Here is a 62,500-nt window from a genome sequence, read left to right as displayed (position 1 = left end):
AGCACTTCTAAGGTTAATGCTCTACAGAGCGGCCAAAATGACTCGTGGAGTTGGTCTTTTTAAGTAATTTGCTCAGTGAAGCTTAACTTTATCTCTGGTGCAAAAATGAGTAGAGACAACGTAGCTGTTGCATGAAACTGGAAAATCACGCCTATGTGAAGTGAGCGGGGGTCCCCAGGGGCTGGCCCGGTTCCGGCGAGCTTTCCCACGTCCGAAAAGGCAGAGAAATGACAGTTACCGTGTGCGAGTTTTTTATTCCTATGATGGGAGGGAATTTGGAGCGCTGTGATTGGTTGTCAGTGGAGTAGGAAGCGCTGGGTCTGTGTTTTGGACCGCACACAAGTGTTTATGCCTACTAGTACTCTATGACTAGTACTAACCCTATCTCTAACTCTAACCTAAACATAACCGCAAGCAGGGGAGCAACGCACCCCTCACCAACCTTAATCCAAAAACTATTAACGTACCCCTCACCAACCTTAATCCAAAAACTATTAAAAAATCCGCGGTAGTAAAAGAGTAGTAAAACGAGCGCTCCTAAACCTGAGCTATCCTAGGAATAAAAAACTAGCTTACCGTGTGGGGGTCCCCGGCGGATCCCCGGAACATCCGGACCCCCAGGAACATGGCCAGGTGGCCGGCCCGGTTATTTGTCATATCTGCCCTGTGCACCTTTTCATTACTGACAGACAGATTTTACACAATTATACATTCTCTAGACTTTCATTCACTACCACCACACTTTTACTGTGTTCTGAACAGTGCTTTCCCATTGTCTGATTGGGTTTGCCAATATCATGTCGCGATGCAACATGTGTATCTATCTCGTAGATAGAGAAACATACTCGTAGTAACGCCAGGTCGAATGTTGTTAAGTCTATCTGTGGGTTTTATTAATATTCTACCAATTAAAATAATTAACAAGAGCTTGTGACTAAATAATAACTACAGCAATCCATTTGAAGTTGGAACACGTTTGTTTTTGTTTGCTTTTTTAATTTCAGGAAAAGTAACGATTTAGAACATACACAGTTTCCACCGACAGCGATAGGAAAACTCTGCGTCAGCTCACCTGGGCTGTCCACCCTCTTATAGTGGTACGGGTTGATGCACACGTCCTTCTGCTTGGATCCGAACGGGAACTCGCAGCACTCCAGGGCCTTCAGCTCATGGTGCGACTGCAGGTCGGGCCAGCGCCACACCCTGCAGTTAGGGTTGTCACAATTATTACAAAATAATCGTCTAATCGCAATTATTTGAGATAATCGCAATTAATTTGTCAAAATTGTAATAATCGTTTCCATGATGAACGATGTTCATACAAAAAAAGCACACATAGCAGATCTACAAGCTTACAGTAAGCTTGTAGGTCAGCTATTTCCGCTATTTTTACCATTTTTAAAGTACACAATTTATAAAAATGCCAGTAATATCTTGGTATATTTCAGTTATTTCAGAAATGTTATTTCTATTCATAATGTTCCAATTTCCAATGCCAAAAACACAGTTAAATCGTTAATCGCAATTATTTTTGTGCCAATGAATGATCAACTTAAATGTGTAATGGTGACAGCCATACCTGCAGTAGATGACGTGGGGCAGGCCCTTCCTGTGGGACACCTGCAGCCGGCCGTCCAGGGAGCGCGGGATGGTCACGCAGTTGCTGACCTGACCGGGGCAGCTCAGCGCCCTCTCCAGCTCCTCCATGGCTCCCTTCTTCTTCTTCAGCTTCTTCACCAGGGCGTCCACCGCCTTCTCGGCCCACTTCTCCTCCTCGTCTCCCTGCTTCCAGCCCAGCAGCCTCTTGACCGCCGGGCTGGTGAAGGAGAAGAGCGAGGTGACGTTCATGTTTCAGTGGGGGCTGGCTGGCCTCCCTCCCGCGTTCACTCGCTCAATCTCTCTCTCTCTCTCTCTCTTCCTGTTCTATCACTCTTCTTCTCCCTCTTCTGAAAAGGTCTTTCGGGGGACAGAAGGCTAAAGGGAAGTTGGAGGGAGAGGCTTGTGTGACTCCAGTTACAGTTGTTACAGAACGGTGTCCTGGTAATCCTTGCTTGCAAAGCTTCTGCTGAGGACGTCTTTCCTAGAAAGAGAGACAGAGAAGGAAAAATGGAAAATTAGAAAAACGAAGAAACAAAACAAAAAACAAATTTCTATACAGTAAAATCTCGAGGGTTAATTTAACTCTTGAAGTGTAAAAAAAAAAAAAAAAAGACCAGATAGCTAGAGGCTATTATGGCTAGTTGGTGGAAAGGAAAGCCTTTGGAACTCCTGGGAACACATGTGCTACTGACACACTGAGTCAGTTACTATGGATAAGAGCAGCCCTGCCTCAAATGGAATGTTAACAAGTCGGCTCATCTCTGTGTGTGTGTGTGTATGTGTGTGTGTGTGTGTGTGTGTGTGTGTGTGTGTGTGTGTGTGTGTGTGTGTGTGTGTGTGTGTGTGTGTGTGTGTGTGTGTGTGTGTGTGTGAGCACGCTACGTTAATGGCCGGTGTGTGTCATCAGATCACTGACCCACTGGACAGAACAATATCCAGGCGAAGGTGCGGACTGATGATGTCATCCTATTACGGCTTCTGGGAATGTGCAGTGGCAGAGGAGTCAAAAAAGGACACCTACTTCTGGTTCAGCCCCTGAATCAGAATCAGACATTCTCTAGATAGCTTCCCGTCCATATGGCTCGTCGTCACATTACCAACAGTGCCACCTCACAAATATCACTTACAGCCAGGACTGTGTCAGCCCCAGAACAACAAAGCAAGATGATTCACTGTATGACAGGAATGTTGCAACTGATCCAAGCCACATACACATTTAACCACTCAAACTTATATATAAATATATATGCTGTATAGTTTTTCCGTCTACGCCATCTTTGCTGAAAATAGCAGATATACAACTTCACAATGTGTCACAACAGGACGCGTTGGGAATTTCTAGCTCTGCCACATACACATTTAACCACTCAAACTTATATATAAATATATATGCTGTATAGTTTTTCCGTCTACACCATCTTTGCTGAAAATAGCAGATATACAACTTCACAATGTGTCACAACAGGACGGGTTGGGAATGTCTAGCTCTGCTGTATAAGTCGCCACATGTTTGCATATGTTTGCAGAATGGTCACCTACTACAGTAAGACATGTCCAGAATAGGGACACTGGCGTTTAAGTGGTTAACTCTTGAGTAGGAATATAATCTATATGAGATTTTTCTCTGTGTAAAACTTGTGCTTCAGAGAGACGTTAAAAAGGCGTTCTGTTGATTATGCCCTACAAATCAAGTTGTTAAGAATTATTTTTATTTTAAACAAAACATCAACACAACCTCCACTGGCAGAAGCAATCACACTGGGTTTGAGCTGAGCTCTCTCTCTCTCTCTCTCTCTCTCTCACACAAATGCTTTATTGGGTCGTCCACTCACAGTTAACACAGTTACAGTCATTGTATTGAGTTGTGCTTGAATTGTACTGTAATTCTGCAAACTGTTAATAAATATTTCAATCAATCAATCAATAAAAAACGCGCGCGCACACACACACACACACACACACACACTCCCACACATACGCGCGCACACACACACACACACACACACACACACACACACACACACACACACACACACACACACACACACACACACACACACACACACACACACACACACACAGACGACAGCTTATCAGAAGTCTGCCCCATCTTTTTATACCTACATCAGGGTGAGGATGCGTCTCTCTCTGACAGTAAATAGAGTGGTGGATTGGATTTCCTACGAGCAGGAACAAAAACATCACTCGTGGGCGGCTCACTCCAGTTATTCTGGTCCTTTCAGATTACTGGATGAATAAATAGCCATTTCTATCTTTATCAGCTACTGTATGTGTGGGCCCTCAACATACCGACATTACAAACAGGCATGGAGGTTTGATGAGAACAGGTGCTGTTTACAAGTTACAACACATGCACATGTTGTGTTGTGGAGTCATTGGAGGCCTACTATTGCCAACCACATATACAGGAAAGCTGCAAGTTGCACTATATTTAGTGTGGCCACCCCAATCACATTGGCTACTCTAAAAGCTGGAGGACTGATTTGCCAGCAGGTCGGGAAGGGGAGGGAGTATGAGCTGTGTGTGTGTGCGTCCGTCCATGCATCTGTGCGTGCGTGCGAGAGAGACAATGAGAGAGAATGATAGATATAAGACAGTTTGGCAGTAAAAAGTGACAGAAAAAGGTAGTTGATAATGCATGCATTAAACAGAGAAAGCGTTTGATAGAGAGTGAGAGAGTGAGACAGAGAGACAGAGAGAGAGGCAGACAGAGAGAGAGAGAGAGACAGAGAGACAGAGAGACAGAGAGAGAGAGAGAGAGAGAGAGAGACAGAGAGACAGAGAGAGAGAGAGAGAGAGAGAGAGAGAGACAGAGAGACAGAGAGACAGAGAGAGAGGCAGACAGAGAGAGAGAGAGAGAGAGACAGAGAGACAGAGAGACAGAGAGAGAGAGAGAGAGAGAGAGAGAGAGAGAGAGAGAGAGAGGCAGACAGAGAGAGAGAGAGAGTGAGAGAGTGAGACAGAGAGACAGAGAGAGAGGCAGATAGAGAGAGAGAGAGAGTGAGAGAGTGAGACAGAGAGACAGAGAGAGAGGCAGACAGAGAGAGAGAGAGAGTGAGAGAGTGAGACAGAGAGACAGAGAGAGAGGCAGACAGAGAGAGAGAGAGTGAGAGAGTGAGGGCATGACGGCGTGTGTGTGTGTGTGTGTGTCTGGGGGGAGAAAGAGAGAGAGGGAGGGCGTGTGTGTGTGTGTGTGTGTGTGTCTGGGGGGAGAAAGAGAGAGAGGGAGGGCGTGTGTGTGTGTGTGTGTGTGTGTGTGTGTGTGTGTGTGTGTGTGTGTGTGTGTGTGTGTGTGTGTGTGTGTGTGTGTGTGTGTGTGTGTGTGTGTGTGTGTGTGTGTGTCTGGGGGGAGAAAGAGAGAGGGGGGGGCGGGGGAGAGAGTCAGAGACATGAAGGGAAATATGTTTAAGCGCAGATGTGTGAAGTAGGACTAGTGTCCCCAGGTGCCAGCATGGTTGTATTGTCTCCGTGTCTCACGGCGAGCAAGGCAGGAAACAGGCCCCAGATTTATTTCAACATATCTGTCATCGCCAGCACAGCACACATCACTTCCTGACTGCCGATGACTGCAGGTCGCTACACAAAAAACACACACACGCACGCACGCACACGCGTGCACGTTGCGCAATCCACAGGTGGAGGGAAGGAAGTAGAAAATGCAGGCTATTTACGAATCCCTCCACCGCTGACTCTCTGTTGCTAAAATTCATTACATGAATACTATAGTCCTGAACGATCTCAACCGGGCAAATTAGGCTCACAGTCACAGCGGTGCGGATAAGAAGATGTGAGTATGTTTAGCATTATCCAACTCCAATATTGTTGCTGTTGGGCACTGGGCAGGAACCAGCATGTACTATATTAGCATAGTATCATTAACCAAATTATTTGGGTTAGGATAATCAGGACACAAAATTGTCATAATATCATCCCATGCCTATAAATTACTGTACCAAGCATATATTGACTCTGTCTGAAACATAACTGGAGGGATGGAACAGCATTCTAACATTTGTTGTTTGTTTTGTCTGGTGAATTGTCTGGTGAACGCTTTCACACAACCATGGTGCCCGCGGTCTTCCTCCACATCTCTACAATGAACCCCCTATACTGTAGCCAATCTAGCAATACAAAGTTGTGTGAATCCAATGGCATAACTGGATGAAATGCAAGACAGAGCTAGTCGGAGCAGAGTGCGCCTGTAGCAGCTCGTCCCCATGACGTGCACATTAATCAGTGCACGAGCAGCGTTTCTTTCATGTCCGTGGGAAATGGCAGTGCTTTTAAAACCATCGCTGACTGGCAAAACGCTGCACAAAATTGGTTATAAAGAAAACAAGACAACAAGAAGATTTGAGGGAGAGTGACAGAGACGAGAGCAAGAGGAAGATAAAATGTTATCCGCATTGGCTAAAAGACGGGTCGGCAAATGAATTCGTCCAGTTGGGCCGATTCATTAGATGGTGGGCAGGCCGCCAGAACCTAATCGATGTAATTTAAGAACTGGAACTTGCAGCAGACCATCTTATATACAACTAGAAAAAGTGCCCTTCTGGGCACAGGTCTCCACCAGGAGGATAGGAGTGTGTGTGTGATGTTTGGCAAAATGTTTAGGAGCAATATAAACGTGAGTGTGTGTGTGACGCGGCTTGGCCTGTTGTAGCGCCACCATGAGGTTGATTTGAAAACTGTCAAGTGGCATTTCTTCCAAAACCTAGTGGGAATATGCATGCACAGTTTCACCACAACCGGACGCTGCGTTGAGTAGTTGTGGCGATTTGTACAAAACGGGTACAAAGCGGGCTACTCCTGAAAAGTTTAGAAGCCAATCGTAGCCAATGAGGGTGGATTATGAGAAATCAAACAAACCCGTCTTGATCACATGACTATGGAGAGCATGTGTACCGATTTGCGTGAAATTTGGATAAAATCTGAAGGAGTAATATTAGAAAATGTGTTTTACATATGTCGGCCTCCTGGTGGCGTTATAAAGAGCAGATGTGAAAAATCCTTGGCCTCTAGGGAGTTGGCATACAAAGTTATCCACAGATCCGTGCAGTTAGAGGTAAAAACACTTTTCGGCCAGTTATAGCGCCACCATGAGGCTGAGTTGAAAATGTTCATGTGGCATTTCTTTCTCTGCCTAGTGGGAATGTGCGTGCACAATTTCACGGAAATCACACGATGTGTTCATGATTTGCAGCATTTTGTTTGAAACTGAGCACTCCTGCGAACTTTGGAAGCCAATCTTAGCCAATCAGAATGGCGTCTGAGAAATCTGAAAGACCCGTTTCGTTGAATGGCTCTAGAGAGACTGTGTACCAATTTGCGTGATGTTTGGACAAAATCTGTAGGTGTAGTGTCCAAAAACTTGTTTTGCACAAAGCGGCCTCCTGGTGGCGCTATAACAGGCCGTTCTGGAAATTTTGGGGCAGAGGTTCATCGTTGGCATCCAGGGAGTGTGTGTGCAGAATTTGGCATCGACCGGGTTAACGGTGGCAGAGATTAGCTGTTCACAGACGGAAGGACACACGGACACACACACGGACACACGGGCGGACGGACGGACGGACGGACGGAGTGCAAAACATACTCTCTCCCCATGCCTTCGGCCTGGTGGAGACAATAAACTATGTATAAACTATATATTGTATAAAGTATATAATAACTTGATATAAAAGTTAAATCTGAATCTGTGCGCTATAACTGCACACTGATGTTACAGATGTAGATAGAAAGGATTGCTTAGATTGTGTACGGTAATCATTTTCTGCAGGCCACAATCGCCACATCCTTGAATGTTGCATTTGAGGAGGATTAGTTCATTAAAAATAAAAATAAATAAAAATGTTTTGAAAGAACATTTCAATTGGACCAAAACAGTCATACTCCCTTTCGAACAGAGATAAACAAACTCTTACATAGAGCTCAAGGTCTTTTCTTGGATATGGAGAGAAACAATGTGAAACACCTGTCATTCACTCTCAACACGGATAAAGGTTGGGTTAGATTCTCTATTTGGACATTGTGGCCTATGTGGGACAGTCAGATATGGTACATTATTTACAACATAATTTACCGGACCAGAATATTATCGCTGCCGGGCCAGGTTTGGCCCATGGGCCGCTGGAGTAACTTGGCAAATAATAGTGCAGACTTTTGTCAGATGTGCAGATCAATGTCAAGTCAACATATGTGGAAGTGAAGTAGACTATTTGTTGTGATTTTTGTTATTTTTGTTTTTGTTTTTCTTAACAAAGTTGTTATATGGATCAAGACATGAAGCAGAGCCAGAGACAGAATAAAATAATAGAGCACAGAGACAAGACTAGACAAGCCACTATAAGAAAGACTTAAGGCCAGAGTAGAAGAAGAAGGAGACGGACTAAAGCATAGTTAGAGTCACTTAAGTTCGAGCAGAGAGACAGAATGCAATCTGAGGTAAGAACTATGCATTCTTTCAAAAATAAATATATTTCAGGCCCTGCATGCTCACACATATCGATTTTTTTCCACATCTCAGTAGACTAGTCCCTATGCTGTTGTTTATTTTGCACCACCGAAGACTCAAATGTGCATTTGTCTTTGTAATGAGGAGTTTACTATAACATCCCTCTCTAGCTTCACAGTCCGATCATATCCTACATTGTCATTCTCAGTCACATGAAGAAGAAATGCTATTCTGTTTTTCCTTATATCTCACACCAAAACAAGAGCATGACGGCCATCGAACATGTACTTGTTTCAACCACAATTCCCTATTTACGGATGTCTTTCCTTTAGATGGAAATGCAGTCGCACTTTAGACACTATTCCTGTTGAAACAGCTGAGTCTCTGTGACTGAAGCTCCTGCCATCCATGTCCCAATGAGGTTCATATCATACAGTAGTGTTCTTCTCTTGTGGGTGTGATCAGCATGTCCTGCATAATTAGCATTTGTTATGTTTCTCTGCTCATTTATTCAAGTTTTTTTCTTTCATTTGTAGCAAGCAAAGGTCGCAAAGGTCGTCATGAACGGGACTCGAACACGCAACGCGCTGTCAGGCCAAAGCCTATATGTGGCATGCGCCTGGACCACTGGACTTGATACCATCTTGAACTAAATACAGCTGAGCGATGTGAACTTTTTTATTTCCATAGCATTAATACAGTGCGTCACTTCGTGGCATGCTGCGAGCTTTTTTTAACATTTTTGAAAAATCTTGAAACTTGAACTACTGATTTAGAAGGCATTTGTAGTATCGGCCAGTAGTAGCGGTCAGTCCCTGACAGTCCAGTGCAAGCCAACACACTGCAGCACAGCCCTATCAGCAGCAGTAAGGCACATGTTTGGGCCCAGCTGCAGAAAAACAACATTTAATCCAATTCAGATGTAGAATTCCAGGAAAGAAGGTGCTGGAACATCTGGAGCAGGCTTCACAATCCTCTCCGCTGTCATCCGCCATGCAGCTGCAGACCAAATATCTTTCCCCACCCACGCCATAGTCCTCCTTGGGTATTTCCAAACCTTGACAGTACTGATATCGGATATAAATATTGTTATGGTTTGGAAATACCCACTACTGTACTGACCCTTTGCTTACTTATTTACTTACTCGCACGCACGCACGCACGCACGCACACGTGCTCGCCGCTCGCGCACGCGCGCACACACACACACACACACACACACACACACACACACACACACACACACACACACACACACACACACACACACACACACACACACACATTCAGTATGCTTGCAACCTTTTTGTGTTGATGGTTCTGCAGACAATGCTAGTTTGGAGTTGTCTGTGAAGGAGTCAAAATACGATGGCGCCATGGTTGCCTGCCTTGCCCAATACCTTTGTATAGATGTAGGATGTTTGTAAGGGAGTACACACATCAGAATGTCATGGAACAACTTTCCCACCTTATCCCCTGAAACTGGTACATTAAAGCAAAGAACTGATCAAAGTGTGAAGTGGTTATCAATATATATTTTGCTCACAAGTCACGGATAGTCTTATAATCAGTCAAGAAGCTGCCGTTAGCACACACACATAACAGTTCAATAGTATCCCACCATAGTGTCAAAGAATCCATTCTAAAACCAACACATTTTTACTCATAAAATGTACTAATAAATTAAGAAAGTCGATGGTGTCCAACTGGTGTCTTGCTTTTCACTAAATCAACTCAGACACTCTTGGCGAGCTGTTGGAACTGGCTGTCTCTGTATTCCATTAAAGGAAAATAAAGTCCAATCACCTAGCGGTTAGGAATGAAAGATAAAATAAAGTCCAATCACCTAGCGGTTAGGAATGAAAGATCAATTGATTCTGCAGCCATGATCTTCTTGACTGATTATATTGCTAAATAAAATTAGCAAAAAATATATTGATGCTAAGACTCGAGTCAAACTTCTCTACACAACGATCCTAGTCTTAGCTAATAAGCTCATATCTGTTTTCTAACGGCCCCCATAGCATCACCTCCACCCGATTAGGATTAAATTGTTTTATTTATTTGTTTATTTATTTATTAGATTCCAGGGCATTTATAAGCCTTTTAATTGATAGCGACAATAGAGAGACAGGATATGGCAGACGAGACAGATGGGGAAGGACATTCAGCAAAGGGCCTCAGGTCACACTTGAACAGTGCTGTGCAAGGACTGAGTCTTAGTTGTATGCAGTATGCACTCTACTAAGTGAGACACCAGATTATTTGAATTTATTTTTTGGAGCAGTGCACACCGCTCCAATGACTGGTCACATGTGTCCCTATGTATGTCTGTCTGTTTGGAGTATGAACAGCTGCAATACCGCGCTGGGTGATTGGGCCATTACACTGAGCACTATACCGTACAGTACAGAGTACAGTATAGTACAGTAAATAACTAACTAAAAGTATAGTTACACAGGTGTGATTTTTTACAAGACTATATATATTTTTTAAGTTATAAACATTATAACATATTCTGGATATTTTTGTCCTACACTGTTAAAAGCGTTTGTTGCAAAGCCACCAGGACACCTACAGTATAACCTATGCCTTTAGAATTGAGACACACCATATGCCAGACCCCCACAATATGTAACTGTTTTTAGATCATTTGTAAACCTATGTAATTAACATGTATATCTTTTGTTTTTTCTTTTCCTGATCTTCTGATGTATTGTGATGTTTTTTTTTCTTTTTCTATATGATATTGTATTACTCGACAACACTGAAAATGAGTTTGATTACTCTCTTTCGAGAATAAACAAAACTTGAATGAATGCCATTTACAAGGCAATCCTCTCCCACTGCTATATGTTAGAGTTAGAGCACAATCGCCTATCAAACTGTTAGCTGACCTAGAGCTATTGCTGACACCGGTTGAGTGAAGTTATCTGACATGCTTTGACCTCCTAGATCTTGCTGGTAGCCCAGTAAGCCCAATAACTACCTTTGCCGTTAAAAGACAGGGATGTGTACATGGAGAACAAACACATTTGGTATAACAATTAATTTGGCTCCATTTGATTCCTTTTCTTGCCCCCTTCAAAACATGTATTGTTTTTAGCTGGACAGTAAAATTATTTGAAAGGTTGACCTTTGGGTGAACTTGTCTCCTCCTGAATCATGCAAAAACTGATGGGATTTGTATTTTTTGACCCAACTGGTACTACTGTAACTAACAGATAGCCCACTCCGCAAGTCCCATAGGCCATTCTGCACTGCTTCACTGTCCGTTAATTAGTTTAGGTTATTGTGCTCAGGGCTGATGGGTAGGATGGGAACACAACAGAAACTGAACAGACCAAAGCTCTGAGCCCGCCTGTGCTGAGCCCACCACACGCCTGCTAGCCTCCTGGGCTGCCCTGCTTTACCCTCCTAAAACATCCGTTAATCAATTTAAGTTTTATAAGAGGGGGATCTTTAGCATAGAGGCCTCCGCGACATTTACGAGGGAGGCTAAAGCATTCGGCCCACCTGGTGCTACTGCTACTGTACTGTGTTTGTACTACGGACGCAGCCCGCTACGCCAGCCCCGTGGATCATTTTGCACTGCTTCAGTGTCTGTTAATCAATTTAGAAGCGGGCAGTGGAGGATGAGGAGGCAGTAATGATGCTCTCTGGAGGCTCCCGGGGGACACAGCATTATAAAGAAGCTACATTATTTATCAGCAGGGCCCTGGACGGGGCCTCCATTAGCCCCCCGCTCAATGGAGTCATCGGCCATAAACAGAGGAGTAGGAGGCAGAGAGAGGGGTGATGGATAAAGAGACAGAGAGGTAGAGGAGGGGGTTGATGGAGAGATGGAGAGAGAAGGCGGAAGGGGAAGAGAGTGATGTGAAAGCCAGCGATTCAGGACCTGCTGTTTGCATGTGCATGTGTGTGCGAGCATGTGTGTGTGTGTGTGTGTGTGTGTGTGTGTGTGTGTGTGTGTGTGTGTGTGTGTGTGTGTGACACTGTGTGTTTAAGTTAACACACACAGACACACACACACACACACACACACACACACAAACACACACACACACACACACACACACACACACACACACACACACACACACAGACACAGGTCTTAACAGAGCCCTTCACCACCGCTTTCAACAGCGTCACAGCTTCACAAGGGTATCATCTCATCCAAGAAGCAAAACAAAATCAGCGACACTTGACCGCCCATCCATAGAGAAATAAACAAGTGTAAATCACACAAATAAACGCAAAAATAAATGAAAAACAAAAAGGTTAGCCCGGTAGCCAGTCACTATAGTGAGTTTTGCTGCCAGCACGGTCAGAACTCTGGTATCATACTTGTACAGTAGCCTAACACAGCAGAGCCTGAAATAACTTCATACAGACATGAGGCGCTGCCCCCTCAGAGACTAGACATAGCGTTGACCTGGGGAGGGGGTCCTGAAGCTACATGGGGTCAGTCCCCTCACCCACCACAGACATACCTCTTTTACAGCACAGAGCTAGTAAAGGCTAAGTATGAGTGTAATGGGTGAGTCTATAAAAGTGCGTAGTTCCTTTTCAAACTGCTTTATCCCAAAATCCACCAGAAGTGCATCATTCTCTATATCACATCGCAGACCTGCTACCGCCTTGTCGATATTAAGCACAAATGGTGCAGAACACCCTGGAAAGCCCTGTTGCTATCCAACTGTGTGGTCAGTGGTCAATAATGCCGGAGTCCCGCTACACACAGACAAGAACGCAGTGATATTGAGGGACTCTCAGGAGGAAGGACTAAGATGGGATGGATTGTGCATGAAGCCCAGACAGGGCTGGTCCACAGTCCACACACATGACCACAGACATAACTACCCCACACATGGAGGTTTCATGCAGCAATCCCAACCATGCTTGGCACTCAGTGTCGGGTTAGTGTTGTGTTAGGGGGGTGGACACCTCAACTCCAATGCATGGGCCAGGGTGTCTGGGCCACACGGACAGACAGACACACACGCACGCACGCACAGCGTCGCATGCACGCAGACAGACAGACAGACAGACAGACAGACAGACAGACAGACAGACAGACAGACAGAGTGTCGCATGCACGCAGACAGACAGACAGACGTGGGTTCTCTTACAGTGACATGGTTCGATATTGTAGCAGGCTCTTTGGAAAGACACGAATGTGGAGCTATTCTGGCTAATATACAGTACAGTATATATACACTGCAATTGGGTAGTCATACAGTTATTTATTTCCATATACCAATATAATGTGAGATATTGGTCTAAGATTACTTTGAATGATATCTCTGTGTGACAGCATTATTGTGACCAAAGGTCACATTTACTATGAAATCCTGCGTCTCGTGTCTGTCACACCACCATATAAGGTTGCCAATCCATCATGCCTTGTGACATCACATGACATCATGGAAACCCTTATATCTCCATATATGGATCTGACCTCGTGACATCACGTGACATCATGGAAACCCTTAGATCTCCATAAGGTATATGGATCTGACCTTGTGACATCACGTGACATCATGGAGACCCTTAACGCCTCCATATATGGTCACGCCTCATGACATCATGCCTCGTGACATGTCACGCCACCATATATATGGCCATCTCCATATATGAAGATCACGACACTGACCTCATCGAACCCTGGATAACCATACATGGAGAAGACTGGATCATCACCTAGATCTGCATATATGGAGTCGGCCAGCAACTCTTGTTGATCTGACCTCATCAAACCCTGTATAGTCAAGACAGGCTCCATATATGGCCAGTACAGAATTAATTCCATATGTTGATCTGACCCCCCCCCATGCCAAAGTGCCAGCGCTTGCCCAGCCATCTGCCGTCACCCAGACGGATGAGTGCACGCCCTCACGACGTCTTACTGGTTGGTTATTAACACTTTTGTATGTAACAAACTCCACAAGTACAAGAGATTGTGTGTTAACAATTGGACTTGCAGTGGTTTGTGGGGTCTGGGGACCCCCCAGGGATCATTGACGGGGTTCCAGGGGGATGAAACCTCACCTTCACCTTTATTATATGTAAGTACAAATAGACACAATTCTGAACCAAATCATATTTTAGAGAGGGATTCTGAAGGCAGAATCTTATCAAATTGGTCTGTGTCCTATCAATTTGGGGGTCTCTGAAATGGACTTATTACGTTTTCCCTACTCATATGTATTACAGTTTGTAGGTAATTTATTAAAATGTTCCTGATATAGATTTTTCACTTAACCACTGAATGGAATAATTTCAACACTATTTAATACATTTACACTGTATGATGTTTTATGTTTACGTCAAACTAACAATATAATTCAAATTAGGTTTGATTTTTCACACACACACACACACACACACACACACACACACACACACACACACACACACACACACACACACACACACACACACACACACACACACACACACACACACCCCCCCCCACACACACACACACACACACACACACACACACACACACACGGCAGAGAGCTAAAACAATTGAACTAAATCACGGACAAGGACACATTCCCGTCCTTTCAGTAATCTGATATGTCATTCTCAATAATGTCAGGAGAGCTGGCCTTAGCTGCTATGGTCTCTCTCTCTCTCTCTCTCTCTCTCTCCCCCCCCCACACACTGTTCATCAAATCATCAACATAGGATTGTATATAAACTATAAAGCAGTAAATGTAAAGACCCCCCCCCACACACACACACACGCACGCACGCACGCACTCACGCACGCACGCACGCACGCACGCACGCACACACACACACACACACACACACACACACACACACACACACACACACACACACACACACACACACAGCACAAATAAACTGTTAGTCATGCACAAAATCACACATAAAGCATTGCACATACAACTGTAGTAGACCAATGCACATGATGACTGTCCTACTCTGAGGTCTGAGATCAGTCACAAGACAAACTGGAGAGAGATGAGTTGCCAGTGTGAGTGAAGATGGTTTGTTGCTGTCACTGACACTGACTGCATTGAGGTGTCATGGAGATGCTGGGTCCCCATGCACTGTACAGTATAGTCTTTATCCAATCAACTCTATCAGTCCTCCATCCGATAACAATCAGTCTTCTGCATGCAACATCTGTACGCAGACTTAAAACACAACCCCATGTCCCCATCTATCTATATTTGGAAATCTAATTGCAGCTAAATAAATATAATCAAAGCAAGTATTCAACAATAGGAGGGCTTAACATGATCAATGCAAAAAAATGCAAGTTTATTTATGATTTATGTTCATACAATGAGAGCCAAATTCAATCTGATTCCAAAATGCAGGTGTTGTTACATACAAACAACAATATAACAATACACAAAACAAACATCTACACGATAATCACTCCCAAACGACGAATATTATTACCCTGTAATTGCAACTCGTCTAGCGTAGATAAGTTGGCATCCTGACAGACAGTGAAAAGTTTGGCTTCCAAAAAATGTAAGATTTCCTAGATGATAAAAGTTGCAAAACACGCCGTGCAGGCGTGGAGAACAGCCGAAGAACTCGTGCTCTGCCTGTATTATGTCCGGTATGTTTTCAATGTAATTCCCAAACGTTTTACAGTACCTTTTGTGCCGTTTTTAACGCTCTTCTCGGCCCGTGCTGGCTGCTCCCTCTCTCATACAGCTGCTGGGTCTTCTTGGGTCTAGTCGCTCTGGCGTCAGTGAGTCGCGGAGCCGTCGCACCCTCCGCTGAGCGCCAGTATCACGCCGCGGGATACAGTTTGAGCCGAGGGAAGAGTCTCTATAGATCCCATAGACGGGGGCGAACGTCGCGCTGTGATTGGCTGGTTGGTTGTCAGTAAAGGCAGCAAAAAATAAATATAATGACAAGACGTTTGTGATCAGATTCATTACCTCAGAAATATTTAGAGGAGAATTTCGTCGAAGTCAGTCATTCAATGGCACAGATGTAGCTAGAGAACTTCAGGATAGTAGGCCTAATTTATTTATCTGTAAGGCAGGTGGTAACTTAATTGTCTCGAATATTAACGCTAGTGTAATAAATTAATGAATAAATAAATTGCAATAGTCACATCTTTCCGTTTCAAGTTTCAAAATTGATTAATTTATCTTGATTAACGAATAACAGATTTGTTGCCAATTTCAGCTCGACCGTTCTTCCGGGACATGGGATGTGTGAGGCGGTCCGGCGTCGTCGTCGTCGATAACATGAATAGCAAGGGCTACTTTTACTTTACACTACCAGTACCGCAGGCTTTCCTCCGAGGTGGAAAGCCTAGGCTGTGACACGAGGTTAACTTTACACAGTATATATCTCTATCGTTTTCATGCACTGATTGTGTGTGAAATCACTGAAATGGATTGTGTAACTGTCAAACAGTGCATTCTTTTAAAGAAATCTAAAAATGAGGCGAGTCTTTGGAGACACTTAGTCTTATTTAGAAATGCTAAAATATTGGCCTGTTGCTGGCCTGGGGATGAAACCAGGCAACCGCTGATGATACATCAATGCAATCAAAAATGAGTCTGGCTATTGGCTACAAACAATAACAATAGTGACATGAAACACGAAGTTGCCAGTGCAAGACTACAGTAGGCCTAGGTTATGAGAGGACATCGACAGTGTTGTTTATTTTCTTTTAAAACGTCCCTCTGCACGTTTGACCTATACACACCTAAAACAAAACGGCTACTGACTCTCCAAACAGTATATTGTAATCTCTGGCAGAGTGTAGTGACAGACAGATAGGGTAAGTCTAGTTGGCTGTGGGCTATCTGATGGTGAACTCCTGAACTGCAGTGTGTTAAGCTTGCCTCATGCTTTGATTTGGATATGATAAGCACTATTTATGTTGTCAAGAGAACAAAAGTGTCTAAGAGAAGGGCTAAGCACTGGAGCATGCCGGTACATGCCATCATCTCAAATTCTCACCTCAAGACAAAGCCTGTATGGATGCACACACACACACACACCGCACTGGGTCTGCACACTAGGCCACCAGAGGGAAGATATGTGCATTTCTGCATGGTTTAGAAAATGTAGGCTATATCTCAGGCAAGATAAGATAGTGCTTCTCAAACTATTTCATGTCAAGGACCCCCAAAGCAATATGTAGCCTATTTTGGCCACATGCCCCCACCTGAAACTATTTAATTTCATGCCAGCCAGGGACCACCCCTACAAGATTTGTGTTGTTAAAATCTTTTGAAATGGGTCAAATGTCATCTACATGCTCATTTTCAAAATGGCCTATATGTAACAAATCAAAATCAGTTAAATGAGTTTAATCCTGTATAGGATGAAAGTGATTAAACTGATTTAGATGCTTAATGAATTTAGCTGAGGACCACCTAGAACCCCCCCCCCCCCCCCCCCCCACTGGGATAAGGAATAAGTTTGCACTGTCAAGAATGAAACTTCCACAATTCATCAATCCATCTCATTAATATTGCATGCCTAATGCATGAAAATAGACTGCAGGGCAGCATCAGAGGACAGGAACACAATGTGTCATTTCCTCCTCTCAGATGTTGAGATAGGTCAGAGATAGCTGCTAGCCTGTTTTACACATGCATGCATGCTTGAAATGAGTATCCTATGAAATGAGTATCCTTCAGAAAGTACATTTATGCTATTAGATAGGCCTAATAGCCTACCTGTATTGTACTGTAAGCCTACATACTTTTTATTTTGTCCATTTGTGAACAAAAACAGTAAAATGTTCTATGCCAAATTAATCTTTTGTGCCAGTCAAAGCTTTTTTTAACCGCCCCCAAAGAAAGAAAAAGAAAACACAAATCTGGAAAATCAATTATAAGATTGTTTAACATCATCCAAAATAGCAACAATACCGTAAATAAAATAAAAGTAACTCTTTTAAGTCCATTAGTCAAGTTCAGCGCTGCCACTACTGCCAGTGCCAAGCAAGCTGTGGTAGCAAACTGCATGCGAGGAGGGGGGACTATATTCTCCGCAGGACAGTATAGTGCTGGAGTGGCGGAGGGAAACCATGGAGAGTGCAGGCTCCTAGCGCAGGTTACGTCACGGGCCTGGCGACAGAATGTCTGAGTGAGGCGAGAGCAAGCTGCACGTGAATGTGAAATCTGGGAAAACAGTGATGAGAGGAGAATAGAAGGAGGAGAGACAAGAGCTACTACACATGCCTAAATTAGACCCAAGATTTGTCGGCAAATTTGATTACTCGACTCTTTTAAAGGGAGAGCCGTCAGTATTTCTTTTCTCTTTTTTTCTTCTTATGCGGGCTGTCTGACTGACTGCACACATGACACAGACGCTTTTTACATTAGTTTGCAGAGGAAGTAGACAATGCAAATATTTGCATCTTTATATGAGTGGACTTAAACCAACAACTACATTAAGTTTCACCCACAGCTACTTAATGCAATCGTGGGGCTTATTCAATCACATAAATACATTGTACTTCAAATGTAGGCTATTTAATTAGGCTATACTTTGTGCACCCCTTTTATTCAAATGTTGAGATTGCTTATTGTTTAGAGGTATTTTGACTTATAGGCTAGTTTTAAACAGGAGGTTCAGATTGTTTGGCTAGTGGCTACATTTTGTGCACATATGTCTATCATACAAATTAATAGACAAAGGTCTACTTCTAAATATATATATGGGAGCTCACTATTCAAAATTACTTTGAACCTGACACTGCTTGCTTCACAGTGAAGCAAGCAGTTATTGCTTTACAAAGATTATTGCTCTGTCCTCAATATAAAAAAGGTTCTTGTCATACTTATGGGCTCATGCTTTGTAATGTCAAAGCTGAATGCGGATGCAGTTAGGTGACAGTTCTCATTCTTAAGCCATCAACACAGCAGGATGACAGCCTCTGATGGAGAAGACAAAGGCCACTGGAGGGGTTGGTCAGCTTCTTCTCACTCCCTGCTCCCTAACCCTAACGCATGCTTGTCTGCTGTAGGCCTATGTGGTGAATCACATGGGACCGAGAGAGGTATTCAACCCAGGGTTACATGGGCCGAAAGGCTCGCTCGGTCCAGTGACAAACCGAAGAGACCCAGAACCATTATACTGTAAGTAGGGTCAACTTGTTATGTGATGTAGCCTTCTTTACGGTCACATATATACTAAAAGACTTAATGAACACTATACTGTACGTACTTATTCTGGGGGGGGGACATTCTCCAAAAAAACAATAGTAGAATAGAATAGTCCCACTCCTTGGGGTGTTTTTGAGGGGCACAGCCCCTCCTATATATAGGTTTAATGTTTGTTTTTAGTTCAATGTTTGTTTTAAAGGGAAAAGTTACGTCATATTGTCCCTCATTACGTCATATTGTCTCTGTTGTTAATGGCATTTAATATTTCTGTTGGCACCGTTTGTTTTACATCACCATTACATCGCCTAATCAACATGAGTTAGACTTTAATATATTAGCGCCCCTCAATTCACACACTATATATATGAACATTGTGAAATTTGTCCTCTGCGAGGACTAGGAGCAGTGAGCAGCCATTCCACGGCGCTCAGAGAGCAATTAGGGGTTAAGAGTCCTGCTCAGGGACACACATCAACACATTGCCTGGAATCATACCTGGGATGGTATCAGGTACAGTCGCCCCTAAACCATCTCGCCCCTCGATTTTTTCCGCCAACCTCACGCTGACCGCTCGGTGCCGCGGTTCTTGTATTCTTTATTTTGTTTTACTGAGAATAAGGTTAGAAACTAGAAAAAGTGCCCTTCTGGGCACAGGTCTCCACCAGGAGGATAGGACCGTGTGTGATGTTTGGCAAAATGTTTAGGAGTAATATAAACATGTTTTTTTGTTTGTTTTTTGCAACAATTTTCTTCATTTTGTTGAGGAAATGCAGAGCCAGATCACTCATAGCATCTCTGAGGATAGAATTCTGGATGAGCAGGACATGTGCAGCATTTTGAACGAAACAGGCCACTCCTGAAAACTTTGGAAGGCAATGTTAGCCAATCAGTGTAGAATCTGAGAAATCCAACAGACTCGTCTTGATCACATGACTACAGAGATCGTGTGTACCGATTTGCGTGAGATTTGGATGAAATCTGTGCGACTAACATAAGCAATGTGTTTAGCAGAAATCGGCCTCATGGTGGCGCTATAACCGGCAGATGTGGAGGGATGCAGGGAAAATGTTTTTCCATGGCCTCTAAGGGAGTGCGCATACATAAGTTGTATACAGATTGATGCAGTTATAGCTAAAAACAGGAATTGGCCTGTTATAGCGCCACCATGAGAAAATAATGAGTGGCATGTCGTCCTCGGCCTAGTGGAAATGTGCGTGTATAATTTCACGGAAATTGCACACTATTTTTGTGATTTGTGGCATGTTGTTCGAAACGGACCATTCATGTGAGCTTTGGAAGCCAATATTAGCCAATCAGGATGGAAGATGGGAAATGGTGCAAATCCGTGTTGATCACATGACTATGTAGATAGTGTATACCGAATTGTGTGATGTATGGATAAAATGAGTACGGGTAATCTACAGAAATGTGTTTTGCCTAAATCGGCCTCATGGTGGCGCTATAACAGGCCGTTGAGGAATATTTGGGGCAGAGGTTCATCGTTGGCATCCATGGAGTGTGTGTGCACAGTTTGGCATGGATCGGGCCAACGGTACCGGAGATTAGCTGATAACGGACGGACGGAAGGACGGAAGGAAGGAAGGACACACACACACACACGGACGGAGTGCAAAACATACTCTCTCCCCATGCCTTCGGCCTGGTGGAGACAATAAGTTTAGGGTTAGGCATAGTTTTACTGGGGTTAAGTTTAGGTATAGGGTTAGGTTTAGGCATAGTTTTACTGAGGTTAAGGTTAGGAATAAGGTTAGGTTTAACCGTTTAAGCATAATTTACTTAGGTTACTTTAGGAATACCATGAGGCCGCACAGTTCCACCGGCTGTACGCCTGGGGCAAGTTGGTAAAGGGGCGACTCGTCTGGTATTCCCTGGGACAGCCAGGGCCTCTGGCTCCCCAGGCAGGTCCTGTATGTACTTCACTTTACTATGATTTTAGGTGCTTTAACTGCTTTTATAGGATATCTATAATGTGCAATTCTATTATAGCCCTTAAGTAGGCAGTGCACTACACATAGGCCCACAGAGCCACATCTACAAAAAGCTATCAAAGGTTTCTCAGGTACTAAGACAAATCCATTAAAACAGCAATTTCACTGCCTCTAGTCTGAACACATAGGATTCACAGTAACTTCAATCCATGAAGCGAAACCCCAGCAGAGTCAGACTCATTGGTGGGTTCAGTGGGAGGATGCTCTGGCTAAGGTGAGTTCCTTGTGTCTGTGTTCCAGCTCTGTGTGCATCAGAGTACATTACTAAGCGGTGTAAAAATCCTCCCCCTACTCAGCAGCTCAGCAGAATGTTTGGGCCAAACAGTGAGCGATCATAACTCTGCATCTGATGATTTCCTCTGCTGTCATAAAGTATACTGTAGCCTACTGTGCATTGAATTATATTACAGTTCAGAGCAGTGCAGACTCCCACAAAGATAAAGCCATAGACAGCTATTTTGTAGGGCTTTGGCAGTAACAGCACAATAACTTAATTATGTCTTATGTGTTTAATTGTGGTTTGTATTTTATACAGTGATGTTCATGAAGCGCAGTGTGAGAATAGAAGCCAATGTGAAGTTCATCTTCACTTTAAAACAGCTTCACTGAAATTAGACAAAGTGCCACAAATGACCTTGCATGACTCCTAATCTTTGTGTGATCTTGTTGTCTTTTCTTTCTTTTCAAAATCTTTTTATTTTGGTTTTATAACAGTATGGGTGTCAAGTCACAGGTTCATAGAAAAAATAATAAAACATCAGATTGTAGTATCAGTGACTGAGGTAAACAAACATACTGTATAAATCACAGAGATCGTGGGCAGACATAATGAAAAGACTATGTTATTGTGCAAAACATGCCCCTTCAAGACAAAAGAAAAACATTTTCTTGTTGTCTTTTCTGCATACAGCATTTAATCCACACTCAGTCAAATACAGAAATCTTAATGAGGTGTACATCATGGGGCGTAGGGGCCGACATGTACTGGACTACAGTAGCCAATATGCCCTGCAGCGTATACACATTCACATTTGGTTCACCTAGTGTGGTAGAGGCCTATCAGGTTAGGGCTCATGGAGTTCGGGAGCCATTTAGAAAGCTTGGATCCTTGCCTGTCTCTAGCCAGACTGAGGAAGGAGTGGAGTCCATGGCTTGGGGATTGATTACAACATAGCTCCATGGGCTTCCATGAATTAGCACGGGTTTGAAATGCTTAACGATGAATGACACACATGTGTTTAGATGACGCTTGCCTCACACATGCAATCCATTTGGCCATCCCGAATGCCATCAGAGGACTCTTGGCAAGCCCCGGTGAAGTTTTTGCAGTAACGCGACGTACAGTGGCAGCGCATCAGGCCAGCTCGCATTTCAAACGGGCGCCTAGCTCGACGCAGCTTTCCGCAAGTCCTTCTAGAAATAATGTCTGGGGTGGTAATATTTGAATGCTGTCTCCAAGGGCTCTCGGTTTACCCCCCACATCCACACCCATCCACCTCCATCCTCTTTGCGTACTGCATAGAGACAGAGAATGCACCAATAGGATGTCACAGAGGGTGTCACTCACTCAAGCCCATGGCTGCAACCTCATTGCCATGTCCATCATTAGTCATTGGATGCTGCTTATTACTAAGCCCAATTGGCAGCAGCCAGCAGGTAGTGAAAGTTTGGTTCTGTGCATGCACACAATTGGAAAGTCTATATACAACCAATCTGAGAACCCATCGTCAAAAATTAAAGGAAAAACAGAATTTGACATTACTACTATTATTACTACATTATTACACTGTCTCAAGACTAATGGATGCACCATTCTCTCTCACCCACACAGCGGGCTCATAGATGAACTGAAATGTTTTTTTTTACATTTTATGCATGTAATCATTTACATCATGAAATTATTCCATTTCCATAGAATTATGTTGCGACAGGACCCAGAATTCAAAGCTCATGTAATACATAGAAAACATGAGTAACACATGAGTAACACACACCGACTCGATTGGTTTTCACTGTTCTTCCTACAGACTTGTCAGATTAGCTTGTCCCCTCAGCAGACAATGAGCTATTTCTAATCTAAACCTACTGTGTAAAATGACACTCCCTTATGGAGTGTCCACACACCCCTTTGTCTGACCCTCCCCATGGCTGGCTGGGTATGGGTGCGTGATTTAGGGTGGTCAGACCTCACTCTCCTCCCCAGGGTTTGGAGGGTAGCTCTGACCATGGGAGGTGTGGCAACGCCTGGGGTGCAGGGAGGGATCCAGAGGCAGCTGTCTCAGTCACTTGCTGGAATGGGACAAGTCCACTCAAGATAGCGCAGCTGCCAGTCAGTCAAAAGCTGTCACGGTGCTTTCTTGCACATGGGGGTGGTGACATGTTGAACTTCAACCAACTGTTGGGGCTCGTTCATGGATAGACACATGACAGTGCACCTGTATCGTAGCCAGCTGTCCCTCCACTGTACAGGTGCTCTCTTTTATCCAGTTAAAAAACTTGTACTGGACCATGGACAGGAATTATTGAGCCCTTGTGAGCTCTGTTAGATCTTCAGACTGAATCCTTCAGGGTAACAGTCCCCCCCCCCCCCCCCCCCCCACACACACACACACACACACACACACACACACACACACACACTCTCTGTCTCTTTCATTTACAAGCGGCACAAAAAAACGGTCTCCTTTACCTCTATCATATAGCTATATAGCCTACAGATCTATAGCTATACAAAGCCACCATTCCCAGCTGGATGAGGACTCATCATAAAAATGATTCCTATTAAATCACAGAAAGCTTTAGGCTGTTCTGTATTTGTCTTCTAGGGGAATAAACCTACATCCTGCTTGCTCGATCTTCACAGATGTTCCCATCAGCATACCCCTGGGTGAGGTCATCCCTCGGTGTGTGTGTGTGGGAAGGGGGGGTGTACATCTGGAGCTCTCTGCCTATCGGTTTGTAAGCGATAGTCATCATGACATCACCCTGCTTCCTGGTTTGGCCTCCAAACACCACATCGGCCCGGGGGGGGGGGGGGGGGGGGGGGTTAGGGGGAGGGGTTATTGGCGCAGAAATAGAACTGTGCCCAAACAAACAGTGTGACACTGTGATGGCTGATTTAAGGTTTGCCACGAAAATGATCATGCGACCGAGAACACAAGGGAATTCTGGGGTCAAATGTTAAAAGGAGAGGAGCTGCGGGGGTCATTAACAGAAATAAATTGAGAGGATTTTAGTACATCAGTTTGCAATGCATTTAAAGGTATGGCAATAGGACGTAAAATGCTCTCCAGTAACCTGACCAGGGGTGAGGTTGCCTGTTTTCATGACAGATATCACAGTGTTATATACAATCCATGATGTCAGAGTGATGTTATGAGTCACATTTGTAGCTGAAAATCACTTCTGAACTGTAGTAGTAAGGATTCTCGGTTACTGGGGTAGTGGGGTACGGATGGTGGTGGTCTTCATCTCCTCTCATCATAGGAGTGCATTATGCGGGTGTGGTTTTTCCAGGCCTGGGGGCTTGCTGCCATTGCTCCAGCTTCAAGTAGGAGATACAGGAGAGGTCAACTTGGGGGCGTGGCTTCCTGCTGTCCCTCTGGGAGGGCTGCAGGCTGAACCCGGACACCACAATGATGTCACCAATCCTGAACCCTGATCCATGAGAGCGCAGCTGTCCAGTGACCAGGACAGGTGTGTACATCTGCGTGCGTGTGTGTGTGTGTGTGTGTGTGTGTGTGTGTATGTGTAATGGGGGATGGGGTGGGCGTGAAGAGGAAGATGTGGTGAGAGGGGGGGGGAGTTTGAAAGGGCTTTGTAGAGCGTCAAGTGTTGTACTCTTGAGTCTACATTCTACAATTAAGCTTGGAAAACGGAACAATCTAATGAGGTGCTCCCTCTCTAGGTCGTCCTCAGACGAGCCTTCCATCGTCGCTTCCACTCTTCCCGGTTCTCCATACATCTGGCCAGTTTGTTGGTACTTTGCACTCCTGCGTTGTTCTTGAGTACATCCATCCACACATGTTGTGGGACATCCTCGTGATGGATGCACGTGTCGGTTCCCACAGCACTAATTTGCTGACTTGCAGTTCTTGATGTCTGGCAGTGTCCTGCTAGTTTCATTCTCCTGGCTGCTATTGTCTGGCTCACCCTTGGTATTCCGTCACACAGGATCTTGTTGGCTACATGTACACTCTTGCTGATGTTAAGAACTGCACGCAGAAGCATGAGTTCAAGTCCGTTGCTCTCCTCAGGTTGGTGGAGGGTGTGTAGATCACATTAGATAACACAGGGGTGAAAATTTGTTACAAAAATCGTGGGATAAAAAAATAATTTTAGGAAGAACTGCACGCAACATTCTGGTGTAGCACCCGCCTAGCGACTTCTGCAGGGTCCAGCATTCACTGCCATATAGAAGATGAGGGAGGTTGGAGTTCCATACACTGGTCATGCTGCTGCCGCCGTCACTCTTTCATCAGTAAACTCACTGTTTCAACTGAAACTTTACAATAAATTATGCTGCGTTCTTCCTGAACACACAGAGACATATTTTTGTCTCCACCAGGCCGAAGGCATGGGGAGAGAGTATGTTTTGCACTCCTTCCTTCCTTCCGTCCGTCTGTTACCAGCTAATCTCCGGCACCGTTGGCCCGATCCATGCCAAACTTTGCACACACACTCCCTAGATGCCAACGACGAACCTCTGCCCCAAATATTCCTCAACGGCCTGTTATAGCGCCACCATGAGGCCGATTTAGGCAAAACACATTTCTGTAGATTACTTGTACACATTTTATCCATACATCACACAATTCGGTATACACTATCTCCATAGTCATAATGTGATCATAATGTGATCAACACGGATCTGCACCATTTCTCATCTTCCTTCCTGATTGGCTAAGATTCGCTTCCAAAGCTCACATGATTGGTCCGTTTCGAACAAAATGCCACAAATCACAAACACAGTGTGCAATTTCCGTGAAATTATACACGCACATTTCCACTAGGCTGAGGACGACATGACACAATTTATTTTCCAAACCAGCCTCATGGTGGCGCTATAACAGGGCAATTCCTGTTTTTACCTATAACTGCATCGTTCTGTGTACAACTTTGTATGTGCACTCCCTAGAGGCATGGAATCTTTTCCCCCTGCATCCCTCCACATCTGCCGGTTATAGCGCCACCATGAGGCCGATTTCTGCAAAACACATTGTTTATATTAGTCGCACAGATTTCATCCAAATCTCATGTGATCAAGACGAGTCTGTTTGATTTCTCAGATTCTACACTGATTGGCTAAGATTGCCTTCCAAAGTCTTCAGGAGTGGCCCGTTTTGTACAAAATGCTGCACATGTCCTGCTCATCCAGAATTCTATCCTCAGAGATGCTATGAGTGATCTGACTCTGCATTTCCTCAACACAATGAAGAAAATGGTTGCAAAAAACAAACAAACATGTTTATATCACTCCTAAACATTTTGCCAAACATCACACACACTCCTATCCTCCTGGTGGAGACCTGTGCCCAGAAGGGCACTTTTTCTAGTTTATCAATGCAATGCCTGTTTCATAATATTTGTGCTGCTCTTTCCCTTTGTGTATGGTTATACCCTCACATTGCTTTGGTTTATTCTTGCATAGTGTGATCCATAAATAATCTCTCTCTTACTTTCTGTGAATGTAAACAGTGCTTACGTTTGTTTCCAAACATTACAAAAAGTTAATACATACAAATTTATAACACTATAGAAAATAAACATGATTGAGGATGATGATCGTCTCTTCATGTCACAATTAATCAAAATAGTCCGGTTTTATGAAAGGCTCCCTGGTTATGCGACCAACACATATTATTAATATCCAATTGAACGACTGTGTGAGGACATATTAAAACATCTTTTCCATGAAAAAAACTTTTTAAATTTCAATATGCATCTTTAAAATATAAAAAAACAGAATTTCATTTGATAATTTTGATCAGTTCGTAGTTAACACAAATTCCTTAACATAATAAAAACAATTTACTGTATGGTCAGCAGATACATCTGTCCAATTGTACAAAAACAGTTAATATAGGTTTTGAGCCCCACCAAGTGGTCAATCACAGATTAAACTAGAACTGCACTCTGTCGAGTGCCTACTTGCTTGTTGCACACTAGTAGGCCATAAATGGCCTACTAGTGTGCCATTTATACTAGTGCGCCATAAATGGCCTACTAGTGCGCAAGCAGAGCATGCAAGTACTGTAGACCGCTACAAACTTTCAAATCTCAGCCTCTCTGTGAAGGATCGTTTGCAATATTGAATTACTAGGTTTAGCTATTTGCTACGTACCTTGCTTTTGGAGGAGAAAAAGTAGTATTTTGAAGTATGGTAATGATTACTTATACCTGCACGGTCTGCTTCGTGCCATCATATGACGTCATATCATATGCTGCTAAGGGACATGACTGATAACATTACTTGCACGTTCTGCTTGCGCAAGTAATAATGAAATACTTTCAGCTACAGGCTCGATCTGTGCGTAACTGTAGTGCCGGGTTTCCAGAAGGTGGGATACCCGTTTCCTGTTCTTGTTCATTTTCCCATAAGTTCATTGATTGGCTCAACAGCAGATTTGAATGGAAAACTCACATTCATTGTCATTTGTGTTTCCCTTTGAAATCTGTCCAATCAAATGAAGGTATGGAAGCCTGGGACTACAGTTATGCACAGAGCTGTCTAGGAGTCGAATCCATACAGCTCTGTCGAGTGTCTACAAACACAATTTGGCTGATGATATTTGTCATTGCGTGTACTCCTACGGGCTGGGGCGGTACATGTCAGCAGGGAGTGCTGGCGGGAGTAGTCGGACGAAGGCCCTACATCCTCCTGGTGCAGGGGGCTCCTCAGTCCTCACTGGCAGGTAAGCCAGTAGGATACAACAGCAGTGACAACACACAAACATGTGTATGGGGGTAAAAAAATGAAAAGAAAAAAGGAAGGAATAGAGTGGGGTCTGATATAGGCAGGGCTGGACATATCTCTCAACAGGGTCTTAGGGTCTTATTGGTCAATGGGTCTTAGTATGGAATGGATATCCTAATGGGACAAACAGTAGTATCTGCTGGACGACTGCAAGAAGTGCAAGTACAAATCTTATATTTAACCACATAAACACTGCCTATAGAAATATAATTAGTTATAATATGTTATAATGATTGTGCAATGATTAAGAGCAACTTAAACATGTGCACTGTTCTGTCATTGGGTCTGCAACTAGGCCATAAAACCTTATTTCTGAAGTCTCATCTTCCTCGATGATCTGTTTCCCACATCTCCCACAGTATGAAATATTTAAAGGAGGGGATCAAAGGAGGGGATCTCTCTCTCTCTCTCTCTCTCTGTTCAATCCAGGAAGAAGTACTTTCCACTCTTCTTTTGCTCTGCATCCTGAACAAAGACAGATTCAATTCAGAATCATACAAACACTACACAGTACACACTACAAACTATTAATTCAATAACATGGCTTTTAGCACACGTTCAAAATTGAGGAAGCAGATGACATTAAAGAAATGTTATTTTCCATGTTACAATGTTGACTAGTGATGATAATTGGAGTGAATATCCATGTTCATCATTATGTATAGCTTCACAGAATGTACACAATAGATTACAGAACTCCACCAAGGAAGCTTGTCCGTAAAGTGTTACATTGCAATGCATATCTACTACAACCCCTTTTGGGAAAAGCTTCAATGTCATATTTCTTACAATAAATAATAATAAAAAAATGTTTTAAATATGAAGTTGTACATATAGGCTAGAAATTATCATTTGAAAATTGTATACAAAGTCTGTAATATCCCCAAATTAGGTAAACAGTAATGTAAAATAATATAATACACTTATATAATAATAATAATAATAATAATAATAATAATGAATTTCCAATTCAGCCTCCTGTCCTGTACCTTTACGGAATTCATCTTGTTGATTCTTGGTCTGTAGTTGTTGGGGTCTCTTCTGAAGGTGATCTCCAGCTGAGCGAGGAACTTGTTCATGCCAGCGAGTAAGCTCTGTGGTCTGCAAACATGACAACACAGTATGATTATGCAGCTCTACGGTCAGGTCAGGTCAGCTCACTGCTGGGTGTACACTCTCATTTCATAGGTTAGTAGCTTGTAGCGCCTTCCGTCTTGGAAAAAAAGAAAAAGAAAAAAACAAGCATTTATTTGTTTCAAATACACTTTTTCGCAACTTGAGGTGCCCTGGCGCATAGAACGCATAAACAATACACACAGAAAGCTGTGCAATGGCAACAAAACGCTACATTCCCATTGAAAACCATTGCGAAAAGATGGCCAGATCAGAGACACAAAGGTAGGTGTGGCTGCCTTTGATTGTTATTGTTTCTTTTTCTTTCTCTTCTGCACTACTGAATTTGTAATTTTTACTTCTTTAGTTTTATTGTATCTTAACCCATTTAGACCTGTGGCCGATTCTAAAAGAATGTCTTCTAAAGTTTCCAGAAAAACCTATGTTTCTCTGTCAGTGGTGCTTTTTTCATGACAAGGACCCCCCAGAATGATCTGTATTTGGCTGTGGACACCCATCTGAAAATATGTTGTTCCAGGGACCCTCCCAAAAGCAAAGATTTAAGTTAAAAATGTTCGCTCTGAAAGAATATTTTCAAACATTTGCACCACATTTTCACAAATTTTCAAAAATAGCAGATCTACAAGCTCGTAGCGTGGCACAGAGCTTGTAGATCTGCTGTTTTTCAATTACTTACTTTACTTACGCCTACTACCCCTTCTGGGGCATAGGCCGTCAACAAGCGATCTCCAGGCATCTCTGTCTTGAGCGGTTCTCTCCAGCTGGTTCCAGGTCATCTTCATGGTCTTGAGCTGTTCTCTCCAGCTGGTTCCAGGTCATCTTCATGGTCTTGGTGTCTGCCTCCAGGTCACTGCGCCAGGTGTTTCTTGGGCGACCCCTTTTCCGCTTGCCCTGTGGGTTCCATGTTAGAGCTTGTCTAATGATGGTGCTTGCGGGCTTTCGTAGGGTGTGGCCTATCCATCGCCATCGGCGTTTTCTTATCTCCTCTTCAGCGGGCAGCTGGTTTGTTCTATGTCAGAATTCTATGTTACTGATGTGTCTGGCCATCGGATGTGGAGGATCTTCCGCAGGCAGCTGTTAATGAAGACTTGCACTTTCTTGATGCTGGCCGCTGTAGTTCTCCATGTTTCTGCTCCATATAGGAGGACCGCCTTGACGTTACTGTTGAAGATCCTGACTTTGGTGTTGGGGGTCAGTTCTTTGGAACTCCAGATGTTCCATAATTGGATGAATGCCCTGCAAGCTTTTTGGATCCGATTATAGTATAACATAATCGTTAAAACACCAAAAGGGGTTCCCGTTCTGAATGGGTTAAAGTCATGTTATAATGTGTTTCCTTTGCTTGATGTTTTGCAATAAATTGCCTTGTTGTTGAAATGTGCTATAGAAATAAAATTGTCCTTGCCTTGCCTATCTGTGTTATAGCATCTACCGTTTAAAAATTCAAATCAAACACTCACTTAGCCTACCTTGGGATTCAAATCCCAAGGACTTCTCTTCTCTTTCAAAGCTAACTACCCCCTCTTGTGGCTAAAAGGGAAACTAAATTAGAATTTTGGAGATCATCCCTATTCCACTGACTGGTAGAATTAATTATTCCACTGACTGGTAGAACTACTGTAATTATTACACTGACTAGCAGAATTGATTCAATCAAAATTATGTTTCTTCCTCAGCTGTTCCTCAGTTGGATCAGTGTCTCCCCATATTCTTGCAAATGTCAGGTTTTGTGAGACAACTCAGCTGAATCCCCTCCCTGTTTGGAGCCGCCATTATTGTTTGGGTGCAGTTATCCTGTCTCCTGTGGCCTTTAATAGATAACTGTGGACTGTTACATTAACATAATGCCATTTCTATGATGCATGGTCGAGCATCTCTACACAAGTACACAACATGTCTTGTTGCGACACATTCTAGACTACTGAGCAGAATTGAGTAGAATTGGTCTCTTCTAAAGGTTGAATGAGAATGAGCAAAACACACACACACACACACGCACGCACGCACGCACGCACGCACGCACGCACGCACACGCACACATAAAATTGTGGGGGTCTTTGACATGAACAACTTTGAGCACCACTGATATAGCAACATGATCTTTTCAGAAGACATTTAGCCTCAGGTCTTTATGGGATAAATACCTTTGTGTTGGAAATATCTCAATGTGACATCACATCTATGCTACCCATGGAAATGAGGAAAATACCTACGTCATGGGAGATGCAAGGTACAGGCCAATCACCATTATCTGTTCTAAACAGTGTTGTTGCCTTTTAACTCATTTAGGACTGAGGCGATTCTAAAAACGCCTTCTAAATACTGACCTAAGTTTTCTGAAAAACTAAACATGTAATATATATAATATATATAATATATGTATAATATGTTAACAAGAACCCCAAAAGGATTTCCAGAAGAATAGTCATCAATCATCATAGTCTCATGTGGGAACAAAACTCTCTTTGCAGGCTCATGTCAACTTGGCCCTTTTATTATTAACACAAGGTTTAACAGTGAATCTTACGTGTTGGCAGTTGTGCTCTTGGATGGGATACCGTCAAACACTATGACGCGGTCCGCCAGATAGGTGGCCATGATGAAGTCATGTTCCACCACAAAGGCTGTCTTCTTTGCATGGAGGATAAATCTAGGCAACGGAGATAGAAAATAACAGTAAATTGTCAGTCAATTCCACTAGAAAGGCAGGACAATTACCCCACCAATAAATCATTATAAGCACTCACAGGTTGCAGGGTCATGCAACAATAGCCTAACTCAAACACACTGAGATGTTTGTCTTTCCTATGCAAGACGTTCTACCCCATTCTAGGTAAAGCATAGAATTGTTTTCTTCTTTTGTTTGAGAACGTATCAAGGGTCGATCGTCCACACCAAGAATGATAAACTATAACGCTAATGATGTGAGAATCCACACTGATGCTCATGAATGATAACATTTTGTAAACACGATGAACGTTTTTTTGCAGGCCCTGGGGAGGTAATCCAGCCTGGCGGAGACCTAGTTTAGTGTCTTTCCAACGTTCTTTTGCGTCTGTGTTTCAATTTCAAATCATAGTGTGTGCACTCACCGTTTGATGACCCTGGCGGCCATTAGACGTTGCTCTGAGTCCAGATAGGCAGAAGGCTCATCAATCAGGTAGACGTCAGCTGGTTTTCCTAGACATAAGACTAGGGCTACTCTCTGCATCTCACCTCCTGAGAGGTTCTGGACCTACACACACGCACATACGCACATACGCATGCGCGCACACACGGACAGACATATACAGTATGTGACTCACTGGGGGCAGGTTCTATTTTGAGCCCTTGAAGGAAAGCTTGAAAATATAAGTAAAAGTACAAATAAAAGTACCAGAAAGCAGTAGTAATACAATTTTTAAAAGTTCGTAATATAACAGCATGTTTGCAGACATGATTCAAATAATAAAAATAATTTAATAGTTGACCAACATATTTACTGTAAACAAGACAAATTATGCTCTTACAAACATGCAGGTGCAATGTAATGGTGATGTAAAACAAGCAGTGTCAAAACAAACATTAAATTATCTTTATTGTCAATGGTATTTAATGTTTGTATTAGGGACAAGATGACGTACATTTGTCATTGTCAAAAACAAACATTGAACTAAAAACAAACATTAAACCTGTATATGAGGGGCTAGCGCCCCTCAATAATAATGTGTACACTCAGAGTTAAGGGGCAAGGTGGTCAAATTAAACATTTGAGAACCACTAGTATTGTTGTAGTAAATCAGTGTCATACATATTCTGAAGAAAACCTGGAGACTTGACATTCAGTAATTGGGTCTTATGATCAAAATAAGACCATTATGGTGTGTAAAAAAGAAAATCTAAAATGTGCCACGGACAAGAACAAGGCCTTGCCACGGACGCATTTGTCCATGTACGGTCATACCTGAGGCATATAGGCGACCAACATTTTGTTGATTTTCTGCTTTTGTTTGTATGTCTTGCTATTTATTTGTAAGTTCTGGTGTGATACTCACATTCTGGTCGATGATGCTGTCTATCAGCATTGGTTTCATGACGTCTGTGACAAACTGGGGGTGTGTGTAGGAGTCTCGGATCTTATCATGCATCAGAGCCCTCACACTGCCCTAAAGACACGGCAGAAGACTGGGTTAGATAGTCAGGAGTGGTCACAACAATAGTAGTAACTAGAAAAATGTGCTCCTCCGAGCACAGGTCTCCGGCTCCGCCAGGTCAGGTAGTAGAAGTCAATCTTTCTTAGGATGAAATATGAAATAGGACAGTCCGTCTTGATGACATGACTATAGAGAAACAGTCAGGAATTTTTTTTGAAAAAAACGGCCTCTTGCTGGCGTTATAACATGCCGATGGGAAAGGCATGTGTGTGCACAGTTTGACATAGATCAGGCCAGTGGTGCCATCAGACTCAGAGACAAAACAACCTAGAGTGCAATGCTGCTTGGCTCATCGCCTTTCATATGTTTGTTTTGTCATCTTCAGCACCCACTGGTGGACAAAATTACATACTGTACAGTGTACATAATGCACAGAGAGACAAACAGGCAGCCTCATTACACTAGATTTACACTTGCTGCTCAAATAATGATATAATTCAGTTTTTTTCATGCAGAGTCTTAATTAAAGGCAACTATTCTGGTTAGCGATGACATTTTTTCTTATTCTGAAGGCTGCAAGGGTTCTGCCGTGTACAAATTTATCTTCAAAATTATCTTCTTTACGAGGCCAATACATTTCCTTCTGAGAAAACACATGCAGCCTGCAGCCAGAAAGAGACAATATTGCCACTTGGATTTTCTTTTCTTTATGTGATTAATTCACATTCAACTGTAAACCAGTAGTGTACGGTAACTAAACTACTGGTTGACAACCTACTTTGAACTTGGGGCTGATCGTTTGTGGTTTGTAGCTGACATGGAGGACAGGCAATTCACCTGGAGAAGACAGAATAAACAGAATAATTTTGTATGTTCTCTAAGAAACCCAGAGACATAATAATAATAATAATATATTACACTTTATTTGTACTTTATGAAAAAAGGTTACAAAACGACTAGATAGACAGTAGAGATTTAAAATATGTCACTGACATATTTCTTGCCAGGCTGAGTAACTTCAGTTATTGTGGGGTGCAATGATAAGGAGAAAGATACGCCCGCACACTGATTATCTGCTCGGTACACAAGTTTATCTTTAATAAAGGCAACGTTTTGGTCCCTCCGGACCTTCTTCAGGCATGGAATCATTGTATCATTGTTGTCCACTGGCCTACGCACCTGTTCATACGCCTTATCTATGTGCGAAAGCTTGTTTCTACAGTTATTGTGGGGTGAAAATGGAAAACCTCTTTCTATCCCTTCTTGCTGTTCAGAATGTCAAAAATAGTTCCTGATCATTATGTCTTTCTACAATTTACTCCTGATTGTATTTTGGAAAAAAGAGTCTGGAAAAGAGCATCAGCCAAAAGTCACCTCCTTCATCTGGTTTCAGACGGCCGGCCAGCATTCTGATGAATGTTGTTTTGCCCGTTCCTGAAAAAATAATAGAGCAATCCAATTAGTAGACACATTTTTAAAACACATATGCACATTATGCACACACACACACACACACACACACACACACACACACACACACACACACACACACACACACACACACACACACACACACACACACACACACACACACACACACACACACACACACACACACACACACACACACACACACACACACTACCGTTCTCTCCTAGCATGACCATGATTTCAGAGTCAGTGAACTCTCCCTCCATGATCGCCAGGCTGAAGTCTCCCAACTCCTTCTTCATGTTGGGATACTTGTAGTGATTCATCTTCTTCACCTCCTCCTCGTCGGCTGTCTCAGCCACCTTGAACACTAGCGACGTCTCTCTGAATCTCATGTTCTCTGTGGGTACGTAGCCGTCCAGGAAAATGTTGATGCCTGGGGAGAACAGAGGAGAGGTGAGGGGTTTGTGGTTCTTTTCGAGAGATGTGGTAATCCGCTCCATGAAAAGGTGGAAGCCAATTTGGGGTCATATACTGTATGTATGGCTACATGTCAGGTCCACGGGGAAAGTAAAGTCTGCATAGAGGAACATATCCACATGAAGGGAAGAAAACAGTCAGTTTCATGTTCCATTGACAGACCTCAAACCTGCCCAAACCGTGTTTTGAACTGACTAACAATCCAAAATGAAAGGTTGTGAGGTCCGTCAAATGGTTAGGGTTTCCAGTGAGTATGAATGTGCTCAGCAAGTTTCATGGCAATCCATCCATAATGTATGAATGTATGGATTTGAATCCATACATTGTCTGCAAGAGGAAATTCTAGCCTGAGGGTGGAGCTAGAGAATAAGCCAGTCACCAAAATAGGGATCATCCTCTGGGGAGCATGATTTGACAGACAGGGTTAGCAACAGGGCATAACTGGTGAGATTCAATCCTAACACGGAAATCTGGAGATGGAGGTCTTAATTCTTCTGGTTCTATTGTTGCTTATTGTGGCCAATACATAATTCCCTGATATTGTCCGTTGGACAGTGGAGTAGTAGTTAGTGTAAAACACCTACCTTCCCTGACACCGAAGGGCATAGTAACCACTCCGTAAGCACTGGGTACTCCATATAGAACACAGATGAAATCTGACAGGTAGTCCAGGACACTTAGGTCATGTTCCACCACAATTATGTATCTGTGGATGTGAAAAAAAAAGACCCAGACTTTCACACAGACAGTGGCTTCTGGAATACTTAAAGAATACTTGATGAAGACGCTTTTGTTCTAATAACCATTAGTCACCCCAATATGGAGTGCTACAGTATATCTGTCACTAACCTATGTGGAGTGCTACAGTATATCTGTCACTAACCTATGTGGAGTGCTACAGTATATCTGTCACTAACCTATGTGGAGTGCTACAGTATATCTGTCACTAACCTATGTGGAGTGATACAGTATATCTGTCACTAACCTATGTGGAGTGCTACAGTATATCTGTCACTAACCTATGTGGAGTGCTACAGTATATCTGTCACTAACCTAACCTATGTGGAGTGCTACAGTATATCCGTCACTAACCTATATGGAGTGCTACAGTATATCCGTCACTAACCTATGTGGAGTGCTACAGTATAACTGTCACTAACCTATGTGGAGTGCTACAGTATATCCGTCACTAACCTATGTGGAGTGCTACAGTATATCTGTCACTAACCCTATATGGAGTGCTACAGTATATCTGTCACTAACCTATGTGGAGTGCTACAGTATATCTGTCACTAACCCTATATGGAGTGCTACAGTATATCTGTCACTAACCTATGTGGAGTGCTACAGTATATCTGTCACTAACCTATGTGGAGTGCTACAGTATATCTGTCACTAACCTATGTGGAGTGCTACAGTATATCTGTCACTAACCTAACCTATGTGGAGTGCTACAGTATATCTGTCACTAACCCTATATGGAGTGCTACAGTATATCTGTCACTAACCTAACCTATGTGGAGTGCTACAGTATATCTGTCACTAACCTAACCTATATGGAGTGCTACAGTATATCTGTCACTAACCTATATGGAGTGCTACAGTATATCCGTCACTAACCTAACCTATATGGAGTGCTACAGTATATCCGTCACTAACCTAACCTATATGGAGTGCTACAGTATATCTGTCACTAACCTATATGGAGTGCTACAGTATATCCGTCACTAACCTAACCTATATGGAGTGCTACAGTATATCTGTCACTAACCTATGTGGAGTGCTACAGTATATCCGTCACTAACCTAACCTATATGGAGTGCTACAGTATATCCGTCACTAACCTAACCTATATGGAGTGCTACAGTATATCTGTCACTAACCTATGTGGAGTGCTACAGTATATCTGTCACTAACCTATGTGGAGTGCTACAGTATATCCGTCACTAACCTATATGGAGTGCTACAGTATATCCGTCACTAACCTATATGGAGTGCTACAGTATATCCGTCACTAACCTAACCTATATGGAGTGCTACAGTATATCTGTCACTAACCCTATATGGAGTGCTACAGTATATCTGTCACTAACCTAACCTATATGGAGTGCTACAGTATATCTGCAACTAACCTATGTGGAGTGCTACAGTATATCTGTCACTAACCTATATGGAGTGCTACAGTATATCTGTCACTAACCTAACCTATATGGAGTGCTACAGTATATCTGTCACTAACCTATATGGAGTGCTACAGTATATCTGTCACTAACCTATGTGGAGTGCTACAGTATATCTGTCACTAACCTATGTGGAGTGCTACAGTATATCTGTCACTAACCTATGTGGAGTGCTACAGTATATCTGTCACTAACCCTATATGGAGTGCTACAGTATATCTGTCACTAACCTAACCTATATGGAGTGCTACAGTATATCTGTCACTAACCTATATGGAGTGCTACAGTATATCCGTCACTAACCTAACCTATATGGAGTGCTACAGTATATCTGTCACTAACCTAACCTATGTGGAGTGCTACAGTATATCTGTCACTAACCTAACCTATATGGAGTGCTACAGTATATCTGTCACTAACCTAACCTATATGGAGTGCTACAGTATATCTGTCACTAACCTATATGGAGTGCTACAGTATATCTGTCACTAACCTATGTGGAGTGCTACAGTATATCTGTCACTAACCTATGTGGAGTGCTACAGTATATCTGTCACTAACCTATGTGGAGTGCTACAGTATATCTGTCAATAACCTATATGGAGTGCTACAGTATATCCGTCACTAACCTAACCTATATGGAGTGCTACAGTATATCTGTCACTAACCTATGTGGAGTGCTACAGTATATCTGTCACTAACCTATGTGGAGTGCTACAGTATATCCGTCACTAACCTATATGGAGTGCTACAGTATATCCGTCACTAACCTAACCTATATGGAGTGCTACAGTATATCTGTCACTAACCTATGTGGAGTGCTACAGTATATCTGTCACTAACCTATGTGGAGTGCTACAGTATATCTGTCACTAACCTATGTGGAGTGCTACAGTATATCCGTCACTAACCTATATGGAGTGCTACAGTATATCCGTCACTAACCTAACCTATGTGGAGTGCTACAGTATATCTGTCACTAACCTATATGGAGTGCTACAGTATATCCGTCACTAACCTATATGGAGTGCTACAGTATATCCGTCACTAACCTAACCTATATGGAGTGCTACAGTATATCTGTCACTAACCTATGTGGAGTGCTACAGTATATCTGTCACTAACCTATGTGGAGTGCTACAGTATATCTGTCACTAACCTATATGGAGTGCTACAGTATATCCGTCACTAACCTAACCTATGTGGAGTGCTACAGTATATCCGTCACTAACCTAACCTATGTGGAGTGATACAGTATATCTGTCACTAACCTAACCTATGTGGAGTGCTACAGTATATCCGTCACTAACCTAACCTATGTGGAGTGCTACAGTATATCTGTCACTAACCTATGTGGAGTGCTACAGTATATCTGTCACTAACCTATGTGGAGTGCTACAGTATATCTGTCACTAACCTAACCTATGTGGAGTGCTACAGTATATCTGTCACTAACCTATGTGGAGTGCTACAGTATATTTGTCACTAACCTATATGGAGTGCTACAGTATATCTGTCACTAACCTATGTGGAGTGCTACAGTATATCTGTCACTAACCTATATGGAGTGATACAGTATATCTGTCACTAACCTATATGGAGTGATGAGGGAGCGGATGGTCATGGCAGCTTTTAAACGCTGCTTCACATCCAAATAACTGGAAGGCTCATCAAACATGAAGCTGTGTGAATTAAATAGGAAGAATCAACGTCAGACAACTGTGGAAAAACAAAGCAACCATGTCTTTGTTCTACAAGAAACACCAGTCCTAACTTCTCCACTTCTAGTAGTATGAGAGGCTTTAGTCCAGCTAAATGTTATTCATTATTTCAGCTTTCAGAGTTGCGTTTACTCATTACTGTCCAGCTAAGTATGTCAACTAGGGGACAAGCGTAAACTAAATAACATTCACTAAATCGCATATGAAATACATTTGTAGGAAAATGTTTCAGTGTTAGGATCTGTGTCAGATAATCTCAGATTACATACATATAATAAATACAAATATTTTGTGAAATTCCACTTAAGAAAATGATTCAGTCCAACATGTTTAGCAGCCTTGATACAGATGGGCGTGGGTATGTCAAGCTTACATGTCGGCCCTCTGGATGCAGACGACAGCGATGGCGAATCGTTGCAGTTCCCCTCCTGAGAGGTCCTCTACATTTCTGTCTCTAAGATGAGTGAGATCTGAGAAATAGAGGCGTGAGCCATCAATTCGGCTTTGTGTTTTATGTTGCCAGGTAAGAAAGCAGAGACACGGTGCTGTGCAACGTCTGAAAGGAGGTAAAAAGGCAGACACCCATTTATGGTGAGTAGCCAATAATTTTTTGTCATTCGAAAATTTCAAAATGTAATCGTTATGTCAAATAATTCCATTATTTGGCATATTTTTCCATCGGGAGGAGAAGGGCCCTTCTTTCTGGCTTAATTGATAATACAGTGGAGAGAAGTCGGAAACAAGGAGAGACATGCAGGGAGTGACATGCAGCAAATGGTCCACCCGGTCTGGGAGTCGAACCAGGGACTCGCTGAGCCTACTGTGTATGGTACACACTATGACGGTCTCCTGGGTATTTGTATTTCACCTTCCTTTGTTGATTCATTATGCTTTACTTCTATTTGTTCTCAGGACTCTGGGAGGGCGCTAACTCCTGTCTTCCTGGCTCTTAAAGGGCCACTTCACCCCTTTTGCAACCACAGCTTATTTTAATGATGTTTAGGACACAATACACACTTTCTTGGGGTTTTTGTGTGCAATATGTTTTTTTTAGATATTTTAGTCATGAAGCCATGTTCATGACCAAAAACCTGAGAGAACATGCAAACGGGAAGCACGCACATCTAAAAAATGTCGACGGGTGCAGGACAAAAATATACATACAGGAAGAAGGTAGGAAGTCCGCACACCGTTCTTTAAGCTCCCATCAATTTTATTAAGGAATCAACGTTTTGACCCCTCCGGGTCTTCATCAGGAATCAGGAAACCTTTCATGAACATGGTCTCACTTCCTTCCTGGACTACAAAGTCACATCTCCATGCAGCCTCCCCCCTCCACAAGGAGGGGAAGTGCACTGAACCATTATGCAGGGGTTGACACTAAGGTCTCAGAGGCACTTGCCCGTCGGGCAAGTAAAGGTCATGTTCCACTTGCCCTCAGCTCATGGCCACTTGCCCCCCAAAATATATTGTAGGCCTACATTTTGCATTACTGTTTATTTTAACGTATTTTTTACTTTCTACTTGCATGCTTGAAACGTTTCCTTTCCCAGTTGAAAACTTTGAAAATTATGTTTTTTTAAGTCACAGTCACAATAGGCTACAGTAAACAATCAAGTTATGTAAATACTATATTTTATTTTAACAATACGAGGTTTATTTTAACATTAGAGGTAGCTCTCTTCATAGTTGTTCTTCCATTGGGAGGACACATCATTACTGGAGGTTCCACTTTCACACATCCATTAGCATACTATCAGTATCAGCATGAGATGAGTATTGAATGACTGGCAACCATTAAACAACGACGTTCTGAAAACACAATAAACCAACCAGTGATGGTATTGTTGACAATTGGCAGGCAATGTATATTGATGTGTGCACTGTGCACGTTCTGCGAGATTTACTTTACTTTGTGAAGCTCACAGCGCATCGCATCCCAAGCGTTGTGAAGCATGCATGCAACATTCGAGGCACGACACCGCCGTGCGACGGAGCATCACCGCATAGTGTTGCTCGGGCAGAGCTTTATTGGCGACTCGCGAAGCGGGTTGTGGCGTCGTCATGATGCCATGTTTAGATTGTTTACCGACTGAACATACCGGTCAGAAAGCTGGGGAAGTCACGGCAAAACTTTGCAGAGAAGGACGGTGCTGTAGTAGCAGCCATGGAAACGCGACAGTCCACTCCTCGAGAAACTGTCGCTGACGTCGTTCTGACTCATTTACTTTTTCTGTCGTCACTTTTTCCTCTCTGTGACTGTGTCCGTAGTATTTTTTACCTTTTCCCCAGGCTGCTGGCCTGTTTTGGGGGGCTCAAGATTTTGCTGGAGCAGGGACCTCTCTCATAGCTTCACGCGTGCTAGTAGAGCTACAGTGTGTGTGGTGGTGGTGGTGGTGGTGGCGGCGGCAGGGGGTTGCTTGGGAGAGAAATAGAAAGCAGGGGAAGATGCGGAGGCAGCATTTTTTTTTACTTGCCCCGGGCAAGCGTTAGTGTCAACCCCTGATTATGGGCATTGTAGGAATTCAGCAATCCAGTCAAACACACAGACTTCATTATTTTTCTGACCATAGGGTGCAAATTTAAATTTGTGCTACTGTTATCTACTACAAATACTATTAACAATGAGTGACTGCAGTCTCTTCCAGCAGTGAAATGTCCCTTTAATATGCAACACCACTTGCACACTCCTCATTACACTCATGCACACATACACTACTTATTTGACTGATCTTCACATCTCATTATTATAGTTTTGTTTTGTTAATTAATAAACATTCCCTTATGGCTTTCTCCTGCATCCACCCTGTTTTTTCATCAAGGCTCCTCCTGGTTCCCTTAGGTCAGGGCCATAGAAATCCCCTACTTGGCTTTCAGGCGGCCCTTTTACACTTTTTGAGCCTTTATTTGATATATAGTACAGTGGAGAGAGATAGGAAAAATTGAGAGAGTACGGAGTAACATGCAGTAACCAGACGGCCGGAAATCAAACGCTGTCAGGCATTAAAGTCCATGTGGTACGAGTACTCGGCTATCGGGTCACCCAGATGGAGGTAATTCTAACATCACACTGCACGACAAGACCATATAGGTTCTGGCTTCACTGACTATACCACTGGGTAATCCCAACACTATCCATCAAATGGCATACTGGAAGATGGCTGGCTTAGAAGAACCAGGGAAAATACATATTAAAGGCACGATTATCGATTTACCAAGCTGTTCACAGACCACATCCGCAGTTTTTGTGTCGTCCTTTCTGCTGAGGATGGCTCCCACACTGCCCTGGTGAACAGAACAAAAGAAAACACAGTCAGCCAATGCACGTCCAACATTACTTACAGACTACTATCCATTCAGTCCCTATAGTATTATCATGAAATACACAAAAAAAAACATGTCTTACTATTTCAAAATACTACTAACTGCTGTGGGGTGGTGCAGTGTGTACCTTGACAGTCTTGGGGATCTGGTCCACATACTGAGGCTTGATGACAGCCTTGTGGTCATTCTCTACGAGTTTGGTGAAGTAGTTTTGTAGCTCTGAGCCTCGGAAGTAGGTAAGAATCTCCTGCCAATCTGGGGGGGCCTGGGGAGTCACACAAAAACATAATACTGTAACTGTACAGTATAATATAGTATAATACTGTACACACAATATTTATCAGCGTTCAGATACGGTAGGTATGAAATCCTAGATCACAGATGATTCAAGTAGTCTGAATTAATCGACTAATGCTGGGTAATAATACAGTGTATCAAATGACCCTCTTGTTCATCTGCTATATCATCATGAATATAGGCAAAATTCAGAAAGAAAATTCTGCATCCATGATGTGACAACTAGAAAACATAAATATCTAGTTCTTCACTCACATCAAACTTTCCCAGGTTGGGCTTCTGTTTTCCAGCCAGGATCTTCAATGCTGTGGACTTCCCTATTCCGTTAGTTCCTACCAAACCCAACACTTCCCCTGGTCTGGGGATCGGTAACCTATAAATCCATATAATATATATGTAATGATACATATTGTGATATGATAAACACATTAACCGCTGAGCCTTTAAGAAGTCCAAAACCATAGTCATCTTGCGTTTGACTTTGAACTCACCTATGCAGTTTAAATGAGTTGGCATTGTATCTGTGAGTGGTGTCTTTCTCTAGGTTGCTTGGTAAGTTAACAATGGTGATGGCCCCAAATGGACATGCCTGTACAATACATTTGAAAACGTTTTTTTCAGGCAACCATTGTGACAATGCTTCCTCTGAACCCCAAATCCTCCTACTACGTAGGTAACCCCAAATCCTCCTATACGTATGTAACCTGAGGTCACTAACCTTGACACACATTCCAGCTCCGATGCAGAGGGTTTCAGAAATCCAGGCGACTTTGCTCTCAGGTGTGACCACTATGCACTGCTTACCTGGAGGACACGACGAAGACAAGGAACGCACAAGTTCATCATGGAAGCAACAGATAAGGGACAGCTTCCGACATTTACTACAGAATATCTAAACACGTCAGTCTGCATCACGGACATCACAGATATGTCGCTTTATATCTTTTGTAGCTGCCAGTGTGAACGCAATACCCTTTAAATGTTTATACTGATAATATAATTGTCGTCATTGCGTGGTCAAGCAGCAGCAAGGCAATAATACTTCCACTCCTGACATCACAGTCTTGAGTATAGGAAAATGTTGAGCATATAAAGCTGTATGTTATTTCTGAGAATGCTAAATTATAATACCTTCTTTTAGGGGCGCTAACACTTCCAATGGCTGGCTTTTTTGTGATGTCATGTAGCAACCCCCCCCCCCCCAAACAAAGGCGCCCCTCACTAGATTTATTGAATTTCCAGCATTTAATATTACTCATTGCCCTATCTTTAAGATACACACTGAGAAAAAAAACCCCAATGTGAACAGAGACCACCTACCGATTCGGACCACAGGACAGCTTTTCTTGCATTCTTGTCTGGATTTCTTTGGCTTGCATTTGTCATGATTGACAATAGCAATTCTAGTTATCTTCTCTGACATTCTGCACTGCTGTTGTTGCTTGGCACTTCAGAATTGCTGATCTGCAGGCATAGAACAAAAACAAATTATACCTTGCTTACACTCTTCCAGATGAAAGTCCGTAAGTACATGTAGCCGGCAACTTCGTGTGTAATAGAGAGGAAGCACATGGTTGTCTACGTGCTCCCCAGAACAGACAGTGGAGGTTTGCAGTGACATGGACTGCAGTACACATATGGGGGGTTGCCAACTCAATTTGTGTTCCAAGTTGTGTACTCAAAGCACCTTTTCAGTCTTGTTACTACACCTGGATCTGCCTTTCCACAGGCTTCTCCCTCTTCAGAACCTGTAAATAGGTCAAGTATTATCAAATTCACATTTCACACCCATTGTTGTGAGCATGGGACCTCACCTCATGGGGAACATATCAAATTATTGGGTAATATATCTGCTGCTTTATCTGTATTTGCTTTTTGACACAAAGAACAGTGAGACATTGTGTTAACTCACTAGTGGGCACTGGGCAGGTAGAAGTGCAGGGGTACAAATCCTCTTCCTCTCCACTATTGTGTAGCACCACATCCTTTATCACGACACAGACGCCATGTGTGTATAATATATATATTATAATGTATATGCACTGTAAACAAACTCAACCATCAACAGTCATAGTGTGGAACTGAAAAACAAGTAGGCCTATACTTGTTGGAAAACACTGAAAGTGTGGAAACGTCCGCTGCTGTTTGTTATGGATACAATTTTGGAGCATTCAAAAATGAGTCGCAGTTTGGCTCTAGAAAGGTTAGATGTGCGTTATTTTTTCTTTGAATCTAAGAGGAACTGAAACACCGAAAACTGAACTGACAATTCAGTTAATTTAAAGGGGTATTTCACTTTAAAACCCATCTGAGGACATTTTAACAGTTACTCTGGCTTTTGTGTGCCATTTGTAAGTTGCCTGACTCAATATTTAGATATTTGATAGACTTATTATATAAGTCCATTGAACTTGCACATACACATGACATACACATGCACACCCCTGGTTCTTGTGACTGATATTTTACATTTAATGCTTAAGTTGAAGGGGCCATATTTTCCATTTATGTTAATGAATTAAAACAATGTTTTGAAGTGAAATAACCCTTTAAGGTAGCAAGTGTAGGACTACCATGTGTACCAGTACCATTTGGAGGCGGCCCTGTGAGAAAAGAATGCATGCACCAGGTCAACTAGAGTTCAATGCTGTAAGTGTCAAATTGAGCCAAGTCATTGTCTAATGTCTACTGACTGAGAGCATAATTTGTGGCTGTGTCACATGCATATGGAAAAATGCACAACTTCCTGAACAGAAGCAGACACTGTCCTACAAAGCCAGAGTATATACACACACACACACACACACACACACACACACACACACACACACACACACACACACACACACACACACACACACACACACACACACACACACACACACACACACACACACACACACACACACACACACACACACACACACACACACACACACACACACACACACACACACACACACACACAGGCCAACCGGGTGCTCACAGGAGATTAAAAAAATAAAAAAGGTGTTTTGGAGGTGCTGTTAGGATCAGTGGGAAATGGGAATGCAGACTTAAAAACAGAAATGTGGAGGAGTGGAAGTAAAGTTAAAACAAAATGTATTCTATAAATGTAAGGAAGAGTTCAATACTAGAGTGTACACACAGTCACACACTATTGTTGCAGCAAACATGTGAATGGGGTGTCCTTTCATAACGGATGTACATTTTGCTGAAACTCTAAATCTTAGATATGACATGATTTGAAGGCAGCATGAACACAAGAAGAATTATGTGATGTTTGCCTTTGAAGTTAAGAGTATACAGTAAGGATGTTGGCCTCCTTTTGGAATGGCATAAATTCCCATATTGCATAAACATGTTTCATGTAAAATGAACTAATAAAGCCTCAGATCTCTCTCACACACACACACACACACACACACACACACACACACACACACACACACACACACACACACAAGTATGTATTGCACTTACAACTTAAATGGACCAGCAGCACCACACCAATGCAGATGATGACATGAGCCGATTATCAATCACAAATATATTCACAATCATTGTTTGTTCGGAAAGTTACTCAGGAAGTGTAATAAGTTACTTATTGGCATTAAAAGCAATGACTTGGACTTTACAGTAATATAAATAATACAAATTAAAAAATATATAATTATAATAGTTTATACTTTATAGAGGTGTGAGTGTCCAGTGATAGGTAGCCTAGTCAACATAACAATCAGGCCTCAACTGTAGACAGAAAAACACAACCCCATGATGTAAAATTGGCAATTGAAATAATAATAATAATTTGCTAAAGGTATTCAACAATAGAGGGTTTGATCTTTGCAAAATTGCAAATTGGTTTATGTTCATATAGGCCTACCTCCACCTGCGAGACAAATCTATGATTCCACACACGCGATACTGCAAAACAACATCTCATTATCAACGATACTGACCTCTATAGCCTAATTATCAATTCATATAATTTCCCTTAAATTACATACCATTCCGACATATTGGTGGTTCAAGGAATTAAAGATATTATCTGTTATGAATCATGATAAATGTTGTGAAACATCAAACATGCCGCTATGGCATGGATAGGCTATTGCTTCGGTAAGTTATTGATGGAAAGGCAAGTTTACAAAAAGTTAACATTAGGCATGCAGCTTACCTTATGTGCAACTTCCACGCTCCTCCGCAGCTGCTTAGCTAGTAACTTCACTCTGAGTGCAAGCAATTTCCAAGTGTCCCGGCCGGTGGGGGTGGGGGCCTGGGGGGGCTTGATATTTCATCATGTAAAAAAAAATCTGAAACAGTGCACTGTGCACACAACCTCCTCTAGCATAAAATATGATCAGTGGTGTTCTCATTATTTTAGACAACTTAACATACCTCTAACCTCCTTATTCACTCGTCCCTCACATGCACGTGTGACTGTGTGTGTGTATGTGTATTGTGGAGAGAGGGAAGCTGATGTCATGTGTCATCAGCTCATGCAAGCCAGAGCTGTGTGGTGCACACTGCCACTGGCACCAGTCTCAGTCAGTGGCAGTGCATCATCATTCACCACTCACCTCTTCCCTCAGGAGGACCCACCTATAGCTTTACTTTATAACCCAATAGCTAGAGGCTATGATCATTCTAGGAGCACAGGGTCATTTTCTAGGCAATATTATTATCATGAACATTGTAATCCTTCCTATAGTTTAAAATTGGTGAAATGATTGCCTTATTATTTTGTAATTTATTCTGGTGAAGAGCATCAGATAAATGTATACGTAGCCTATAATATACGATATTTCATAATTTTGTGCCCTTTGCGTCGTGCTTGCGGAGTTGCGGTTAGGGTTTGGGGTAGGAGGTCGGACTAATGACGGACTGTTAGTATGTCGGAACTTATGCCTGTATACAGTGTTTCAGTTACAAGACCAAGGCATGCGGTTTAGGGCCTTGACATCTTAAAATGGAGCAGGAATGGCGCAAAAATGTGTTTAAACTTATTTACTGAAATGATCAGTAGTTTTCTTCATGTGGCTAAATGTATCGGACAGTCGGACCCCAAATGCACTTTGATTACAGCAAGGTAATTGAATTGTCATCATTGTCATGATAAGTAAATCTTTAGAGGTGATATTGAAACATTGGTACAATAGCCCCTTTTCAACCCGGGCCGCCGGCGTGGTGGTCCAGGCACCCTAGGCTGCAATGCCAGCCTGACAGTGCGTCGCGGGTTAGAATCCCAAGCCCAATGACCTTTGCTGCATGTCACTCCCCTTCTCACTCCCCATTTCCTGTCAGTCTACTGTCCTATCAATAAACTACTTCCTTCAAGGGCACCTGGGGAAGCAACTTTGAACATGCCTGGATGGTATGTCTACAATAGCTGACTTGGACAGAATCTCAGCGGGGACAACCTATTATTATCAACAGTTAACCCACCCTATACTCTTTAAATAAAAACCAGCATGACCAAGCAGCACGTGAAATATGTTGATTTATTCATTAGATATTTTCTTCAAAATGACATGGTTTGGTTACCAGGAATTGATAAAACCCTCATTTGGTACCCAAAGGCTTTGTGTATATACTGTGTATGTGTGTGTATTGACACTGGTCAACCCAGCCTGTATCAGCACAGACAAGGGTTCCTTTTAAGCCGATGATCCCAGCCTGTTTCTCTGTGTTCCCTCATCTAACATGTCTTGTTTAAGCACTAGCTCACTTCATGATGAATAATTAAGATGAGGTCAATTATGTGTGCTAGAACTGTGCTTAAAAACACTCCTCTCCTGGTGTCCGTTCTGAGTGGAGGCTCCTAAGGAAAACTAGGGTATATGAAGTCTCCTCTTCCTCCCACTTCCTCCATAAGTAGATGAAATGATTGAAGGACAGTGGATGAGCTCTCTCTCTCGCTGTTTAGTCATCCAGGAAGAAGTAGTTTCCACTCCTCTTTTGCTCTGCATCCTGAACAAAGACATATGCAATTCAAAATCAGTGAATGCTATTCTATTAATTACTGTAAGGAACACTGATTTGGGCACATTGGTGATAAACAGCTCATAGATCTGCTTTTTCTTGTCATGCTGCTTTTGATTGGTTAGCTAAGTAGAATGGGCAGAAACTATGGGTACAGTTCTAGCTAGCCAATGCACGTGCCATAATTTTACATGCTAATTTCCAGTTTCTAATATATGCATATATCTCAACACACTCAACTTCCTTTCTGCTCACTCACATTTAGTCAATAATGCCATTATAGTGACTCGCAATGATATTGGCTTATTTACTCAAATGACAACCAACACTAATAATTTCTAGTGTTAATGTTATACAATCCTTCACAGATAGTACAAATAAACCACATAGACCATGTAAAAACCATGTAAAAACATACATAAGTAACATACAAAACACATTAAAAGACAAACGATAAAAGGACAACACAACACTGAATTAAGCTAAACAACGAAAGTAAACATTCCATGTGAATTCAGCCTCCTCCTGTACCTTTATGGAATGCATCTTGTTGATTCTTGGTCTGTAGTTGTTGGGGTCTCTTCTGAAGGTGATCTCCAGCTGACTGAGGAACTTGTTCATGCCAGCGAGTAAGGACTGTGGTCTGCAAACATTATGCAAACAACACATTATGATTATGCGGCTCTGGGCTCAGCACACTGCTGGGTGTAATTCTCATTGTAATAACTCTTAAAAATTGTCTGGGATGCTCACAAAAGGAGACGTTAAAATGACCCCAAACATGTTTGAAAGTGAAATAGTTAAAAAGTCAAATAAAAAGTTCAAATATATCTGATCAATTTGGAATATCGGACCAAAATTATGTTGAAAGAATAGGCCAGAAATCCCTTACTGTATATCACCATATGTACTTTACACCTCAACTTTGTGATTCAGCAGGATAGCGGTCATGACAGTGAATCTTACGTGTTGGCAGCTGTGCTCTTGGATGGGATACCGTCAAACACAATGACGCGGTCTGCCAGATAGGTGGCCATGATGAAGTCATGTTCCACCACAAAGCCTGTCTTCTGCGCATGGAGGATAAATCTAAGCAACGGACAGGGAAATAACAGTAACTTGTCAATAAAAGCACTAAATCCAGTCACCACCCTCTGTGTATTATGTAATACGGATACAAATCAAATATCTCATTTGGGACAGTGAATTCCTCAAGTTGTTGCCATATTCATCATAGTGACTGTGTGCACTCACCGTTTGATGACCCTGGCGGCCACTAGACGTTGCTCTGAGTCCAGATAGGCAGAAGGCTCATCAATCAGGTAGACGTCAGCTGGTTTACCCAGACATAAGGCCAAGGCTACCCTCTGCAACTCCCCTCCAGACAAGTTCTGGACCTACACACACAAGCTGTATATGAGGGCAGGTTCCATATTGAATATAGCCAACTCACTTCTAATGTGCACATTGATTCAGATTTTCTGCTGTCATATACATTTCTTAACATGCAGTGAGATTGCACGTAAATCGCTGGAATGTCAGCAGCACTCTCCATTGTGTCAATGAGTAAACAATCTAGTGTGTAGATTCTACACACTAACACTATTAAGCAATTAGAGTTACTGGCAGCTCAGAGGGGAATGCAGATTTGATGGCAAGTTTTGTTTCACTCAATGTACCGTTTTGCTTGCACCACACCAATTATTTGCAGTCGCACAGGTGCTCCCAATAATATTCTTGGGTTGCATAGCTACATTTTCAGGTGCATTTGTGAACAAAAACGGTCTTGTTTAGATTGTTCTGGTGTGATACTCACGTCCTGGTCGATGATGCTGTCTATCATCATTGGTTTCATGACGTCTGTGACAAACTGGGGGTGTGTGTAGGAGTCACGGATCTTGTCATGCATCAGAGCCCTCACACTGCCCTAAAGAGACACAGCAGAATACTGGGTTAGATAGTCAGGAGGCCTGCAGGATATTCAGTGAGGGGCCGATTAATAGATAATAAAATAAAAAGAGTTCTTTATTGAATAAGGGAAAACCAAACATTGACATTCTCCCAACATCATTTGAATAGTAGGTCAATGATTCTGCCCTCCACCATTAAACCTTCTTTAGAAGGGAAAAGGCCTTTGTAATAGGCCTATACTGAAACGTCAGGAGACAATATTGCCATTTGGATTGTTTTAGTGTTACATCAGCCTGAAAAACCTACTTTGAACTTGGGACTGATCTTCTGTGGTTTGTAGCTGACATTCAGGATGGGTACTTCTCCTGGAAATGAAAAGAACCATAAAGGGAAAAAGTAATTTAATATATTTTCTAACAGGCCCAGTGACTGACATAATTGTCCACGACAAACAGTAACACAACCCTGAGTCTAAATCTATGGCATGGTGTTCTCCTCAGGCAACAAACAAACACCACCCCTTTACATTTTTAAGTTAAGTTATTGAATCGTGAGGATCGCGGAATCCACATGGGGAAGGTGTGTCCGACTTTACTTTGTGGATTTACTCTTGATTGTATCTTTGGTGACTGTAAATGAGTCTGGAAAAGAGGATCAGCCAATAATATCAGTGATGTCCTCAAACCTCACCTCCTGTATCTGGTTTCAGACGGCCAGCCAGCATTCTGATGAACGTCGTTTTGCCCGTTCCTGAAAAATGAATAGAACAATAAAATGGTGTTTTAAGACACATATTTTTAAAACTACACTGTATGCACATTAAGGCTACAATAATATTGTATTAGATTCCCAGCAAGCCAAATGACTTCATGATGACGTTCTCCGGTGACATTCAGGACTAGGCCAGATCACAGCCCATATGGGGATGATCTTTACGTCATTTCCAGGACGTCTTCACCAGTTAAAAATAGAGACGTCACTAATTCGTCCAGGTCCATGCTTTGATTACATTGCTGTGAGTAAATACACACTATCGCTGCTATATTTTCCATTTGTTAGCAATTATCTCGACTAGTTACTTAAAGTTACTAGTTACTTAAAGTTACTAGTTACTTAAAGTAGCTAAACGACTAATCCGTTGTTGTGGCTGAACAACCACCGAAGTCTAGTGGCTAACTTAGCTTATCTTCTGTCTCCTGATGGCTTTCCAACCAGAGCCATCTTCCTATAAATAAGGAGATCTCTGTCGGGGTGTGCACGTGAGCGTGCATGCGTCCACAGTGTTAGAAGCACATAGCTTTAGAACGAGTGTGTGTGGCCACGTGAGTCTGTGTGTTCGCTCTGGGTCCGCGACACGGCGACAGGTGCTCGCACGTGCTCTTGCGACAGGTCATGCGTGCCTGTTGCATACTACCCTGTACAACCCAAAGTGTACTTTTGCCTGTGCACATCCTCAGGTATGATAATCTACAATTGCATGTCCATTGAACATTTTCCATAGCCTTGCGGACCCAGGAATTCTGTTTTCAAAAATAAAAAAAATAAAGAAAATAATTAACTAACGGCACACACACACAAACACGCACACAGACCCCCAAACACACACCATACCATTTTCTCCTAGCATGACCATGATTTCAGAGTCGGTGAACTCTCCCTCCATGATCTCCAGGCTGAAGTCTCCCAAATCCTTCTTCATATGGGGATACTGGTAACGACACATCTTCTTTATCTCCTCCTCGTTGGCTGTCTCAGCCACCTTGAACACTAGCGACGTCTGTCTGAAACGCAAGTTCTCCGTGGGTACGTAGCCATCCAAGAAAATGTTGATGCCTGGGGAGAACAGGATTTAAGTAGACAGATTGTAAAAGTCAGATCAAGACATTAAAGTCCTCTCTCCAACTAATTTTACTAGGGCTGTCAAATGATAAAAAACATTAATCAGAATAATCACAGCTTCTAAATGAATTAATCATGATTAAGTACCATTCGAACTATTTCGTTCTTATATATATATATATGTTGTACGAAGTGAACTGTCAAGAGACTGACGTTCACACATGTCCAGGGACAACACTGCGGGTCAAGACTGCGCATGCGTTAAATTGCGTTAAAATATTAGAACGCAATTGATTAACACCGTTAACGGGATAATTTTGACAGCCTTAAATTTTACTCAAAACATAAATAATAATCTAGTTCAGTGTACCACCTGACTAAGTAGCAGCCCTATAGAAAGTAGAGCTTGCAACTAGTCAGCTGGAGTTCAATGTCGCAAAACTAAAAATGAGCCAAGTCATTGTCCTTCCAGACTACTGACTCAGAGTGTAGTTTGCTACCATGTTACATGTTAAAAACAACACAAGAATGGTAGTAGCTAACTATAAATTCATGGAATCTTTGCATGCATGTCTGTTAGCAGACAGTAGTACAACTACGTCTCCAAATTAGATACAATGGGTACAACAAGTATGTTGCATAACCGAAGGGGCATGCGTTCTCAGTGGGCAACAAACAAGTGAATGGCATACCCTTTCATACAAATTATGGGTAGACATTTTGACTTTAATTCTATATACAATATTTGTGGCTTTCAAAGCACACAACTAGCATTCCCTGTCTGATATTGTCCTCTGAGCAGCACTTGGTGTACACCTACCTTCCCTGACGCTGAAGGGCATGGTAACCACTCCGTAAGCACTGGGTACTCCATATAGAACACAGATGAAATCTGACAGGTAGTCCAGGACACTTAGGTCGTGTTCCACCACAATGATGTATCTGTGAATGAGGAATGAATACACAGGCTTTCACACAGACAGTGGCTTAGTTATAGCTCGTTGTAATACTCGAATACTATTTACTACTTGTATACTATGGAGGGTTGGTTCTGTAGGGTCACCGACCTGTCTGGACTGATGAGGGAGCGGATGGTCACAGCAGCTTTTAAACGCTGCTTTACATCCAGATAACTGGACGGCTCGTCAAACATGAAGCTGAGGGAAATAAACAGGACAGACTGTAGTCAGAAAACAGTGTCCTAATTTAAGTCAGTTGATCAACTAAACTGCAAAGATAAGAGTATACCGTAGAACGTATGGAAGAATGTGCATCTCACAAATAATGTATGTGATTGTATTCTTCAATGTTTGGTTGTTATTTAATGTCCCAATTTATTTGTAGCGCTGAGCGGAATGGTACGGATCTTTGAAGCTCATTCATTGGATTACGGATCCTAAATTCAGATTTGGACCATTTTATTTATGGCTTTTATTCATGTTGTTTTGTTTCTTGTAAATTATGCCACATGCAGTTGCTTTTAAACAGATTGATTTCATCATTGGCCACAAAGTAAAATAAAACAGTTGAGTATTAGGTAAAGTAGGAGTTATTAGGCTGCATGCGTCTGCACAGACTGACACAGATGATTGATGAAGCAGTATTGAAACTTTACTTTATTGAAAAAAATCATAACCAGTGCATCTGTGTGCTCCAGAACTTGATTTACTGTACGGTTTTCATTGGATTGTCAATATCTGAACTTCAGCAGGAATTAAGTACCTCCTGTTCCCAACTAATCTTCCTTACTGACTGACACATGGTGTTCTTCCTAGTTTTTACAGCTTTGCCTAATACTTTATTAATCATTCCAATTTTATCTAGGCCTCGTAATTAAGAAAATTATTCAGTCCAATGTGTTTATTAGAAGCCTTGATAGAGATGTGTGAGGGAGTGTGAAGCTTACATGTCGGCCCTCTGGATGCAGACGACAGCGATGGCGAAGCGTTGCAGTTCCCCTCCTGAGAGGTCCTCCACATTTCTGTCTCTGAGATGAGTGAGATCTGAGAAATGGAGGCAGAGAGCGAGCAATGATTTTCTATCTTTATATTGACAGTTAAGTGGCAGTGCAGTGCAAGAAAAGGAAGGCCAGATCACGGTACATATTACAAGAACAAGATGGGGGTTATTCTTTTGTTCTAAGTTTCAAGTGGGGTCTAATGTGAGTCCCCAAATGTTGGTACTCCCCTTGCATTTACGGGCCTTTCATCAAATGACAAATGGCTTGTAACCAGAACCAGGTAAATACATCTTAAAGGTAAAAACGCCAACCTACCAAGCTGTTTGCAGACCACAGTCTCTGTTTTTGTGTCATCCTTCCTGCTCAAGATGGCTCCCACGCTCCCCTGATGAACAGATGCAACATAGTAATCAGCCAAATTGCCAATACATGTCCAACAGCATTATAGAATTTATAATTTAGGCATTAATCACTTCCAAAGATTTTCATCCCATGTAGTGTATAATATTTTTGAGGGGCGCTAGCCCCTCCTACATCCAGCCTTTAGTTACCGTCTACAAACTTAACCAAACATTAAATTCCCATTGACAATGAATGGAGAATTTGACGTCATAGTGTCTGAGCATTGAGCAAATAGACATAGTATCTATTTAAGTCATGACGATATATACCTTGGTTTTAGGGATATCCCGATACTTTTTTCGATTCCGATCTGATCCCGATACCACAATTTCTGTGTTAGCCGATACTGAATACAGATACCAGTGTTGTGATCTTGTGTTGTGTTTATAGCTATCTAGCTATACATGTTGTGTTTATAGCAGACTCTTCACTTAAATGTGCACTTGCAGTTTGGGCAACTCGAAAACAAACTCCACATGCCCCAACATTTTATTTACCTACCATAGTGTCAACCCCGGGCCCTTACTCTTGTGTCGGATCGGTGGTTAGACTGGCCTATTCGCCGATATGACCCGATATGACAAATAAGGGCCGATACCGATACTTTTCCGATACCGATACAGTATTTGGACATCTCTACTTGGTTTATGTTGTGTGTAAACAATTATAGCGATTCTCAAAGCAGTTGTCCCACAAACCCTACCTACAGTCACGATGGGAGTCAAGCTCTTTTAGCTCATTGGTAAAACATTTAGGAAACTAGGTTGCTTTAAGACACCAATATAAAAGCTGAGGTAGACATAGTGCAAAGGGGTAACATATAAATCAGAATAGGAGAGGCCTTATTATAGCCAACACTGATCAATACATCTTTCAGGTCGGGACATCTTTTATGTATTTTCACTTCAGCAAAGTATATTATTATTCCCAACACCAAAATGTGTGTGTGGATGGGTGGGCTCCCATACCGAATTACAGATAGACACAGACAGGGTGATTTTTACATGGCTACTGAATGTCATGCAGTTAATTGTTCATGCATGCAGATACGTCCATAATGAAACTAATACAAATCAGGCTGTGGTGCAGGTCAGGACATACCTTGACAGTCTTGGGGATCTGGTCCACGTACTGAGGCTTGACGATTGCTTTGAGATCATCCTCTAGGATTTTGGTGAAATAATTCTGCAGCTCTGAGCCTCGGAAGTAAGAGAGAATGTCCTGCCAGTCTGGTGGGGTCTGGAGAGCCACAAAAAAAACAAATCATTTTTATATTGTCAGCTTCACTCAGCGGATGGCTGCTCAGATGGGAATAATGGTCATGGTCATTCCGGGGGAGCAATTAGGTGTTAAGTATCTTGCTCAGGGACACTTTGACACAAATTACTGGGCCGGCAGGTAGGCGACGCAAATGTCTTTCTTATTACCAGGGTTTCAAAGAAGTACTGCTTAATTCCCAAAAGGTGTGTAGACTGCAGACTTGCAAATAAACTAATTCCAAGGCACTCCTTTGATGAAAGTAAATTAATAATTTATTTTGAGCTAGGTAACAAATATGACCAACACGTTTCGACCTAGAAGGTCTGATGCGGTCTGACAGCCCTCCTATGAGACACAGACTGAGTAGAAAAAAATTGTGCTATTTTATCATGATTATTAGTGAGGATCTATTATATGAAGATAGGTTGAAAAGTGGTGAAGTGGTCCTTTAAGCTTTATACTTACAGTCCAGTCCAATCCAGAATGACTTAATGAGTTGAAGATGACGTGTAATAAGCATGAAATCCTACACCCTATAGGATTTATAGGATGTCGAGTAGTGCACAATAATCGACTAATGAGGTGCGTATAGTTGTGCCACAGCACCCTCTGGTGTATTGATTCATGCACATACACCAAAACATTAATCCTACTAGAGGCAATTAATTTAGCCTAATTTACAATAGTATGTATGCTATAATAAATATCCAGATCTTCACTCACATCAAACCTTCCCAGGTTGGGTTTCTGTTTTCCAGCCAAGATCTTCAATGCTGTGGACTTCCCGATTCCGTTAGTTCCTACCAAACCCAATACTTCCCCGGGTCTGGGGATTGGTAACCTGTAAATCCATACAATATATATTTAACAGTCACTGGATTAAATTTCTGACTAAATAGTTTTTTTTTTTTCAGGGACACTTTGACACATAGACTGGCCGGGAGGCAAACCTGTGACCTTCCGATACCCAGGCAGTCTGCTACTGTCTAAAGCACTTTGAACAACATTCGATTTAAGAACAGTGCAATATACCGTAACATAAGCCAGATTCAAAACCCATGACATGTAAAGTGTAAACACACTAACCAGATGAGCCTCTATCAAGACCAAGACCATAGTCATCTAGGTTATGAACCCACCTATGCAACTTGAAGGCGTTGGCACAGTATCTGTGGGTGGTCTCTTTCTCAAGGTTGCTTGGCAAGTTGACAATGGACAGGGCCCCAAATGGACATTTCTGGAATTGGATTTATTGGAGAAAAAAAAAGTTCTCAGTTAAAATGTGTGGCAATGTGCATTATGACACCCCTTCGTCAATTCAGAGAAAATTGGTCATTCACCTTTACACAAATTCCGCATCCGATGCAGAGGGATTCAGAAATCCAGGCGATTTTGCTCTGAGGTGTGACCTCTATGCAGAGTTTACCTGGAGGAGAGAGACAAGGACCAAACAAACTCATCTTGGTAATTCATACAAACTGAAGAATCAAAAAACAGATAGACTATGTCAAGGGTCTTCAACATTTTTCAGGCCAAGGATCCCTTAGCTGAGAGAGAGATGAAACTGGGACCCCCACTACATATTGGGTTCATGTTAAATGTGTATTTTCAGGCATTTAACAATTGAAACCCTCAATAACATTTTGTAAACTTGTCATTTGGCTCGGTACTTGGTCTGCTCTTTTTTCCCGAGAGGGGCTAGGTTGCTACTTTCAAGGGTTCAAGTGGTTAATATAATAAAATAAATAAGTCCCTATCACACAAAGATTTGCCTGAGCCCCTGCAGTATCTCTGAGGATTGATTGATTGATTGAAAAATGTATTAACAGTTTGCAGAATTACAGTACATTTCAAGCACAAACTCAATACAAAGGCTGTTAACTGTGAGTGGACGACCCAATTAAGCGTTACACTTGTTTCCAATAGGGTCCACCATGTTCAATTCATCAAAAACATTTAGAGACGTACAAATAGACACTTCTATATAGACAAAGGACAGAATAGGGGCCCCAGTCCCCCTGTTGAGAATACCACTGGACTATGTGATATGGGTCTTATTTATAGAGAAGCTTCCTACCCATTCGAACCACTGGACAGCTCTTCTTGCATTCTTGCCGGCATTTCTTTGGCTTGCACTTGTCATGATTGACAATGGCAATTCTAGTGTTCTTTTCTGACATCTTGCCTGCCTGTTGTCAGGTTGTGGACAGAGCAGAAATCTATCCCCCTATAGTGCAAAACACAACATTCAAAAGTACAGGATTGGTATTCAGATCATACAGCCTACGTCGACCATTATTGAAATCGACACACACACACACACACACACACACTGTTCATAGCAGATGTTGCGATTTCGACAGCATATACACGCATTTATGACGCCATACTGAACGGTAATAACATAACAGGACGCTCCAAGTAAAGGCCGAATAATAAACACGCTGGCGGGGATCAAATGAGACCAGACCATCTGTCTATTTCTAATAACTGTGCCTGCTGAGCTGACGTTAACGCCGCGGTAACTAGCAAGTAGCATGTTAGCCCATTTAGGCTAAGATAGCCAACTACGACGTTAATACACACTGCATTCACACCAAGCGCTCTGTAAACCGAGCCGTTTATCCGTCAATTCAACTCACCTCGAAACAGTCTATTTAGGACGTGTGCCCACCTGCCGTGGTGTTAATATGACGTTAATTTGGTGTTTAATATGTGCTTATTGCAGAGCAACGTGCTCTGTACAGGAGGAGCCGCCGCCGGGAGGAAGAAGGAGATATGGCGCGCCACCACTTGCGTCATGATGATTCACGACGTCCCGCCAGTCAGTCGTGCGTCACTGACGCAGAGTCCAGAGCCTTAGATATGGCTCTGCCAGAGTCTTAGGCCAGAGTCCAGAGTAGACCAGAAAGCACGTGGGGGTATTTGAGGTGAACATTTGGAATACAAAAAGAAAAAAGAAGAAGAATAAAAAGTAGGATATTAAATGAAATCAGTTTTCGATTCGAACGACTCTGAATGGCACGACTCAAGCAACTGCAAAACATAGCACTGTAGTAGTTGGTTTGTATAACAGACAACTATCTTTGGTCCAGGACCTAGGTATATGGACCATTAGCCTGGCGCGGCCAGACTAGCGAGGGTTCACTGATGTTTCCCCCGGGGAGGAAACATCAGTGAACCCTCGCTATGAGTCTGGCCGCGCCAGGCTAATGGACCATGCAGAAGCAGAGCTAACAGACAACATACAAACATTGCCTAAAAACACAAACACTGAAGACGAATTAAGGTGAGGACGCAAATTGTGATTGATTGATTGATTGATTGATTGAAGAATTTATTAACAGTTTGCAGAATTACAGTACATTTCAAGCACAAACTCAATACAAAGGCTGTTAACTGTGAGTGGACGACCCAATTAAGCATTACACTTGTTTCCAATAGGGTCCACCATGTTCAAATCATCAAAACATTTAGAGACGTACAAATAGACACTTCTATAGACAGAACAGGAATTCATCATAAAGGAGGGAAAAAGGGAAAAAGAAACATATACAGTGAGGGGAAAAAAAGGGGTGGGCGGTGGGGGGGATTCACGTTCAGCTCCGTTAATTGCTCCGTTAATTGCAGGCCGTAATGAGATTGATTGATTGATTGATTGAAGAATGTATTAACAGTTTGCAGAATTACAGTACATTTCAAGCACAAACTCAATACAAAGGCTGTTAACTGTGAGTGGACGACCCAATTAAGCATTACACTTGTTTCCAATAGGGTCCACCATGTTCAAATCATCAAAACATTTAGAGACGTACAAATAGACACTTCTATAGACAGAACAGGAATTCATCAGATTCATCAGATGATGTATTATGATGATGTATGATGATAAGGGCGCTCCTCACTTCACACAGGTGTGATTTTTATTATCTTATTTATATAAAAGAATAACCCACACAAGAGGGATAGTTTGAGTTTGAGGTAGGCCTATATTTCTTAACACTAAATCCAGTATAGGCCTATTCATTCCAGTTTATGAAAAACACAAAGGGGTATAGTCTGGAGTAGATCAGTTATTAGGCCTATACTTTCTATAGTATAATATAGTAGCCTTGCCGAGCAATGAGAGGCCCATAGGGCAGTGGTTCCCAAACTTGTTCATGTCAAGGACCCCCAAATTGACACTCATTAGCCCTGCGGACCCCCATTTGAAAAGATACGCCAGGGACCCCCATAAGAGAAGATTAATTGTTACAGCCTAGCAGTGATTCTCAACCAGTTTTTTTTCAAGGACCCCCAGTTTGACATGCATTAGTCTTCATTGTTCAGTGTTTTTGTCAAGGTGCCTAATTTCTTTCAGTATAATGGTACATTACAGGGGCGGTGGTGGATCAGGGGTAGAGTGGCCGGATGGTAACAGCAAGGTTGCCAGTTCGAACCCGGGCTCCCCCGGGTTGAACCCCTAATTGCTCCTGATCTGCTGGTTGGTGCCTTGCATGCAGTTTTCTGCCGCCATCGGTGTATGAATTGTGTGAATGGGTGAATGAATGTAATGCACAATCTATGTAAAGCACCTTGGATAAAGGCACTATATAAATGCACCATTTACCATTTTTTTGGCTACCATTTACATTCCCAGTGTTAATTAAAAATCACACCCGTGTGAACTGAGTGGTGCAAGGTCTTATATAGCCTGATCAGCTGTGGTCTGACGTAATGTCAGTGACCATAGTAACCATGCTCATTCTTTTGAGGGACAGGTACACAAACACACACACACACACACACGGGTACTAACAAAGCCAGTTGTTGGAGTGGTTTGCACCACTCAAAAAAATTGATATTCCTCTAAATCTGGGTAGAAACGTAAAAATCCCACCCGTGTGAAGTGAGGGGCACTCTTATCATTGTACATCATCATGACGTAAAAAAAGACACTATGCCTATTTGCTCACACAAATATGACGTAAAATTCTCCATTCATTGTCAATGGGAATTTAATGTTTGTGTAAGACGAAAATCTACACTAATAGCTGAATATAGGAGGGCTTGCACCCCTCAAAAAATAATAGGCCTACTATTAAAATCCACCTGGTGCCTTTTGAAATTCCAGCCCCTGCCTCTCCAAATCCCTCTGCACGTCCCTGGGGCCTGCATGAATGCATGAGCACTGCCCGTTGCCCCGTTTTAGCACCACACCGGTATTGGGTGAACACTAGGGCCTACATTGGGGAATAGGCATTCGGGCCCGACTGATGTCGTCAAGGCATTATGCTATTTTGTCCACAAGAGGTCAGTGTTGTAGTGCACAAAGAATAATATCACAACCTAACAGGTTATTCAATGCTGCTTTTGAGAGTCTGTTGGCAGTACTTGACTTCGAGACCAGTACAAATTTGGACTCCTATTTGGGATTCAAGAAACATTCCATGTTAAATTATTTACACTTTCCCATTAAAACAGCCCAAAAATGTAGAGAACCTTTTTAATCTGAATTTAGTGTGCCAGTAATTCACAGAACTAACATTGCACGCCAGTGTTGATTTCTGCCATGCCAAAATAGACACAGTAAAGCCTAATGTAAAATAATATCCAAACCGATGGTTCATAACATCTCAACGTTGGACTCGCCTGCCAAGTGTGGTGGAAGTGTGGTCAGATTGAGGTGAGGGTTTGGGGTTGTCGGTTACTCCTCAACTCTAGGCTTAAGTGGAAGTTGAGGTTCGGTTTGGCCTGGCTTTTGCAGGTTTATAAATGGACTGTGTTTGTGTGATGGGATCTTTAGGGCAAATTTCAATTCCTTTACAGTTTTTTACAGTTTTCAGTAGCCTATATTACAGAGTTGTGTTAGTGTCAGAGATGGGGACACTTCTCACATACAAGTGTGTAGCCTTCCTTTTTTTAAATTGAGATTGAATTAACAGAGCAATTAGGGCAAAGGCGTGCCATTTTGCTGTCTCAGATGACTAAACATTTTGAACAACTAAATTCAGGCTCACTTCACATAAGTCTAAAGAGGCTCACTTCTGAAAATCTGCGTGTGCGTGGGTGGAGGACTGCTGGTGACGGCGATGGCAGCAGTGGGAGCTAGAAAGAGTGAGCAGTAAGGTCACGCAGCGTGAGCACACTCGGTCTCGGTGTCTACGCCTGTGTTTCCCCGGCTGCTGCCCCCTGTGAGATCACAGGCCGGTGACAGGGAATTGGCTCTGGTCTGCTTTTCATTGAGTGATCCCCCTCGGGACAACCTGC

At 42.5% G+C, this 62,500-nt stretch overlaps 3 protein-coding genes across 3 annotated transcripts in view; all 3 read right to left on the bottom strand.

Moving 5' to 3' along the window:
- The window catches only part of smad1 (SMAD family member 1), a 29,273-nt gene extending 13,459 nt beyond the window's left edge, over window positions 1–15,814 (bottom strand). Inside the window, exons 1-3 of the mRNA XM_079498784.1 lie at window positions 15,722–15,814; window positions 1,580–2,080; window positions 1,073–1,203 (exon numbers count right to left, since the gene is read on the bottom strand). Of these exons, the coding sequence (XP_079354910.1) occupies window positions 1,073–1,203; window positions 1,580–1,848 (400 nt within the window). The 5' untranslated portion in view covers window positions 1,849–2,080; window positions 15,722–15,814. The remainder of the gene's footprint in view (window positions 1–1,072; window positions 1,204–1,579; window positions 2,081–15,721) is intronic.
- Window positions 15,815–27,719: 11,905 nt separating this feature from the next.
- LOC306921787 (ATP-binding cassette sub-family E member 1-like) lies at window positions 27,720–44,317 on the bottom strand (the record flags this gene model as incomplete). Its single annotated transcript, XM_079499086.1, has 17 exons — window positions 27,720–28,659; window positions 29,184–29,295; window positions 31,856–31,978; window positions 32,421–32,563; window positions 33,363–33,473; window positions 34,240–34,298; window positions 34,836–34,895; window positions 35,107–35,328; window positions 35,957–36,078; window positions 39,145–39,234; window positions 39,647–39,743; window positions 42,489–42,558; window positions 42,725–42,862; window positions 43,150–43,267; window positions 43,386–43,483; window positions 43,613–43,698; window positions 44,215–44,317. 17 exons carry the CDS (start codon window positions 44,315–44,317, stop codon window positions 28,615–28,617), a joined length of 1,797 nt encoding a protein of 598 aa, XP_079355212.1. The 3' UTR covers window positions 27,720–28,614.
- A 4,063-nt stretch (window positions 44,318–48,380) lies between these two features.
- Window positions 48,381–59,086, bottom strand: LOC306921929 (ATP-binding cassette sub-family E member 1). The gene is made up of 18 exons (XM_079499261.1): window positions 58,894–59,086; window positions 58,329–58,478; window positions 57,592–57,677; window positions 57,391–57,488; window positions 56,975–57,092; window positions 56,093–56,230; window positions 54,905–54,974; window positions 54,536–54,632; window positions 53,697–53,786; window positions 53,450–53,571; window positions 52,402–52,623; window positions 51,481–51,540; window positions 51,097–51,155; window positions 50,696–50,806; window positions 50,134–50,276; window positions 49,846–49,968; window positions 49,411–49,522; window positions 48,381–48,867 (listed from the first exon to the last, which is right to left on the bottom strand). The coding sequence occupies exons 2-18, from the start codon at window positions 58,429–58,431 to the stop codon at window positions 48,820–48,822; spliced, it is 1,800 nt and encodes a 599-aa protein (XP_079355387.1). The 5' UTR covers window positions 58,432–58,478; window positions 58,894–59,086; the 3' UTR covers window positions 48,381–48,819.
- Between the last annotated feature and the right edge of the window lie 3,414 nt (window positions 59,087–62,500).

This window comes from Electrona antarctica (genome assembly GCF_951216825.1).
Source record: "Electrona antarctica genome assembly, chromosome: 4".
Taxonomy (NCBI): domain Eukaryota; kingdom Metazoa; phylum Chordata; class Actinopteri; order Myctophiformes; family Myctophidae; genus Electrona; species Electrona antarctica.
The sequence above is the reverse complement of the archived record's forward strand: the minus strand, read 5'-3'. Positions and strand labels throughout refer to the sequence as shown.

Excerpts from the sequence above, each read along its gene's own strand:
- LOC306921929 (XM_079499261.1), bottom strand. The coding sequence starts at position 58,431 with ATGTCAGAAAAGAACACTAGAATTGCCATTGTCAATCATGACAAGTGC. Across the intron at positions 57,489-57,591 it reads GATGCGGAATTTGTGTAAAG|AAATGTCCATTTGGGGCCCT; the intron begins GTGAATGACCAA and ends ATCCAATTCCAG. Across the intron at positions 54,633-54,904 it reads TGTGGTCTGCAAACAGCTTG|ATCTCACTCATCTCAGAGAC; the intron begins GTAGGTTGGCGT and ends TCCATTTCTCAG.